This window comes from Rattus norvegicus, chromosome X (assembly GCF_036323735.1).
Source record: "Rattus norvegicus strain BN/NHsdMcwi chromosome X, GRCr8, whole genome shotgun sequence".
In the NCBI taxonomy this organism is placed as follows: Eukaryota; Metazoa; Chordata; class Mammalia; order Rodentia; family Muridae; genus Rattus; species Rattus norvegicus.
Window position 1 is genome coordinate 153,866,567 of NC_086039.1, and position 72,089 is coordinate 153,938,655.

General features: G+C 39.2%; 1 pseudogene; it reads left to right on the forward strand.

The window, feature by feature from the left end:
- The first annotated feature begins 16,856 nt into the window (after positions 1 to 16,856).
- Gapdh-ps116 (Glyceraldehyde-3-phosphate dehydrogenase, pseudogene 116) lies at positions 16,857 to 30,191 on the forward strand (annotated as a pseudogene).
- Positions 30,192 to 72,089: the final 41,898 nt, after the last annotated feature.

A 72,089-nucleotide genomic window follows, 5' to 3' on the forward strand; every position in this document is an offset into this window, starting at 1 on the left:
TAGGTATAAGAGTAATTGTGGCTTCGTAGAAGGAATTCGGTAGTGCTCCATCTGTTTCAATTTTGTGGAATAGTTTGGATAATATTGGTATGAGGTCTTCTATGAAGGTTTGATAGAATTCTGCACTAAACCCGTCTGGACCTGGGCTCTTTTTCTTTGGAAACCTTTAATGACTGCTTCTATTTCCTTAGGAGTTATGGGGTTGTTTAACTGGTTTATCTGTTCCTGATTTAACTTTGGTACCTGGTATCTGTCTAGGAAATTGTCCATTTCCTGCGGATTTTCAAGTTTTGTTGAATATAGGTTTTTGTAGTAAGATCTGATGATTTTTTGAATTTCCTCTGAATCTGTAGTTATGTCTCCCTTTTCATTTCTGATTTTGTTAATTTGGACACACTCTCTGTGTCCTCTCGTTTTCTGGCTAAGTGTTTATCTATCTTGTTGATTTTCTTAAAGAATCAACTTTTGGTTCTGTTGATTCTTTCTATGGTCCTTTTTGTTTCTACTTGGTTGATTTGAGCTCTGAGTTTGATTATTTCCTGCCTTCTACTCCTCCTGGGTGTATTTGCTTCTTTTTGTTCTAGAGCTTTTAGGTGTGCTGTCAAGCTGGTGACATATACTCTTTCCTGTTTCTTTCTGCAGGCACTCAGTGCTATGAGTTTTCCTCTTAGCAAAGCTTTCATTGTGTCCCATAAGTTTGGGTATGTTGTACCTTCATTTTCATTTAATTCTAAAAAGTCTTTAATTTCTTTATTTCTTCCTTGACCAGGTTATCATTGAGTAGAGCATTGTTCAATTTCCACGTATATGTGGGCATTCTTCCCTTATTGTTATTGAAGACCCGTTTTCGGCCGTGGTGGTCCGATAGCACGCATGGGATTATTCTATCTTTCTGTACATGTTGAGGCCTGTTTTTTGACCAATTATACGGTCAATTTTGGAGAAAGTACCATGAGGAGCTGAGAAGAAGGTATATCCTTTTGCTTTAGGATAGAATGTTCTATAAATATCTGTTAAGTCCATTTGGCTTATGACTTCTCTTAGTCTGTCTACGTCTTTGTTTAATTTCTGTTTCCATGAACTTGAGTATTTCTTATATACATTTCGAGTGTTGTTCCCTTTCCCGGTTTCCGGGCAAACATCCCCCTAATCCCTCCCCCTCCCCTTCTTGATGGGTGTTCCCCTCCCCATCCTCCCCCCATTGCCGCCCTCCCACCAACAGTCTAGTTCACTGGGGGTTCAGTCTTAGCAGGACCCAGGGCTTCCCCTTCCACCGGTGCTCTTACTAGGATATTCATTGCTACCTATGAGGTCAGAGTCCAGGGTCAGTCCACGTATAGTCTTTAGGTAGTGCCTTAGTCCCTGGAAGCTCTGGTTCCTTGGCATTGTTGTACATATGGGGTCTCGAGCCCCTTCAAGCTCTTCCAGTTCTTTCTCTGATTCCTTCAACGGGGGTCCTATTCTCAGTTCAGTGGTTTGCTGCTGGCATTCGCCTCTGTGTTTGCTGTATTCTGGCTGTGTAGATTCCTGAAGCACAGTTGGTCTAGATGTCCATGGGACATCCTCCCACAGACAAAATTATTTCTTTTGTACTACAATTCAAGCTGAAAAGCTATGTTTCAGGCAGTTCTGTACAGAGATATTGATGCAGCTATTGAGTTTTAAAAAAAAATCATGCAATAAAAGAGTGTCAACAAATACAGCCACAGCATGTCCAAAATGAGATGGTAGGGAAAATGTCTAGGAAAGGAGACAGTGTCTATCAAATCAAAATATCATAGGTATATTTTGTATATATAGTTACTCAAAAATGCTGTCTGTTTCTCAAAGTTTTAAAATCATCATCTTGTATTGATTAATGAATAAAATACCCAAATATAATATTGAAAAGACATGGATGCCTTAATTTTAAGTGAAAGAACTTTAGCACTATCAAACATAAAAGGATATTTAGATATAGATGTGTGTGTATGTGTGTGTGTGTGTGTGTGTGTGTGTGTGTGTAAGTGACCTGAAAACACAGATGTGATAACAATGTGGAAGCTGGGAGGTATTTTAAAGTATCTGACACTGCTGGACACAACAAAGTGATGAGCTATTGATCCCCTGAGGAAATTACCAAGTCCACCAGGCAGCAATCCACAGGGGGGTTCTCTGAACATAAGGGAAACCAACTAGTCTTTTTCTGGCTGATTCATGTGACATTTAGCAGTGGACACTTTAGCATCTAAGACTGCACTTAGCAAAAGAAAATTGCACTGACAAAAACTACTGACATAATTGTGGCAATATACCATGTGATGTGTCTTGTTTTCCTCTTAAAATCTCCAGGGCTGTACTTGTCCACTTCATCAAGCCCTTTGCCAGGTCCCAGAACTCTGGAGACAAATCAAGTATGATGCCTGTCCTTAAAAAGCATTCTCACAGGAGACCTCACATAACAAATATAGAGGAGAAACCCAAAGAAAAATTTACATAGGAGTACAATGTGATCAGTTCCACAGAATAGGAGACAATTCCCATTAAAATGACTCTTGGAGGTTGGACAGCCTTCCTAAAGAGATGAGGGTGTTTATACAGAATCATTCAGACCATTCTAAAATCTTAAAGTAGAGCAGTCTTCTACTGACTGGAATGTTAGGTGAGTTTGGAATACAAATCTAAAGATAAAAGGGCTAGAGAGATAGTTCAGAGGTAAAGAACATACTGGTCTTACAGATGACATAGGTTCAGTTCCCAGCACTGATCTGCTGCCTCACATACCCTTTTCTGGCCTCTCTGAATACTGTACCCATGCAAGCAAACACTCATACAAATAGAATGATTTTAAAAATCTAAAATACAATAAAAGAAGTAGGAAAAAGACTAGAAAGGTCTACCTTTGCTGTGAATGAAACTTATCCTGTAACTAGTATTTCTCATCCATCATACTTGTCTTGTCTCTAGTACTATGGGATCTGGCATAGGGCTTGAAAACAGGCCAGTCAAGTGGGAACTTGTAGGAAATGACCCTTGACCACAGAACTAGCATCCGTGCCTTTGATACAGACCAATGATAACAAAACAAGGCTGAAGATATTGAAAAAGACTTTTGATAGTGAGTATTAAGTTTCTTTTACACCGAATGACATTAATGGCATTCTGAGTCTTAAAGGGCATTTTCCCACAGGTATTTTCCTTTAAAACCATTAGATTTGCTACCTATTCTTAAATGTAAATGTCTAACTTACCTTTTCCACAAAACCAAAAGAGTATATCGTGTATAGTGTTGATGTAAAGGATTACTCCAACACAATTCATTTCAGCCATGGACTGAATGGGTACATAATTACTTTCATTGGAAATTTATAAACCTCACATTTTCTAATTCCCCCATTTTTGTTTGATATGACAGTTTTTTCACCCAACCCCTATTTAGCACCAGCCTCCTCATTCAATATTTATGTATGTATTTGTGTGTGTGAGTGTGTGTGTGTGTGTGTGTGTTTTGTGTATGTAAAGCAACAAATAAAGTAAAAGAGGCCATGAGTTTGAAAGAGAGCAAGGAGATAGATAATATAGGCAGGTTGAGAGAGAAGAAAAAGAAAGGGAAAATTGTCTGCCATTATATAATAATCTCAGTTTTAAAAAAGTAAATAAAAGATGTGGGCCTTGCTTACTCCTGGGAGTTATGGAGAAAAGAAGAAAATAAATGGGAGTATATTAAGATCTATTTTAGAGAGAAGGCTGCAATTGAGGAGCTCTACACAAACTAACAAATGTTTGAGGAATGCACCTTGTTTCAGAAGTTGAAAATAGAAGAGCTAAAAATGACCCCCTTCTGCCACTATCACCACTAAGTATTCAAATGCATACACAACAACCCTTAAGCATATGAGAAGGTGGTCAATTTACTCACTTTCAGAGAAGCACCAAAGCCCTGTGACTTAGCTCAACAGTACAGTGCTTGCCTGGCCTATGGGAGGCTCTGAATTTTATCTGCAGCTCTTCCAAAAAAATGGAACACATGTGTGAGTCAGGTATAATAACCCAAGCCTGTACTCTCAGAACTCAGGAGGCTGTAGCAGAAGGATTGCTCCAAGTTTGAGCTAAGCCTGCTCTACATAGTGAATTTGAGACCTTGCTGAACCTCAAAATGAGACCTGTCAGAAACAGAGACAGAGAGACAGAATGGACTGCAAATTAAAACTGGAGAGTTTTCTTCAATTTGTGTAAGAAAGCATTTCCATTGCAGACTTCCATTTCCTGGGCAAAAGGGCCTATTCCTTATTCAAGTGCAGCTGAAAACCCTATGTCCTGAATACTTTTTTTAACAAATATGAGAAGATTATGGATGATGAAAGATGAAGGCATGCTTGGACTCAGGATGGTGGGATAATGAGATTCTTGACTGAGGCTTTTTTTCCCATACAGCTCTGATTTAAATATGATCAGACACATAGGAAAGCCAACAACTCCAGACATAAAGAAAGCACCACCAAAAGCCTTCTCTTCCTCTAACCAAAGAATTTGCCATGGTAAAGTCCAAAAATGTTGAAAAAAAGGTCATATCCATAAAGTGTGAATTGTAAGTCTGATTGGGGGCAAATATAGTCACAGTTATCTTCAATGAGCACCAGGCACATGCCAGACATTATTTGTGGCATGATTCTACTCACTTTATAAGATAAGTTTATGATTATCGAGTTCAACTTAACAAAAGAAAATGAAGCAAATCAGAAAGTAAATATGTATTCCAAACAAAAAATAATAATAAAAGCTCAGCATAAATCAGCCAAAAATACCAAGGAGAAAATTACAGAATAGATATCATATGTTCAGCAAATACTACAAAGTCCATACAACTGGTAATTAAAGAAATAGAAAGAAAAGAGGCAGCAGTACTTACCCATCAAGTTGGCAAAAATTTAAACATGCAAGTATATAAAATTGAACAAGTATATTGTACTACTGTCTGACACGGGGCTTTCCCTGGGGGACCCAAGAGCTTCCTACTTCCCTATGGATGACTCTGGGGCCCCAAGAACAGCCAGATTGAAACCCTGCTTTACCAATCCATTGCCAGTTGGATCCAGCTGAGGCACAGCCTGCAAAGTCCAGTCCTCTGACCTCCATTGTCTGGCCCAAGGCTCCCTGTGCCTTTCTGAGAAGTCCTGCTGGCATCATGATCATCTATCCAATACCTGGGAAAACAAATGTATATAGAACAGCATAAAAATACAATCAACAACAACAGTTCTCTGCACCCAAATCCCATGGGAGGGAGAGCTAAACCTTCAGAGAGGCAGACAAGCCTGGGAAACCAGAAGTGACTGCTCCCTGCACACACATCTCAGACGCCAGAGGAAAAAGCCAAAGACCATCTGGAACCCTGGTGCACTGAAGCTCCCGGAAGGGGCGGCACAGGTCTTCCTGGTTGCTGCCGCTGCAGAGAGCCCGTGGGGAGCACCCCACGAGCGAACCTGAGCCTCGGGACCACAGGTAAGACCAAATTTTCTGCTGCAAGAAAGCTGCCTGGTGAGCTTGGGACACAGGAAAGCAGAATTTCACTAGGACCGGGCACGTTCTGTTTTTACCGGAAGTCCCACACCCGCGGATCCCGGCCCGCAGCAGCTCTCTGCTCCCAGACCCGGTGAGAGAGAGACCCAACCGCCTGGTCAGGTGGGCACTCCTGAGGCTGCAGAGCGGAAGAGACCACCAACTCTGCTCACCCCTGCCCACATCCCTGACCCAAGAGGAAACTGTATAAGGCCTCTGGGCTCCCGTGGGAAAGGGCCCAGGAGCGGCAGGACCCCTGTGCCTGAGACACCGCCGGAACCTGAAAGAAACAGACCGGATAAACAGTTCTCTGCACCCAAATCCCGTGGGAGGGAGAGCTAAACCTTCAGAGAGGCAGACAAGCCTGGGAAACCAGAAGTGACTGCTCCCTGCACACACATCTCGGACGCCAGAGGAAAAAGCCAAAGACCATCTGGAACCCTGGTGCACTGAAGTTCCCGGAAGGGGCGGCACAGGTCTTCCTGGTTGCTGCCGCTGCAGAGAGCCCCTGAACAGCACCCCACGAGCAAACCTGAGCCTCGGGACCACAGGTAAGACCAAATTTTCTGCTGCAAGAAAGCTGCCTGGTGAACTCAAGACACAGGCCCACAGGAACAGCTGAAGACCTGTAGAGAGGAAAAACTACACGCCAGAAAGCAGAACACTCTGTCCCCATAACTGACTGAAAGAGAGGAAAACAGGTCTACAGCACTCCTGTCACACAGGCTTATAGGACAGTCTAGCCACTGTCAGAAATAGCAGAACAAAGTAACACTAGAGATAATCTGATGGCGAGAGGCAAGCGCAGGAACCCAAGCAACAGAAACCAAGACTACATGCCATCATCGGAGCCCAATTCTCCCACCAAAACAAACATGGAATATCCAAACACACCAGAAAAGCAAGATCTAGTTACAAAATCATATTTGATCATGATGCTGGAGGACTTCAAGAGAGACATGAACACACTTAGGGAAGCACAGGAAAACATTAATAAACAAGTAAAAGCCTACAGAGAGGAATCGCAAAAATCCCTTAAAGAATTCCAGGAAAACACAATCAAACAGTTGAAGGAATTAAAAATGGAAATAGAAGCAATCAAGAAAGAACACATGGAAACAACCCTGGATATAGAAAACCAAAAGAAGAGACAAGGAGCTGTAGATACAAGCCTCACCAACAGAATTCAAGAGATGGAAGAGAGAATCTCAGGAGCAGAAGATTCCATAGAAATCATTGACTCAACTGTCAAAGATAATGTAAAGCGGAAAAAGCTACTGGTCCAAAACATACAGGAAATCCAGGACTCAATGAGAAGATCAAACCTAAGGATAATAGGTATAGAAGAGAGTGAAGACTCCCAGCTCAAAGGACCAGTAAATATCTTCAACAAAATCATAGAAGAAAACTTCCCTAACCTAAAAAAAGAGATACCCATAGGCATACAAGATGCCTACAGAACTCCAAATAGATTGGACCAGAAAGAAACACCTCCCGTCACATAATAGTCAAAACACCAAACGCACAAAATAAAGAAAGAATATTAAAAGCAGTAAGGGAAAAAGGTCAAGTAACATATAAAGGGAGACCTATCAGAATCACACCAGACTTCTCGCCAGAAACTATGAAGGCCAGAAGATCCTGGACTGATGTCATACAGACCCTAAGAGAACACAAATGCCAGCCCAGGTTACTGTATCCTGCAAAACTCTCAATTAACATAGATGGAGAAACCAAGATATTCCATGACAAAACCAAATTTACACAATATCCTTCTACAAACCCAGCACTACAAAGGATAATAAATGGTAAAGCCCAACATAAGGAGGCAAGCTATACCCTAGAAGAAGCAAGAAACTAATCGTCTTGGCAACAAAACAAAGAGAATGAAGGCACACAAACATAACCTCACATCCAAATATGAATATAACGGGAAACAATAATCACTATTCCTTAATATCTCTCAATATCAATGGCCTCAACTCCCCAATAAAAAGAAATAAATTAACAAACTGGATACGCAACGAGGACCCTGCATTCTGCTGCCTACAGGAAACACACCTCAGAGACAAAGACAGACACTACCTCAGAGTGAAAGGCTGGAAAACAACTTTCCAAGCAAATGGTCAGAAGAAGCAAGCTGGAGTAGACATTCTAATATCAAATAAAATCAATTTCCAACTAAAAGTCATCAAAAAAGATAAGGAAGGACACTTCATATTCATCAAAGGAAAAATCCACCAAGATGAACTCTCAATCCTAAATATCTATGCCCCAAATACAAGGGCACCTACATATGTAAAAGAAACCTTACTAAAGCTCAAAACACACATTGGACCTCACACAATAATAGTGGGAGATTTCAACACACCACTCTCATCAATGGACAGATCATGGAAACAGAAATTAAACAGTGATGTCGACAGACTAAGAGAAGTCATGAGCCAAATGGACTTAACGGATATTTATAGAACATTCTATCCTAAAGCAAAAGGATATACCTTCTTCTCAGCTCCTCATGGTACTTTCTCCAAAATTGACCATATAATTGGTCAAAAAACGGGCCTCAACAGGTACAGAAAGATAGAAATAATCCCATGCGTGCTATCGGACCACCACGGCCTAAAACTGGTCTTCAATAACAATAAGGGAAGAATGCCCACATATACGTGGAAATTGAACAATGCTCTACTCAATGATAACCTGGTCAAGGAAGAAATAAAGAAAGAAATTAAAAACTTTTTAGAATTTAATGAAAATGAAGATACAACATACCCAAACTTATGGGACACAATGAAAGCTGTGCTAAGAGGAAAACTCATAGCGCTGAGTGCCTGCAGAAAGAAACAGGAAAGAGCATATGTCAGCAGCTTGACAGCACACCTAAAAGCTCTAGAACAAAAATAAGCAAATACACCCAGGAGGAGGAGTAGGCAGGAAATAATCAAACTCAGAGCTGAAATCAACCAAGTAGAAACAAAAAGGACCATAGAAAGAATCAACAGAACCAAAAGTTGGTTCTTTGAGAAAATCAACAAGATAGATAAACCCTTAGCCAGACTAACGAGAGGACACAGAGAGTGCGTCCAAATTAACAAAATTAGAAATGAAAAGGGAGACATAACTACAGATTCAGAGGAAATTCAAAAAATCATCAGATCTTACTATAAAAACCTATATTCAACAAAATTTGAAAATCTTCAGGAAATGGACAATTTCCTAGACAGATACCAGGTATCGAAGTTAAATCAGGAACAGATAAACCAGTTAAACAACCCCATAACTCCTAAGGAAATAGAAGCAGTCATTAAAGGTCTTCCAACCAAAAAGAGCCCAGGTCCAGACGGGTTTAGTGCAGAATTCTATCAAACCTTCATAGAAGACCTCATACCAATATTATCCAAACTATTCCACAAAATTGAAACAGATGGAGCACTACCGAATTCCTTCTACGAAGCCACAATTACTCTTATACCTAAACCACACAAAGACACAACAAAGAAAGAGAACTTCAGACCAATTTCCCTTATGAATATCGACGCAAAAATACTCAATAAAATTCTGGCAAACCGAATTCAAGAGCATATCAAAACAATCATCCACCATGATCAAGTAGGCTTCATCCCAGGCATGCAGGGATGGTTTAATATACGGAAAACCATCAACGTGATCCATCATATAAACAAACTGAAAGAACAAAACCACATGATCATTTCATTAGATGCTGAGAAAGCATTTGACAAAATTCAACACCCCTTCATGATAAAAGTCCTGGAAAGAATAGGAATTCAAGGCCCATACCTAAACATAGTAAAAGCCATATACAGCAAACCAGTTGCTAACATTAAACTAAATGGAGAGAAACTCGAAGCAATCCCACTAAAATCAGGGACTAGACAAGGCTGCCCACTCTCTCCCTACTTATTCAATATAGTTCTTGAAGTTCTAGCCAGAGCAATCAGACAACAAAAGGAGATCAAGGGGATACAGATCGGAAAAGAAGAAGTCAAAATATCACTATTTGCAGATGACATGATAGTGTATTTAAGTGATCCCAAAAGTTCCACCAGAGAACTACTAAAGCTGATAAACAACTTCAGCAAAGTGGCTGGGTATAAAATTAACTCAAATAAATCAGTTGCCTTCCTCTATACAAAAGAGAAGCAAGCCGAGAAAGAAATTAGGGAAACGACACCCTTCATAATAGACCCAAATAATATAAAGTACCTCGGTGTGACTTTAACCAAGCAAGTAAAAGATCTGTACAATAAGAACTTCAAGACACTGAGGAAAGAAATTGAAGAAGACCTCAGAAGATGGAAAGATCTCCCATGCTCATGGATTGGCAGGATTAATATAGTAAAAATGGCCATTTTACCAAAAGCAATCTACAGATTCAATGCAATCCCCATCAAAATACCAATCCAATTCTTCAAAGAGTTAGACAGAACAATTTGCAAATTCATCTGGAATAACAAAAAACCCAGGATAGCTAAAGCTATCCTCAACAATAAAAGGACTTTAGGGGGAATCACTATCCCTGAACTCAAGCAGTATTACAGAGCAATAGTGATAAAAACTGCATGGTATTGGTACAGAGACAGACAGATAGACCAATGGAATAGAATTGAAGACCCAGAAATGAACCCACACACCTATGGTCACTTGATTTTTGACAAAGGAGCCAAAACCATCAAATGGAAAAAAGATAGCATTTTCAGCAAATGGTGCTGGTTCAACTGGAGGGCAACATGTAGAAGAATGCAGATCGATCCATGCTTATCACCCTGTACAAAGCTTAAGTCCAAGTGGATCAAGGACCTCCACATCAAACCAGACACACTCAAACTAATAGAAGAAAAACTAGGGAAGCATCTGGAACACATGGGCACTGGAAAAAATTTCCTGAACAAAACACCAATTGCTTATGCTCTAAGATCAAGAATCGACAAATGGGATCTCATAAAACTGCAAAGCTTCTGTAAGGCAAAGGACACGGTGGTTAGGACAAAACGGCAACCAACAGATTGGGAAAAGATCTTTACCAATCCTACAACAGATAGAGGCCTTATATCCAAAATATACAAAGAACTCAAGAAGTTAGACCGCAGGGAAACAAATAACCCTATTAAAAAATGGGGTTCAGAGCTAAACAAAGAATTCACAGCTGAGGAATGCCGAATGGCTGAGAAACACCTAAAGAAATGTTCAACATCTTTAGTCATAAGGGAAATGCAAATCAAAACAACCCTGAGATTTCACCTCACACCAGTGAGAATGGCTAAGATCAAAAACTCAGGTGACAGCAGATGCTGGCGAGGATGTGGAGAAAGAGGAACACTCCTCCATTGTTGGTGGGATTGCAGACTGGTAAAACCATTCTGGAAATCAGTCTGGAGGTTCCTCAGAAAATTGGACATTGAACTGCTTGAGGATCCAGCTATACCTCTCTTGGGCATATACCCAAAAGATGCCTCAACACATAAAAGAGACACGTGCTCCACTATGTTCATCGCAGCCTTATTTATAATAGCCAGAAAATGGAAAGAACCGAGATGCCCTTCAACAGAGGAATGGATACAGAAAATGTGGTACATCTACACAATGGAATATTACTCAGCTATCAAAAACAACAAGTCTATGAAATTCGTAGGCAAATGGTTGGAACTGGAAAATATCATCCTGAGTGAGCTAACCCAATCACAGAAAGACATACATGGTATGCACTCATTGATAAGTGGCTATTAGCCCAAATGCTTGAATTACCCTAGATCCCTAGAACAAATGAAACTCAAGACGGATGATCAAAATGTGAATGCTTCACTCCTTCTTTAAATGAGGAAAAAGAATACCCTTGGCTGGGAAGGGAGAGGCAAAGATTAAAACAGAGACTGAAGGAACACCCATTCAGAGCCTGCCCCACAGGTGGCCCATACATATACAGCCACCCAATTGGACAAGATGGATGAAGCAAAGAAGTGCAGACCGACAGGAGCCGGATATAGATCGCTCCTGAGAGACACAGCCAGAATACAGCAAATACAGAGGCGAATGCCAGCAGCAAACCACTGAGCTGAGAATAGGTTCCCCGTTGAAGGAATCAGAGCAAGAACTGGAAGAGCTTGAAGGGGCTCGAGACCCCAAAAGTACAACAATGTCAAGCAACCAGAGCTTCCAGGGACTAAGCCACTACCTAAAGACTATATATGGACTGACCCTGGATTCTGACCCCATAGGTAGCAATGAATATCCTAGTAAGAGCACCAGTGGAAGGGGAAGCCCTGGGTCCTGCTAAGACTGAACCCCCAGTGAACTAGAGTATGGGGGGAGGGCGGCAATGGGGGGAGGGTTGGGAGGGGAACACCCATAAGGAAGGGGAGGGGGGAGCGGGATTTTGCCCGGAAACCGGGAAAGGGAATAACACTTGAAATGTATATAAGAAATACTCAAGTTAATAAAAAAAATAAATAAATAAAAAAAACAAAAAAAACAAAAAAAAGATGAAAATGTTACAATTAAAATAATTTCTCTTTTAAAAAAAAAAATACAATCAACAAAAGGCAGGGCAATATGTCACCACCAGAGCCCAGCTATCCTGCTACAGCAAGCCCTTGATATCCTAATAAAGCATAAGAACAAGAAAATGATCTTAAATCCAAATATAAAGATGTCAGAGACCTTTAAAGGAAATTAATAAATCCCTTAAATAAATACAGGAAAACACATTGAAATAAGTAGAGGCTCTTAAAGAGGAAATGAACAAAAAATGAGGAAATAAAGAAAAATATAATCAAACAAGTAAAGGATATGAATAAAACTGTCCAAGAACTGAAAACAGAAATAGAAGCAATAAAGAAAACACACACTGAGGAAATCCTGGAGATGGGAAACCTTGGTAAGAGAACAGGAACTACAGACAGAATCATCATCAACAGAAAACAAGAGATGGAAGAGAGAATATCAGGTGTAGAAAATACCAAAGAAGAATTTGATACATCAGTCAAAGAAAATGCAAAGATCTAAAGTGTTCATGACACAAAACATCCAGGAAATTTGGGACACTATGGAAAGACCAAAACTAAGACCAATAGGACCTGAAGGAGAAGATTCTCAGATTAAAGACCCAGAAAACATTTCAACAAATCATAGAAGAAAATTTTGCTAACCTAAAGAAATAGATGGCTATAAATATACAAAAAGTTTACAGAACACCAAATAGATAGACGAGAGAAGAAAATTATGCCACATAATAATCAAAGCATGAATGTACATGACAAAGACAGAATATTTAAAATTGCAAGAAAAAAAGGCCAAGTAACATAAAAAAGCAGACCTATCAGGATTACACCTGACTTCTCAACAGAAACTCTAAAAGCCAGAAGGCTCTGGGCAGATGTCTTGCAGACCCTATGAGACCACAGAAATAAGTCCAGAGTACTATACACAACAGAAATTTCAATCACTATAGATGAAAAAAATCAAGATATTCCACAACAAAACCGTAACTAAATAAAAAATTTCTACTATCCAAGCCCTAAATGGAACAGTAGAAGGAAAAATCCAACCAAATCAGGCTAATTACACTCAAGAAAGCACAAAAAATAAAAAAGTTTCACACCATTGAAACAAAAAAGAGAGAGAAAGATAAATACACACTCACTAACTCATGCACACGTTTACTACCAACATCAAAATAACAGAAATTAATAGTTATTAGTCATTAATATTTTTAACATCAATGGAATTATTCCCCAATAAAAAGAGACAGACTAACAGAATGGATACAGAAATAGGATCCATCATTCTGCTGCATACAAGAAACACACCTAAGCAGAAAAGGCATTACGTCACAGTAAAGGGCTGGTAAAAGATTTTCAAAGCAAAAGAATCCCAAGAAACAAGCTAGAAGACCAATTCTAACATGTAATAAATTAGACTTTCAACCAATGTATCAAAAGAAACAGGTGCACTTCAAAGTTCTCATCAAAGGAAAAATCCACCAAGAGGACTTCTAAATTCTGAACATCTATGCCCCAAATGCAAGCAACTGCCAGGGCATCCACATTTGTAAAAGAACCATCACTAAAGTTTAAATCACACATTAACCCTCACATTATAGTGGGAAACTTCAACGTGGGAAACTTCAACAGACAACTCTTGCCAATGGACAGGTCATTGAGACAGAAAATAAACAGAGAAATAATGAAACTGAGTTATGAATCAAAAGGACCTAGCAGATATATACAGAACATTTTATCCAAAGACAAAAGAATATAACTTTTTAGCACTCTGAGGGACCTTCTCCAAAATTGACCACATCATCACTCACAAAGCAAGCCTCAAAAGATATAAGAAGATTAAAATAACCTCACTTAACAGATCACCATGGATGAAAGCTGTAATTCAACTACAGAAACATCAGAAAGCCTACAAACTCATGGAAATGAAACAACTCTCTACTCAATGGTCACTAGCCTGGGACCCAGATTAAATAAACAAATAAAGAGATTAAAGACTTTCCAGAAATTGATTATTTTGAAGGCACAGCATACCCAAACTTATAGGACATAATGAAAGCACTGCTAAGAGGAAAGTTTATAGCAGTATGTGCCTTCATAAATAAATTGGAGGGTTCTCATACTAACAATTTAAAAGAACACCTGAAAGCTCTAGGGAAAACAGCAGCAAACACACCCAAGAGGAGTAGAAAGCAGAAAATAATCAAATTCGGGGTTGAAAGTACTGAATAAAAAATAAATAAAACAATATAAGGAATCAATGAAAGCAAGTGTTAGTTCTTTGAAAAAATGAACAACATAGACAAACCCTTATCCCAACTAACTAAAAGGCAGAGAGACAGTATATAAATTAACAAAATCAGAAATGAAAAGAGACATAAAAATGAACACTGAGGAAATTCAAAGAATCATTAGATCATACTTCAAAAGCCTGTAATTCACAAAATTGGAAAATCTAAATGAAATGGCTGATTTTCTAGAGAAATATCAATTACCAAAGCTAAATCAAGACCAGGTAAACTGTCTAAATACTCCCATAACCCCTAAGGAAATAGAAGCAGTCATTAAAAGTTTCTCAACCAAAAAAATCCCATGGCCAGATGGATTTAATGCAGAATTCTCCCAGGCTTTCAATGAAGAGCTCATACCAATACTCCTCAAACTATTCCACAAAATAGAAATAGAAGAAACATTGCCAAACACATTCTATGAGGCCACAGTCACGCTGGTATCTAAATCACACAAAGGTTCAACAAAGAAAGAGAATTTCTGACCAATTTCACTTATGAACACTGATGCAAAAACACTCAATCAAATACCCACAAGCTGAATCCAAGAATATATCAAAGGCATCGTTGACCATGATCAATTAGCCTTCATCACAGAGATTCAGGAGTGGGTCAATATATGGAAATCAATCAACAATATCCACTATAAAAACAAACTGAAAGAAAAAACACATGATCATCTCATTAGATGCTGAAAAAAAAAAACCTTTTGACAAAAATCCAATACCTCTTCATGTTAAAAGTCTTTGAGGGAGCAGGGATAGAAAACCTATGCCTAAACACAGTAAAGGCAATATTCAGAAAGCCAATAGCCAACAATAAATTCAATGGAGAGACACTTAAAACAACTCCACTAAAATCAGGAACAAGACAACACTGCCTACTCTCTCCCTATCTATTCGATATAGTATTTGGTGTTCTAGCTATTAGACAATAAGAGTGCTAAGGGAGATCAAGGTATACAAATTGGAAAGGAAGCAGTCAAAGTATAATTACTCGTAGATGATCTGATAATATATATAAGTTGATCCAAAAATTCTACCAGAGAATTCCTACAGCTGATAAACACCTTCAGCAAAGTGGTTAGATACAAAATTAACTCAAAGAAATCAATATCCCTCCTTCATACAAATGATAAACAGGCTAAAAAAGAAATTAGGAAAATAACAACTTTTACAATAGTGTGAGTAATATAAAATATCTTGGAGTAATGCTAGCCGAACGAGTGAAGATAAGTATGACAAGAACTTCGAGTGCCTGGAGAAAGAAATTAAAAAAGATATCAGAAGATAGAAAGATCTCCCATGATCATGTATATGTAGGATTAACATAGTGACAATGGCCTTCTTAAAAAAAGCAAGTTACAGATTCAATGCAATCCCCATTAAAATTCCAAATCAGTTCTTCATAGAGTTAGAAGGAGCAATTTGCAAATTCATTAGGAAAAACAAAAAACCCAGGATAGCCAAAAAAAATCTGAACAATTAAAGAACTTCTGGAGGGAAATCACCATCCCTGACCTCAAGCTGTACTACAGAGCAATAGTGATTAAAAACCACATGGTATTGGTACAGGGACAGACACCTTCATTAATGGAATTGAATTGAAGACCCAGAAATAAACCCACATTACTATAGACACTTGATTTTTGACAAAGAAGGCAAAACCATACAATGGGAAAAAGAAAGCATCTTCAATAACTGTTGCTGGTCTAACTAGGTGTCTGCAATATTTTTAAAGAAAAAAGAAAAGGAAAAAAGAAATAAAAACAGAATACATAAAATTATTCTAATGTGGGGTTATTAGTTTGGCTTGGTCATAAAACACCTACTCAGAGCAAGGTCCTTATCTCAGTTACTGACGTGAAAAAAGAGAAAGGAGAGCATGAAGGAAAATCAGCAGAGGGGAAAAGTATTGGTGGTACAGCCTATAATCCCAGTGCTGGGAAGGTAGAGGCAGCAAGTTCAAAAGTTCAAGGTCATCCTCAGCTACACTTAAATCTAACATGGGATAATAAAGGACTTGTCTCAAGATACCCATGTGTTATTAGGTCTTAATCTATGTAAATGTTCTGCTAGTTTCTCAGGGTTCAGAAGAACTATAGTCCTCTCTTCTTTCATCCAAGCATCCTGGAAGATAGTTGGTTTTATGACCACTCTTATCCCAGGATTCTTCAGCACCACTCAAACAGAATAGCCTCCTCCTAGCCCTCTGCCCTTGCACTCCTAGCAAACTCCTGCCCACATACACCTATTTCTGGTGTATGCCTGCCTGGAAAGCCTTCTTGCCCTGCCCTGCCCTTGTTACCCCAAGGTGCTGTTCACCTTCCCTCACAGCCTAACTCACCCCCTAACCCACCCCACAGAGGTCCAGCTTCTATCCCTATTTAGGCAGTCAACCAAGAATACCAGGAAGTATATGCCTTGCCAGTGAAGCTATAAATCCTTCAGCTTCTCTCCTGCACTTCAGCACAGATATCTGGCAGGGAAGGCACAGATGTGGCAGTACAGACATGGAGATCTGGGAACGTCGTTATGTGGACTATCCCAAAAGGGTATGTATTCTGCTCTGTTCCCTATTACTCTGGACGCCTGTACCTTTCAAGTCCTTGACAATTTATGGCACAGCAACAATTCCATTAGAACAGGGAAGAGGGTGTTAAAATTATGTCATTGCGTTGGAATGTGGGTATTTTGGAGGTTGTTCCAAGTAAAAGAGCCCCTGGCCAGGACTGGCAGCTTCCATTTGAATGGAATTTGCTTTGTAATTTCATTAGCAGGAACAAGATTTACCCAGTATTCAGGTTGCTTATGGAATGAAGCAATAAATACCTGGACCAAAATTGTACCTAGCATTTATAAAGGCTAAATATAGTTGTCCTGTTGTATAACTAGAGTATGTTTTATATATCGGTAGGTAATCAATGCATGGGAATTCGATCCCACAAATTCAAAGAAGCGTTATGACTATTACGTGGTATAGACTGTGATGGCAAGCAATGGATGCATATTTGTATGTTGTGTATAAACACGATGGCCTCTCTCCGGTTACTCTGAGGAATCTTGAATAACTCACATGTGAAATTAAAGGCATCTTATTCATTCAGTTATTTATTATTCTCTGTAAAATGAGTTAGGAATTTGTCCCCATGAATAATGTTAGCCATAATCTTTAATTTACTCCTATTCATTGGCAGTAATAAAAATGTACAAGGGGAGGCAGAAACATTATTATTTCTTGCTTGAAGTGCAATTTCATGTGGTGAGGAAAACATGTTAATATGCTGCAAAGTGCTCCAGGAATTTAGTTCTCAAAGGAATGGCGGTACTAAATGTATTCTGACAAGAAGGAGCCTCGGAAGGAAAACATTTATCTTCATAAAGTCATTCAATTTACTGAGCAGCATCATATTCTTCCTGCGATCTGCTCACTCCATTAAAGGCAAAGCAGTGACACAGACTGTCACATGAGAAGTCTCAGTATTTCTGAAATGAGGAAGGATAGGGCTCATTCTCTGAATAATGTCTTTGCCCCTCAATGCCCACAGTCTTGAACCACCTGCACATATTCATAAAAATAATGAATAAATAAATAAATGAGGTACTGAAAACTTCTGTTCACCACCATAAGATCTTGTCCGGTAGACTAGGAGAAAACAGATCTTGAAGTCTTTCCATTTTACTGTTTCAGGAAGTTCTTAGATCTGAGGGTAGTTGTCTAACATGGAGCCCAGGCAGGCCACAGAGCTCACAGAGCTCAAGGCTAATAAGATCTAAGATCGTATCAGTTGCTCTACAGAGCACTGTGGTCTGTGTGCACTTCTTAATAGAGGTATTCATATGTATAACACCATACAATGACTCATTCTTGGAAACTCCAGACAGAGAAGAGGCTCTGGTTCTATGAAGTTGGTGTTTGTCTTATGTTTTTCAGTAGGTAGGTATTGTCAATGAGGTGAAATCATGCAAAATTACAAACAGATTACAGAACCAAAGTTTGGTGCTAGCTTGGACACATGGTAGTGCATAAAAACAAATCAAATAGTCTTCAAATACCATGATAGCATTCCCCACTAACTTATTCCTTTCCTTTTAATGCTTTGTAAATAGCTACTATTCTGGGTGTGGGGACAAATACCCTATCTGCATTCTGGTTATGAGCAAGAATGTGATTTCAAGTATATTGCAAGAGAAGATAGGATATGGAACACTAAATAAATGCTAAATTTAAAAGCATGCTGTGGGTAGTGATTTAAAAATCACATTGCACATTTATCTTGAAAAAGAAGTATCTTTAACTAAACAAGTAAAGTTAGGCATCTTCCACAAATACCAAAAACCATTGTTGGCACAAAAAGAATGAGGATAAAAGAGTAAGGCATTTATTTGGAGGCAGGAAAACAAGATTATTAAGGAGAACTGAGTTTAAGCTCCAAGGGAACAGAAATAATGCCTTCATCAGTCACTAGTATATTATATTATACAATATTATAATACTTGCTCAGTTTACTCTGATAGTTTGCATGACCAATTGGGGCAATTCATAATCTTTTCTGTCAAGTTCTATGACTTGTCAAAACTGGACTGCATTCTGTTAGCATGATGTGTTTTGAAACATTTGACCTGGTAGAAGAGTCCTCACTGATGAGTTCCCAGAATTCTAATTATATTCTCTGAATGAAGGGTAATATTTGTTTGAGGACTATCGTGTATTAATCTTTTGAACCATGCTTTCACTGAAATCTTAAATAGTCCAGTTTATCAATGAGAGTTCTCAGAATGTTAAATGTAAGAATAATACCACAGTTGGACATAAGACTCAGATAATTGAAGCTGAATTTAGTCTGAAAGTCTCCTCCTGTGGTTTAACATCCACGGTTCCAGAAAGCAAGCTGACAGGGAAGGGATGCAACTGAACAGTCCTACACAAAAGCAACATCTATGAGTCACAATGATTATCAGCCTAAAAATATACACATAAAAGTACAATAAGTATCCTTTGCTTTACAGAAGCTTTGCAATTTTATCAGGTCTCATTGGCTGATTCTTGATCTTAGAGGAAATTTTCCCTAGTGCCCATGTGTTCGAGGCTCTGCCCCACTTTCTCTTCTATTAGTTGCAGTGTATCTGGTTTTATGTGGAAGTCCTTGATCCACTTGGACTTGAGCTTTGTACAAGGAGATACGAATGGATCAATTTGCATTCTTCTACATGCTGACTGTCAGTTGAACCAGCACCATTTGTTGAAAATGATATCCTTTTTCCACTGGATGTTTTTAGGTTCTTTGTCAAATATCAAGTGACCATAGGTATGTGGGTTCATTTGTGGATCTTAAATTCTATTCCACTGATCTACTTGCCTGTCTCTGTACCAATACCATACAGTTATTACTACTGCTCTGTAACACTGCTTGAGGTCAGGGATGGTGATTCCCCCAGAAGTTCTTTTGTTGTTGAGTTTTCCCTTTACTGGGGTTTTTGTTATTCAAAATGAATTTGCAAATTGTTCTTTCTAACTCTATGAAGAATTGAGTTGGAATTTTGATGGGGATTGCATTGAATCTGTAGATTGCATTCAGCAAGATGGCCATTTTTACTATATTAATTCTGCCAATCGGTGAGCATGAGAGGTCTTAAAATGGCAACCAGGGAAATGCAAATCAAAATGACCATGAGATTCCACCTCACACCAGTCAGAATGGCTAAGATCAAAGACTCAGGTGACAGCAGATGCTGGAAAGGATATGGAGAAAGAGCAATGCTCCTCTATTGTTGGTGGGATTGCAAGCTACTACAACCAACTTCTCTGGAAATCAGTCTGGCGTTTTCTTAGAAAATTGGACATAGTACTATCTGAGGACCTAGCTATACTACTCCTGGGCATATACCCAAAAGATGCTCCAACATATAACAAGGAAACATACTCCACTATGTTCTCAGCAGCCTTATTTATAATAACCAGAAGATGGAAAGAAACCAGATGTCCTTCAACAGAGAAATGGATGTGGGAAAATGTGGTCCATTTACACAATGGAGTACTACTCAGCTATTAAAAACAATGACTTCATGAAATTCATAGGCAAATGGATGGCACTAGAAAATATCATCCTGAATGAGGTCACAAAAAAATACACACATATGGTATGTACTCATTGATTGAGTGAATATTAGCCCAAAAGCACAGAATATCCAAGATAAAAATTCACAGACCGCATGAAGCTCAAGAAGAAGCAAGACCAAAATGTCAATGTATCAGTCCTTCTTAGAAGAGGGAACAAAATACTCACAGGAGGAAATACAAAGACAAAGTGTGGAACAGAGACTGAAGGAAAGGCCATCCAAAAACTGCCTCACCTGGGAATCCATCCCACATACAGTCACCAAACTCAGACACTATTGCTGATGCCAAGAAGTGCATGCTGACAGGAGCATGCTGATATGGCTGTCTCCTGAGAGGCTCTGCCAGAACCTGACAAATATTCACATCCAACCATGGACTGAGTATGGGACCCCAGTGGAGGAATTATGGAAAAGACTGAAGGAGCTGCAGGGGTTTGAAACCCTATAGGAAGAACAACAATATCAACCAATCAGACACACCAGAACTTCCAGGGACAAAACCAGAGTCACTCTTTAAAACCATTTACATATTACCAATAGAAATATACAGATAAAGTTATATAAATATGTAGATATATGTATGTGTACAAATATACATATCACAAAATCACCAAAGAAAGATAGCTTATCAAGTTAAAATTGGGGACACAGGAGAGATTCAAGGGGGGTTAACTGGGAAGGGTTAGGGAAAAGAAAGGGAGAAAGGAAGGTAATAAAACTCTACTTCAATTAAAATATATTAAAAAATAAAATAAACTGAAATATTCTGTTTTATATAGACAATTTTTAGTAAGTAGGTCTTGAACAGAGCCCAGGTAAAGAAATGCTTTAGGTAATTGTTAGGCAAGTCCTCCGAGTACCATACTTTAAATATGGACCTACAAGATCACTGTTGGACTTTTTCTACATAAGTAATGAAATATAGCTTACAATTTAAGAGGCTTTCCTTCACTATTACACATGGAATGGACTTATGGGGGTGGCAGAATCAGGGCACCATCAAGAATTTCAAGTATGACAGGAAAGATGGCAGTGGCTTGATGGAAAAAATGGCAGATACAATAGAGAGAAAAGTGATAGCTACGTTATGGAAGGAAAGCCAAAACAACTTGCTATTGATTTTAATGTAACAGAGCAGTGCATTTAAGATGCTAAAAATCATTATTATGATTATGATTATAAAATCACATGCCCATTACAACTGTAAAAACTTCACAGCATGATAATCATTAAAGGGAAAGAACAGGTATATCTAAGTCAATTTTCTCATAAAAGTAAATTAAGCAGACAATTTTAACTCATTGATTTTTTTAAATCAATAAGTGTCCATTATATTTATGAATCGATTTTTTAAATTTCATTATTCAGATAAAAATATAAATCTAGGTGCTTGTTTATGAGATATATAACTTCTCCCAGAGATATCTACTTTATTCAGATTGTGTCAAAATGGTCATAAAAATCTTTCAGAGTGGAATCAGAAAGATCTTAAGTCTGAAAAATCTAGATAAGAATTTCTCTTCTGTATGCAAATCAGAAAAAAATCCCAAAGATTTAAGAATATAACTGATTGGCCCAGGAGCGGCAGGACCCCTGCCACAGACACCGCCGGACCCTGAAGGAAACAGACCGGATAAACAGTTCTCTGCACCCAAATCCCGTGGGAGGGAGAGCTAAACCTTCAGAGAGGCAGACAGGCCTGGGAAACCAGAAGAGACTGCTCCCTGCACACACATCTCGGACGCCAGAGGAAAAAGCCAAAGACCATCTGGAACCCTGGTGCACTGAAGCTCCCGGAAGGGGCGGCACAGGTCTTCCTGGTTGCTGCCGCTGCAGAGAGCCCCTGGACAGCACCCCACGAGCAAACCTGAGCCTCGGGACCACAGGTAAGACCAAATTTTCTGCTGCAAGAAAGCTGCCTGGTGAACTCAAGACACAGGCCCACAGGAACAGCTGAAGACCTGTAGAGAGGAAAAACTACACGCCCGAAAGCAGAACACTCTGTCCCCATAACTGACTGAAAGAGAGGAAAACAGGTCTACAGCACTCCTGACACACAGGCTTATAGGACAGTCTAGCCACTGTCAGAAATAGCAGAACAAAGTAACACTAGAGATAATCTGATGGCGAGAGGCAAGCGCAGGAACCCAAGCAACAGAAAGCAAGACTACATGCCATCATCGGAGCCCAATTCTCCCACCAAAACAAACATGGAATATCCAAACACACCAGAAAAGCAAGATCTAGTTTCAAAATCATATTTGATCATGATGCTGGAGGACTTCAGGAAAGACCTGAACACACTTAGGGAAGCACAGGAAAACATTAATAAACAAGTAAAAGCCTACAGAGAGGAATCGCAAAAATCCCTGAAAGAATTCCAGGAAAACACAATCAAACAGTTGAAGGAATTAAAAATGGAAATGGAAGCAATCAAGAAAGAACACATGGAAACAACCCTGGATATAGAAAACCAAAAGAAGAGACAAGGAGCTGTAGATACAAGCTTCACCAACAGAATACAAGAGATGGAAGAGAGAATCTCAGGAGCAGAAGATTCCATAGAAATCATTGACTCAACTGTCAAAGAAAATGTAAAGCGGAAAAAGCTACTGGTCCAAAACATACAGGAAATCCAGGACTCAATGAGAAGATCAAACCTAAGGATAATAGGTATAGAAGAGAGTGAAGACTCCCAGCTCAAAGGACCAGTAAATATCTTCAACAAAATCATAGAAGAAAACTTCCCTAACCTAAAAAAAAGAGATACCCATAGACATACAGGAAGCCTACAGAACTCCAAATAGATTGGACCAGAAAAGAAACACCTCCCGTCACATAATTGTCAAAACACCAAACGCACAAAATAAAGAAAGAATATTAAAAGCAGTAAGGGAAAAAGGTCAAGTAACATATAAAGGGAGACCTATCAGAATCACACCAGACTTCTCGCCAGAAACTATGAAGGCCAGAAGATCCTGGACTGATGTTATACAGACCCTAAGAGAACACAAATGCCAGCCCAGATTACTGTATCCAGCAAAACTCTCAATTAACATTGATGGAGAAACCAAGATATTCCATGACAAAACCAAATTTACACAATATCTTTCTACAAATCCAGCACTACAAAGGTTAATAAATGGTAAAGCCCAACATAAGGAGGCAAGCTATACCCTAGAAGAAGCAAGAAACTAATCGTCTTGGCAACAAAACAAAGAGAATGAAAGCACACAAACATAACCTCACATCAAATATGAATATAACGGGAAGCAATAATCACTATTCCTTAATATCTCTCAATATCAATGGCCTCAACTCCCCAATAAAAAGACATAGATTAACAAACTGGATACGCAACGAGGACCCTGCATTCTGCTGCCTACAGGAAACACACCTCAGAGACAAAGACAGACACTACCTCAGAGTGAAAGGCTGGAAAACAACTTTCCAAGCAAATGGTCAGAAGAAGCAAGCTGGAGTAGCCATTCTAATATCAAATAAAATCAATTTCCAACTAAAAGTCATCAAAAAAGATAAGGAAGGACACTTCATATTCATCAAAGGAAAAATCAACCAAGATGAACTCTCAATCCTAAATATCTATGCCCCAAATACAAGGGCACCTACATATGTAAAAGAAACCTTACTAAAGCTCAAAACACACATTGCACCTCACACAATAATAGTGGGAGATTTCAACACCCCACTCTCATCAATGGACAGATCATGGAAACAGAAATTAACAGTGATGTTTATTCAGTTAATTCAGACTAAGAGAAGTCATGAGCCAAATGGACTTAACGGATATTTATAGAACATTCTATCCTAAAGCAAAAGGATATACCTTCTTCTCAGCTCCTCATGTTACTTTCTCCAAAATTGACCATATAATTGGTCAAAAAACGGGCCTCAACAGGTACAGAAAGATAGAAATAATCCCATGCGTGCTATCGGACCACCACGGCCTAAAACTGGTCTTCAATAACAATAAGGGAAGAATGCCCACATATACGTGGAAATTGAACAATGCTCTACTCAATGATAACCTGGTCAAGGAAGAAATAAAGAAAGAAATTAAAAACTTTTTAGAATTTAATGAAAATGAAGATACAACATACTCAAACTTATGGGACACAATGAAAGCTGTGCTAAGAGGAAAACTCATAGCGCTGAGTGCCTGCAGAAAGAAACAGGAAAGAGCATATGTCAGCAGCTTGACAGCACACCTAAAAGCTCTAGAACAAAAAGAAGCAAATACACCCAGGAGGAGTAGAAGGCAGGAAATAATCAAACTCAGAGCTGAAATCAACCAAGTAGAAACAAAAAGGACCATAGAAAGAATCAACAGAACCAAAAGTTGGTTCTTTGAGAAAATCAACAAGATAGATAAACCCTTAGCCAGACTAACGAGAGGACACAGAGAGTGTGTCCAAATTAACAAAATCAGAAATGAAAAGGGAGACATAACTACAGATTCGGAGGAAATTCAAAAAATCATCAGATCTTACTATAAAAACCTATATTCAACAAAATTTGAAAATCTTCAGGAAATGGACAATTTCCTAGACAGATACCAGGTATCGAAGTTAAATCAGGAACAGATAAACCAGTTAAACAACCCCATAACTCCTAAGGAAATAGAAGCAGTCATTAAAGGTCTCCCAACCAAAAAGAGCCCAGGTCCAGACGGGTTTAGTGCAGAATTCTATCAAACCTTCATAGAAGACCTCATACCAATATTATCCAAACTATTCCACAAAATTGAAACAGATGGAGCCCTACCGAATTCCTTCTATGAAGCCACAATTACTCTTATACCTAAACCACACAAAGACACAACAAAGAAAGAGAACTTCAGACCAATTTCCCTTATGAATATCGACGCAAAAATACTCAATAAAATTCTGGCAAACCGAATTCAAGAGCACATCAAAACAATCATCCACCATGATCAAGTAGGCTTCATCCCAGGCATGCAGGGATGGTTTAATATACAGAAAACCATCAACGTGATCCATTATATAAACAAACTGAAAGAACAGAACCACATGATCATTTCATTAGATGCTGAGAAAGCATTTGACAAAATTCAACACCCCTTCATGATAAAAGTCCTGGAAAGAATAGGAATTCAAGGCCCATACCTAAACATAGTAAAAGCCATATACAGCAAACCAGTTGCTAACATTAAACTAAATGGAGAGAAACTTGAAGCAATCCCACTAAAATCAGGGACTAGACAAGGCTGCCCACTCTCTCCCTACTTATTCAATATAGTTCTTGAAGTTCTAGCCAGAGCAATCAGACAACAAAAGGAGATCAAGGGGATACAGATCGGAAAAGAAGAGGTCAAAATATCACTATTTGCAGATGACATGATAGTGTATTTAAGTGATCCCAAAAGTTCCACCAGAGAACTACTAAAGCTGATAAACAACTTCAGCAAAGTGGCTGGGTATAAAATTAACTCAAATAAATCAGTTGCCTTCCTCTATACAAAAGAGAAACAAGCCGAGAAAGAAATTAGGGAAACGACACCCTTCATAATAGACCCAAATAATATAAAGTACCTCGGTGTGACTTTAACCAAGCAAGTAAAAGATCTGTACAATAAGAACTTCAAGACACTGAGGAAAGAAATTGAAGAAGACCTCAGAAGATGGAAAGATCTCCCATGCTCATGGATTGGCAGGATTAATATGGTAAAAATGGCCATTTTACCAAAAGCAATCTACAGATTCAATGCAATCCCCATCAAAATACCAATCCAATTCTTCAAAGAGTTAGACAGAACAATTTGCAAATTCATCTGGAATAACAAAAAACCCAGGATAGCTAAAGCTATCCTCAACAATAAAAGGACTTCAGGGGGAATCACTATCCCTGAACTCAAGCAGTATTACAGAGCAATAGTGATAAAAACTGCATGGTATTGGTACAGAGACAGACAGATAGACCAATGGAATAGAATTGAAGACCCAGAAATGAACCCACACACCTATGGTCACTTGATTTTTGACAAAGGAGCCAAAACCATCCAATGGAAAAAAGATAGTATTTTCAGCAAATGGTGCTGGTTCAACTGGAGGGCAACATGTAGAAGAATGCAGATCGATCCATCCTTATCACCCTGTACAAAGCTTAAGTCCAAGTGGATCAAGGACCTCCACATCAAACCAGACACAATCAAACTAATAGAAGAAAAACTAGGGAAGCATCTGGAACACATGGGCACTGGAAAAAATTTCCTGAACAAAACACCAATGGCTTATGCTCTAAGATCAAGAATCGACAAATGGGATCTCATAAAACTGCAAAGCTTCTGTAAGGCAAAGGACACTGTGGTTAGGACAAAACAGCAACCAACAGATTGGGAAAAGATCTTTACCAATCCTACAACAGATAGAGGCCTTATATCCAAAATATACAAAGAACTCAAGAAGTTAGACCGCAGGGAAACAAATAACCCTATTAAAAAATGGGGTTCAGAGCTAAACAAAGAATTCACAGCTGAGGATTGCCGAATGGCTGAGAAACACCTAAAGAAATGTTCAACATCTTTAGTCATAAGGGAATTGCAAATCAAAACAACCCTGAGATTTCACCTCACACCAGTGCGATTGGCTAAGATCAAAAACTCAGGTGACAGCAGATGCTGGCGAGGATGTGGAGAAAGAGGAACACTCCTCCATTGTTGGTGGGATTGCAGACTGGTAAAACCATTCTGGAAATCAGTCTGGAGGTTCCTCAGAAAATTGGACATTGAACTGCCTGAGGATCCAGCCATACCTCTCTTGGGCATATACCCAAAAGATGCCTCAACATATAAAAGAGACACGTGCTCCACTATGTTCATCGCAGCCTTATTTATAATAGCCAGAAGCTGGAAAGAACCCAGATGCCCTTCAACAGAGGAATGGATACAGAAAATGTGGTACATCTACACAATGGAATATTACTCAGCTATCAAAAACAACGAGTTTATGAAATTCGTAGGCAAATGGTTGGAACTGGAAAATATCATCCTGAGTGAGCTAACCCAATCACAGAAAGACATACATGGTATGCACTCATTGATAAGTGGCTATTAGCCCAAATGCTTGAATTACCCTAGATCCCTAGAACAAACGAAACTCAAGACGGATGATCAAAATGTGAATGCTTCACTCCTTCTTTAAATGAGGAAAAAGAATACCCTTGGCAGGGAAGGGAGAGGCAAAGATTAAAACAGAGACTGAAGGAACACCCATTCAGAGCCTGCTCCACATGTGGCCCATACATATACAGCCACCCAATTAGACAAGATGGATGAAGCAAAGAAGTGCAGACCGACAGGAGCCGGATGTAGATCGCTCCTGAGAGACACAGCCAGAATACAGCAAATATAGAGGCGAATGCCAGCAGCAAACCACTGAACTGAGAATAGGTCCCCTATTGAAGGAATCAGAGAAAGAACTGGAAGAGCTTGAAGGGGCTCGAGACCCCAAAAGTACAACAATGCCAAGCAACCAGAGCTTCCAGGGACTAAGCCACTACCTAAAGACTATACATGGACTGACCCTGGACTCTGACCCCATAGGTAGCAATGAATATCCTAGTAAGAGCACCAGTGGAAGGGGAAGCCCTGGGTCCTGCTAAGACTGAACCCACAGTGAACTAGTCTATGGGGGGAGGGCGGCAATGGGGGGAGGGTTGGGAGGGGAACACCCATAAGGAAGGGGAGGGGGGAGGGGGATGTTTGCCCGGAAACCGGGAAAGGGAATAACACTCGAAATGTATATAAGAAATACTCAAGTTAATAAAAAAAAAAAAAGAATATAACTGATTGTCAGATAATGATTTCCAAATTGGAGTAGACAGGTTTTGAAAAAGAAAACTTTTGTTGAATATTTGACTCTGCCTCTCTCTCTCTCTCTCTCTCTCTCTCTCTCTCTCTCTCTCTCTCTCTCTCTCTTTCTTCTTTAATTTTTTTTGTCTTCCATAGTCTTTGCAATGATGAGGTATAGACAATTTTCCTCCTCACTTTCAATTCAATGTTTTAATTTATAATGGTTGGAAAATGTTCACTTTTAAATTAAAGCAGAAACATACAGAATTAAAAATATAAACAGTCTCTGTTGCTACTCATTCCAAAGACAGCTGCATCTTCTCATGCACTGCCAGCCTCATCCTCTAGACAAGATGGGGAAGGTTGGTGTGAACAGATTTGGCCATTTGGGCACCTGGTTACCAAGGCTGCCTTCTTCAGCTCTACACTTGGTAAAGTGGAAAATATTGTCATTAACGAAACCTTCATTGACATCAACTACATAGTCTACATGCTTCAGTATGACTCTACCCATGTCAAATTAAATGGCATAGTCAAGGCTGAGAATGAGAAGCTTGTTATCAGTGGGAAGCCCATCACCAGCTTCCGAGCGAGGACCCACTAACATCAAATGGAGTGATGCTGGTGCTGAATATGTCATGGGTTCCACTGGTGTCTTCACCACCATAGAGAAGTCTGGGGCCCACTTGAAGGGTGGGGCCAAAAGGGTTATCATCTCTGCCCCTTCAGCCGTGATCGGTGTGAATCACAAGAAATATGACAACTCATTCAAGACTGTCAGCAATCCACCTTACACCACGAACTGCTTAGCCTCCCTGGACAAGGTCATCCATGACAAAATTGGCATTGTGGAAAAGCTCATGACCACACTCCATGCCATCACTGCCACTCAGAAGACTATGAATGGCCCCCCTGGAAAGTAGTGGTGTGATGGCTGTGGGGCGGCCCAGAACATCATCCCTGCATTCTATGGTGCTGCCAAGGATGTGGGCAAGGTCATTCCAGAGCTTAACAGGAAGCTCACTGGCATGGCCTTCCATGCTCCTATCCCCAATGTATCCATTGTGGATCTGACATGCTGCCTAGAGAAACCTGCCAAGTATGATGAATTCAAGAAGGTGGTGAAGCAGGCATCCTAGGGCCTACTAAAGGTCATCCAGTGCTACATTGAGGACCAGGTTGTCTTCTGTGACTTTAATAGTAACTCCCACTCTTCCACCTTTGATGCTGGATCTGGCATTGCTCTCAATAATAACTTTGTAAAACTTGTTTCTTGGTATGACAATGAATACAGTTACGGCAACAGAGTGGTGGGCCTCATGGCCTACACGCTGTCCAAGGAGTAAAAAACCCTAGACCACCCACCCCGGCAAGGACACTGAGAGCAAGAGAGAGGTCCTCGGTTGCAGAGGAGTCCCTGTCCCAACTCGGCCCCCAACAATGAGCATCTCCCTCACAATTTCCACCCCAGACTCCCATAATAACAGGAGGGGCCTAGGGAGACTTATCTATTCTCTTGAATGCCATCAATAAAGTTAGCTGCACCTATCAACAATAAAAAATAAAAAATGTAAAAATATAAACAACGAATGGCCCAGACGTGTGGGCAATCTTGAAACTGCAGGGCAGGAGAGACTGTCACTTCTACCCACCATTGCCCACATCCCTGGCCCAAGAGGAAACTGTATAGGGCCTCTGGGTACAGGAAGATAGGGGCAGTCAAGCTGCAGGAGTCCTGTGGTCCAGACTGCACCCAGATCTGAACAGACCCGGTCAAACAGCTCCCTGCACCCAAATCCCGTGGAAGGGAGAGCTAGACATTCATAGGGGCAGACACACCTGGGAAACCAGAGAATACTCTCTGTCCGCATTTCTGACTCTACAGGAAAACAACTAGTGCCATTAGGGCCCCCTGTGCCCAGGGACCCATAAATAGGGGCAGGCCCTTCTGATTGCTACCTTCACAGAGAGCTGTAACCTAGACCCAAAGAGCAACTTCAGTCCTGAGACCAGAGGTAAGACCAACTTTTCTGCTCTAAGTGACCTGCCTCATGGACTCAGGACACACTCCCACAGGAACAACTGAAGACAAGTAGACAGGAAAGACTACACGCCTGAAAGCAGAACACTCTGTTTCCATAACTGGCTGAAAGAAAACAGGAAAACAGGTCTACAGCACACATGACAAAAAAGCCTATAGGATGGCCAAGCCACTGTCAGAAATAGCAGAACAAGTAACACCAGAGAAAATCTGATGGTTAGAGGCAAGTGCAGGAAGCCAAGCAACAGAAATCAAGACTATATGGCATCATCAGAGCCCAATTCTCCCACCAAAGCAAACACTGATTACCCAAACACACCAGAAAAGCAAGATCTAGATTTAAAATCACATTTGATCATGATGATGGAGGACTTTAAGAAAGACATAAAGAACTCCCTTAGAGAAATTCAGGAAAACACAGTAAACAAGTAGAAGCCCTTAGAGAGGAAACACAAAAATCCCTGAAAGAATTACAAGAAAACACAATCAAACAGGTAAAGGAATTGAAAGTGGAAATAGAAACAATAAAGAAAGCACAAAGGGAGACAACCCTGGATATAGAAAACCAAAGGAAGAGACAAGAAGCCATAGATACAAGCATCACCAACAGAATACAAGAGAAAGAAGAGAGAATCTCAGGAGCAGAAGACTCCATAGAAATCATCAACACACCTGTCAAAGATAATGTAAAACGGAAAAAGCTACTGGTTGAAAACATACAGAAATCGAGGACACAATGAGAAGACCAAACCTAAGCATAATAGGTATAGAAGAGAGTGAAGACTCCCAACTCACAGGACCAGTAAATATCTTCAACAAAACCATAGAAGAAAACTTCCCTAACGTAAAGAAAGAGCTTCCCATAAACATACAAGAAGCCTACAGAACTCCAAATAGATTGGACCAGAAAAGAAATTCCTCCCATCACATAATAGTCAAAACACCAAATGCACAAAACAAAGAAAGAATATTAAAAGCAGTAAGCTAAAAAGGTCAAGTAGCATATAAAGGCAGACCAGACTTTTCGCCAGAAACTATGAAGGCCAGAAGATCCTGGACAGATGTCATACAGACCCTAAGAAAACACAAATGTCGTCCCAGGTTACTGTATCCAGCAAAACTCTCAATTAACATAGATGGAGAAACCAAGATATTCCATGAAAACCAAATTTACACAATATCTTTCTACAAATCCAGCCCTACAAAGGATAATAAATAGTAAAACCCAACACAAGGAGGCAAGCCACACCCTAGAAAAATCAAGAAACTAATCGTTTTGTGGTATTACAGAGCAATAGTGATAAAAAACTGTATGGCATTGGTACAGAGACAGGCAGATAGACGAGTGGAATAGAATTGAAGACCCAGAAATGAACCCACACACCTATGGTCACTTGATTTTTGAGAAAGGAGCCAAAACCATCCAATGGAAAAAAGATAGCACTTTCAGCAAAGGGTGCAAAGGGTGATGTTTCAACTGGAGGTCAGCATGTAGAAGAACGCAGATCAATCCATTCTTATCACCCTGTACAAAGCTTAAGTTCAAGTGGATCAAGGACCTCCACATCAAACCAGATACACTCAAACTAATAGAAGAAAAAGTGGGGAAGAATCTCAAACACATAGACACTGGAGAACATTTCCTGAACAAAACACCAATGGCTTATGCTCTAAGATCAAGAATCGACAAATGGGATCTCATAAAACTACAAAGCTTCTGTAAGGCAAAGGACACTGCTGGTAGGACAAAACTTCAATCAACAGATTGGGAAAAGATCTTTACCAATCCTACAACTGATAGAGGCCTCATATTCAAAATATACAAAGAACTCATGAAATTAGACTGCAGGGAGACAAATAACCCTATTAAAAATGCGGTTCAGAGCTAAGCAAAGAAATCACAGCTGAGAATGTCAAATGGCTGAGAAACACCTAAAGAAATGTTCAACATCTTTAGTCATAAGGGAAATGCAAATCAAAACAACCCTGAGATTCTACCTCACACCAGTGAGAATGGCTAAGATCAAAAACTCAGGTGACAGCAGATGCTGGTGAGGATGTGGAGAAAGAGGAACACTCCTCCATTGTTGGTGGGATTGCAGACTGGGGGTACAACCATTCTGGAAATCAGTCTGGAGGTTCCTCAGAAAATTGGACATTGCACTACCTGAGGACCTAGCTATACCTCTCTTGGGCATATACCCAAAAAAATGCTCCAAAATATAACAAAGACACATGCTCCACTATGTTCATAGCAGCCTTATTTATTTATGTTTATGTATTTATAGCCAGAAGCTGGAAAGAACCCAGATGCCCTTCAACAGAAGAATGGATATAGAAAATCTGGTACATCTATATAATGGAGTACTGCTCAGCTAATCAAAAACAATAACAGCAAATAAATAGGCGAATGCCAGCAGCTGAACTGAGAATAGGACCCCCGTTGAAGGAATCAGAGAAAGAACTGGAAGAGCTTGAAGGGGCTCGAGACCCCTTATGAACAACAATGCCAAGCAACCAGAGCTTCCAGGGACTAAGCCACTACCTAAAGACTATACATGGACTGACCCTGGACTCTGACCTCATAGGTAGCAATGAATATCTTAGTAAGAGCACCAGTGGAAGGGGAAGCCCTGGGTCCGGCTATGGCTGGACCCCCAGTGAACAGGATTCTTGGGGTAGGGCAGTAATGGGGGGAGGATGGGGAGGGGAACACCCATATAGAATGGAAGGAGGAGGGGTTAGGGGGATGTTGGCATGGGAAAGGGAATAACATTTGAAATGTAAATAAGAAATACCCAATTTAATAAAGGTGGGGAAAAAAAGAAAAAAGAGAGAATATGCATGCATTTGCCACAGTATTCTTTCTTTCTGCCCATAATTGAAAGTTTAGGTATTTTTGTGATTTCTCAATGATCTCTCATGTTCATTTCATTTTTAAAAATTATCCATTGACATTTTACTGAATGGTCCAATTTGTCCACTTTTCCTTCCAGCCCCAAGATACTGTTTTGCACATGATCCATTCTGTTGGAAGGCTCCACAATGAGGTTTGGATTTGTTTTTGTTTTTTTTTTTTTTCATTTCCAGCATCATTTCCTTTTGGCTGTTCTTAGGCAATTCTATTTCTTCATTGAATTCTATTTTTGTATCTTGGACTGACTTCCTTTTTTTTATTCAGCTCATTTTTGTCTTCTTTGAACATATTTATAATGATTTGTTTTGAATTATTTTTCTGCAAGATTTTCCAAGCCATTCTCACTTAGGTCCATCACTGTAGGAGTATTCATTCTGGAGGGAATCAGTCTATCTTGGTTTGTCAGGTTACTTTTGTTTCTGTGCTTAGAGTTGTGAATCTGGAGTAGTTTGTTAGCTCGTTTTTGTTTGTTTGTTTGTTTGTTTGTTTGGGTTTTTTAGCTCAAATCACCTTCTTATTTCAGTGTAGTCATGTATAATATTCAGGAGAAAATCGAATTGTAATATTGAGACATTGTTTTCTTTCAGGAAAGTAGTTTTGAGCAATACAGTGAGTGTCTTGGGTCTTCCTTTGAAATGCCTTTGCTATCGAAATGGATAAACACTTTCCAAGAGTTGGCACTTCCTTACAGGTCTTCTCCTCAGATAGTTTCTGGTATGGATATTCAACTCTAGTGGCTATCTCCTGAATAAGCTCTGGTCCACTGACAATTGGAATCAAGAAATCTTGGTTAAAAAATAGATGTGTAATCAGGAGGTCTGTGGGGTCAGGAGACATAGGGCCTACTTATAAATATTAGAAACCGAGACCCAAGAGAAACAAGTCATTATAATGTGGAAAGGAGTGTATATGGTCTGCAGTATGGAGAAGTGAGTCTAGAGAATCGAGAGAAATTGATAGTACTTGGAAGTAAGATGTTTTAATTTTGGGAGTCCTGTGGAGTTATATAGAAAAATCTATATGAGAAACTCAGAGAAGAAAAATCACAGAGAACATGAAATTCCTCCACGGTGTAGAGAACCTAAGCATACCTGATTAATAGGAGATGGAGAGGTCCTAGAGGTTCTGGTGGGAAGGAACACACCTAAATGGAGTTATGGGGAAGGCAATTCTAAGTGGAGTTGAGCAGGCCTTTGGGGTGGAAAGGTATAATTTTATGTGTTTTCTAAAAGGATTATATATATTTGGCAAGTTTAAGATCCTACATGCTTTAATCTTATGTTATAGAAAGATTATAAAAATTTGTAGGCATATTCATTCATAATTTAAGTACATTAAAATAATTTGTAATAAAAATGAATTATGTACTAATTTGGCTTGTTCAATAGCCAATATCTAGAAGAGCTCTAATTGATGAGATGACCATGTGATGAAAACAGACCTAGAAATCATTAATCAAGAAAGAAAAATCTTCTCTACTAGGAAGCAAAAATGTTCTAGAGTTCAAGTTATTGTTTTTTTTTTCAGTTTACACACAGAAAATGTCAACCAGTTACTCATTTTTTTCTATGTAGCCAAAAAAAACAAAAACAAAAAACAAAAAACAAAAAACAAATAAAAGCCAGGATGGAGGCTACAAGGGAAAGAGCACAAATGATGTGCAAAGATCAGGGACAGGGAGCATGTCAGGCCTAGATGAACTGTGTGCTGCCAACGCAAGGTACTGGAAGGTAACAGAAATCTAGACTATGGGAATGTGATCAGTTCTTCCGTGCGGATACAAGATGCAACCCTTCTAATGAAAGTTTGACAATATTAGCAAAAAAAGTCTTTACTTTTTGCCCTGACACTATATATCACACCTACCTCATAGACTCAATGACAAAAATATAGAAATACATGCATAACATATATGCATACACACATACATACATAACATACAAACCATTCTTGGTTATGTAGGCAAAGAAATCTAAGGTGACATTTACAGGTATACTCATAATTTTATAGGCAATTTACAATATACAGAAATGCTTGTATAGCTCTATTACTGTCATATTCAAAATAGCCAGGACGTAGAATCAACCTACATGTTCATCAACAGATGAAAAATGAAAATGTGGTAATTATAACAATCAAAATTGGGTTTTATTCATCCATTAAAATGAAATGATGTCATTTTCAGGAAAATTGATAGAGCTATAGATTATCTAACTGAAATAAGCCAGACTCAAAAGACAGAACTTATATATTATCCCTCATATATGGAAGAATATATATATATATATATAATTATTTGGAGAGAACAAAGGATAGAAAGGCAGGAGAAATTAAGACCAAGAATGAATGATAGGAGAGAAAACAGTCACAATGTAGAATCTCTGACAAGGAATTGAGATTAATATACATATATAAACAATGAGGTGATGAAGGGATGACCAGTGGGGAGAGGGAGGAGGAAAAGTTAGGGTGATAGAGGCAAATAGAACCAAATCATAATCATATACACTCATAAAAATGCCATAAATCCATTATTTTGTATGCTTAGTATATCATTAAAAACAAATAAAATACTTGTTAGGACATTAAAAATAAATAAAAGAAAAATAAATACCAAAACACAGTCACATAATGTTACCTATAAAAGAATAATTTATATAAGTAATTGGTAGCAGGGAGAAACTTTTCATGTGAAATCTAAGCACAATAATTTGATAATACATCTCTGGAGGGATTTATTTTAAGAACATAAAAGTTATCAAAATTACAAAGTGTTATTAGTAGTCATTGGTGGCAGAAGCATTTATATTCTTATTCTGAAACAGTTGTTATAAGAAAAAGATAAATATGAAATTGTGTGATTTCTTTATTTTATCATCCCCTGTGGCTTTCAAAACTGTGATTTACAGTATGGAAGTAAGGAAATACGAATGCAAGACAGAAGTTACATAAGCACCATATATCCCCAAATTTAAATTGGTACGAAAATCCATTTCCTAGCTCTTCTACTGAAATTTTCCAGAAATAATGCCTAATATAGTAAATGAACGTCTTTAAAATGTAAAGGATGGTTCTAAAATAGCATTTCTCATAAAGAAACAAGGGCTTCCTACAGAAATAGCTGGTTACTGGTCTAGGGAAGGTAGTGTACAAGAAAACTCTACATAGTAAATGCACTCAATATCAAGGATATCTGAACACAGCAAAATGACTCAATGATCAACATGCTGGCCTTACATAAAACAACTGGAGTATAAGAAGTGCAATGACCATGATAGAGGATACACATCACACATGTTTAAATCTATTATGTTATTATTTAAAAACTGGTCAATTTCATGATAATACAGAACCAATTTATTTTTTTATTTTGTGATTAAAATGAGTCAGACATTGTTCTGTATTTATATGAGAATTATAACATAGAGCAATAGGATAACAGAAAGAAAATTTTCTTTATTGAAGTTGTAATTAGAATTAGAGTATTCCCATATTATAACCCCTAACAAAGTAATATATTTAGATTTTGACCAATAATAATTGCTACTTGAAACAAATCTTGATATGATCTGATTCGGAAAGGGTTAATCAAAATCACCTGCTACATATTATTCTTGTCTTCAACCAAATCTAATTTGAACCAGATCCAGGGTATAGATCTAAGCATCAACTCATAAATACAAAGGGCAAGTTAATGTCTTAGCCTATACCATAGGGGTTTAAAAACAAAAGTCCACATTTTGAGAATTTCTAGAGGAAGTACATTGTTTTCTCCAGCAAATAAATTATGAAGGTAAAAAGATGATCAGTGTTCTTATAGTTTTAAAAAATCTCTGAAGTAAAAGTAATGCATTTAACTCAATTAAAGCAAATTGCAGTGTGTGCGTGTGTGTGTGTGCACAAGTGCATGACTGAAAAATCTAAACATCAGCAAAGTATTTTATAGTAGTATAATAAGAAATTACTAGTACCTTTACATTTAGTTTGATTCAATCTAACTTACAATATTGTTGTTATACTGTGAAATGTCACGATACTTAACAATGTATATCAAATATTTACAGAGCACATGATTCAATGTCCTAAGATTTGTTTTAAAACAATATAGGATAGATACAACAAAACTAACTGGCTGGCCATTATCAAAGCAGATTGGAGGATATGTAGAGATTTGTCATACTGTTCTCTAGGTTCATGGATCATAAGTTCCCAATAATTTTAAAAATAGAGGTCTACCTAGCAAAAGCGATAAAGAGGTAGAGGAAAGAACAAGGAAGAGGAAAGGACTTAACATTATCTTCATCCTACACAAAGAGAAGTCAATTATTTTATTTTATTTTATTTTATTTTATTTTTTGAAATTGAAAACCAAGAACCTCTCTGTAAGGCAGTAGCTAATCTTTGAGGAAAGAATTAACCTTTCCCAGGGGTCACCTAAGATCATTAAAAATAGATGTTTACATATGAACTAGCCATGAAAATGATGTTATGGTTGGAGATTACCACAACATGAGGAACTGTATTAAAGGGTCACAGTTTTAAGAAAGTTGAAAACCATTGCTCTAGAGAATCCTGACTAACAAACTCTCTAGCAAGTGTTTCAGCATTCCCTCATAAATCACATAGGACCATGCAAGGTAAAATATAGCCATAATATTAATTTAAAAGTCTTTAGCATACGGAGACAGATTCAATGTTTTAGCAACTATACCTCCTACCCTATTTATTTATAACATTATTTAGGGTCTCTCTCCCTTGAGAAAATATTTAGAATCCCTTTTTATTTTGTTAGACTAAAGGATACATAGATGGATTTTGAAGTAGTAGATATGATCATAAGTTTATTACTTTATTCCATTAGTATTTTTAATCATAGCACCACTTCATATTACATAAATATATGCAGCTATAATTTGCCAATTTATAATCCAAATGAAAAATGAAAAATAGTTGCTAAAAATTAAACATGATTTCTTCCTCTGCATAGCTTAGAGTAGAGAAGTGGAGACAACAAGGACTGTGGAGGCTCTGCCCTGACCTGCACAGCAGGAGTTGCAGCATCAGCAATGTTTGCTATCACACCACTTGGTGGAATTTCCCTGCCCAAGCTGGGAGTTCGCTTTTGGCCTGATAACAGAGGCCTGTGCAGAGAAAGGCGTGAGGTGATTTACATAATCATTCATGTCTAGGGGCTGGGCTTATGGGTTTTGCCTTTATAAACCTGCTGCCTTGCAATAAAGTTGAGCCTTGATTAGAATTTTGTCTTGGCTCCATTCTTCTCTCTCTTTGTCCTTTAATTCTCAGACTCCCATTCAAGGTATCTACATTGACTGGTGGTCATGGGTCAACTACAAAGGACAAGGTATAGATTTGGTTTTAAATTGTGATAAATACCATGGCCCAAACAAATGGGTATAGATATCAAGAATACTAGAAGAAATAATGGGACACCTCTTGGAATCTCAACTTGAAGGACATTCCTAGACAAGGAAATGGACTAAATCAATGGTTCTCAACTTGTGGGTCATAACCCCTTTGAGATCTGATATCGATCCCTTTCACAGGGATCACATATCAGATGTCCTGCATATTAAGATTAATAACAGTAGCAAAATTAATTTTTGAAGTCACAAAGTAGCAACAAAATAATTTTATGGTTTGGGTCACAACAACATGAAACTGTACATTAAAGATTAGGAAGGTTAAGAATCACTTCTGTGAGATGTTGGTCTTAGATTCATAAATTAGTAGAGCTTTCAACTCTCATCAAAGAAATGTCTTATAGGTGATGGTCAGGACTAGTCAAAGGACAGAGAATAACAGGCTATAGAGTGTATAGTTCCAAATGAGACATCTACATCACCAACTCAACTCAAGGCTCAGGGAACATCTTGGAAGGCAAGGCAGAAAGATTATCAGTTGGCAGGGAGGTTCCCTGTAAAATAGGTCTTTGGAACATTGACAGGGCTGTTGCAATCATGAATTCCCAGTAGCTATTGTTCTCTGAACAGGATCAAATCAGTCAGCAGTCCACTGTGATGAGGGAAGGTCTCATAGAGCTCCACCCCTAATTGAAAGACAGTAGCAGTTGATGGCTGCTAAGGAAGAGTCAGTTTTCTTCAAAGAAGTGGCATCTTATAGATTGCCCATATTCAAGGAAGCAGCCCTACTAGATTCATGGTCATTTGGCCAGCAATAACTGGACTTCGAGGTTATAAACAAAAAATAATATAGAAGATAGAATTTTTAAAGGGATACTGTTTTATTTAGGGTTTTACTGATGTGAACAGACACCATGAACAAGGCACCTCTTATAAGGACAATATTTAATTGGAGCTGGCTTATAGATTCAGAGATTCAGTCCACTAACAGCAAGGCAGAAACATGGTAGCATCTAGGCAGGCATGGTGCATGAGCAGGTGAGGGTTCTACATCTTCATCTGAAGGCTTCTAGCAGAATACTAGGAAGCTAGAATGAGTGTCTTAAAACCCACAGCCACAGTGACATACCTATTCCAACAGGGCAACATCTTCTAATAGTGCTACTCTCTGGGCTGAGAAAACCTCACATTCCAATCCCAGGCCCCCATAGGCTTGTTCAAACATATGAGTCTATGGGGGCAATACCTAAACATAGCACAATACAAAATGCATTTAGTTCAACTTTCAAAGTCCCCATAGTCTACACAGTATCAACAAAGTTAAAAGTCCAAATTTCAGTCTCTTCTGAGATTCATCCAATCAGTTAACTGTAATTGATAAAGCAAGACAGGAAGCCAGCTGGGCAAACTCCAAACTCTGCATCTCCATGTCTGATTTCAAGGTGGCCTTCAGATCTCCAACTCAGTTTTCATCTTTGTTGACTGCAACAAACTTCTTTAGCAGCTTTCCTCAACAGACAGCCCATGACTCTGGTATCTTGAACATCCTGGGGTCTTCAAGATTATAGCTTCTTGTTTCAATATCTGGGATCCATGCATGATCTTCTGGGATCCTCCAAAGGGCTTGGGTCACTTCTTGAGCTCTGTCTTCTGTAGCACTCTAGGCTCTGGTTGACTCTGTTCCCCTACTGCTGCTGTTCTTGGTAGTTAACCTGTGATACTGGCATCTCCAATGCACTGGGTCTTCTGCTGTATAGGCTTCACCAATAGACTCTCATAGGTTCTCTTCATGATGCCAAACCTCAACTTCTTTGCATGACTCCTTCAGTCCAAGGCTATTGACTGCATTTGGGGCACCAATGGCCTTCCCTGGCCTCTCACAGTACCAAGCCTTAGTTGCTCTTCACGACCCCTTCATTCCTTCAAAACCAGTACCACCTGGGTGACTCTGATACATTACCAAGTCCAGCTGCAGCACACGGGACAACCGTGGCTATCACTGGAACACAGCTTCTTTGTGCTCTCAGAAAACACTTGCCAGAAGATTTCACCTCAGTGTTGCTGGTCTCTTCTTAATCATCACTAATTTCTTAGCTCCAGCTAACCAGCATCAGTTGTCCTAATAGTCTCCTTCTTCTCTTGAATATGAAGCCAGAGAAACATGGCCAAAGGTGCTGAGTTCTGCTGCTTGCTGGAGCTGGAATATGGCCCCTTGATCTATTATATTATCATTAGCTTCCACTTTTCGAACTCCTATGCCTAAGCTCCTCTGTCCTGAATCTTGCTCTGAATATTGATCTTAAACTCAGAGATGTGCATGGCTATCTCCCAGGATTGAAGGTATGTACTACCATGCCTGGATCTAAACTTAGATGGGTAGGTTCTTGTCCCAAAGTTCCACTCCCATAATTTGTTATCTCCATGAACAAAGGATTCAGCTCCATTTCAATTCCTGGTACCCCTTTAATACTCAAACCATATATTTTATTCTTTTCCTTTCTTAGCTTGCTATGCTTGTTTAAAATGCTCTTCTGGAGACTTAAGAAAAGAACAAAGTCTATGATGGGCATTTCTAAGACTTCCTTTGTCAATACAATTAATCTGAGTCTCTTCACCTTATCCTCAAGCAGATTCTTCAGACAAGGCCAAAAAGTAGTCACATACTTCACCAAAATACCACAAAACAATCTCCAAGCTACATATTGAAATTCTCTCCTGAAACTTCTTGAACCAAGTCTGCACAATTCAAATCACTCTCAGTAACAAACTCTTCCATATTCCTAGTAGGATAGCCCATTAAGCCCAACTTTAAGCATTCTACTGCTTTCTGAATCCAAAGTCCCAAAATTCACATTCTTCCAAACAAAAGCATGGTCAGGCCTATCACAGCAATACCCCAGTCGAAGTACCAACTTCTGTCTTAGTAGATTTTACTGCTGCAAACAGACACCATGATCAAGATAATTCTTATAAAGAACACCATTTAATTGGGGCTGGCTTATAGTTTCAGAGGTTAATCCTATTACCATCAAGGTGGGAGCATGGCAGCACCCAGGCTGACATGGTGCAGGAGTAGCTGAGAGTTCTACATCTTCATCTGAAAGCTGCTAGCAGAAAACTGGTTTCACCAGGTATTGGAGTCAATACCTGACAACTGATTCCACAGTTGAGATATCACAGTGAAGTCTAAGTATCTTTAATAAAAACTAACTTCAGAAGTGGCATAGTGTCATTTCAACCATATGCTGTTAGGCACACAGTTGAACTTTGGCATACTTGTACAATATGGAAGTGAATTACACAAAAATATGAATCTCAGAAAGTAAGGATCATGGGGTCACCTGACTATTCCCAGGAGCTGAGATGTAATTTCAATAATTCTATTGCTATTCCATTGCATTGAGTCAATAGACAATATATAAAATAGTTAAAAGATCATAAAACCCATATTTATACATACATATATATATATATACATGTGTGTGTGTGTGTATGTGTGTGTGTGTGTGTGTGTGTGTGTGTGTGTGTGTGTGTGTGTGTAGCAATTCCTGGTACTTAAACCTAAGGCATCAGGATAGGAGTTGGAAAGGATATGATATAGAAGTAGTTTATTTTATTTTAAGACCCTTTGCAATACTTTATTTTGATCATATTTATTACAAAATGCAATGATAAAATTAGAGTAATTTGAAAATTACTCTCTTACAAGCATGTCAGATAAAAGGAGATGCACGTGTTTCCTTGAGCTGAATGAAGAAATCAAAGAATAGATGAAAGAGTCTGAATATAATATAATATAATATAATATAATATAATATAATATAATATACATTAGTATCACTCAGTGTATTAGTCAGTATTAGGGTTCTCTAGAGTCATAGAATTTATAGGTAATCTCTATATAGTAAGGGAATTTGTTGACAACTTATAGTCTGTTGTCCAACAACCCAACAATGGTCAGCAGCAGCTGTGAATGGAAGTCCAAGGATCTAGCAGTTCCAATCCCATGAGGCAAAAAGGCAAAGAAGAGAGCATCTTTCTTCTTCCAATGTTCTTATGTAGGTATCCAGCAGAAGATGTGGCCCAGATTAAAGGTGTGTACCACTGCACCTGGATCTGGGATTTGCTTTGTCCCATATGACCTTGAATTCAGAGATCTCCTTGCCTTGGATTCTTAGCCACTTGCCTCAAGATATCCATGTCAAGCAGCAGCTCCCTGCTCCCAAACCCCGTGGGAGAGAGACCTCACCGCCTGATCAGGTGGGCACTCCTGAGGCTGCAGAGCGGAGGAGACCACCAACACTGCCCACCCCTGCCCACATCCCTGGCCCAAGAGGCAACTGTATAAGGCCTCTGGGTTCCCGTAGGGGAGGGCCCGGGAGCGGCAGGACCCCTGCGCCTGAGACACTGCCGGAACCTGAAGGAAACAGACCGGATAAACAGTTCTCTGCACCCAAATCCCGTGGGAGGGAGAGCTGAACCTTCAGAGAGGCGGACACGCCTGGGAAACCAGAAGAGACTGCACTCTGTGCACATCCAGGCGCCAGAGGAAAACACCAAATGCCATCTGAAACCCTGGTGCACGGAGGCTCCCGGAAGGAGCGGCGCAGATCTTCCCGGTTGCTGCCACAGCGGAGAGGACTTGGGCAGTACCCCACGAGCAAACTTGAGCCTTGGAACCACAGGTAGGACCAACTTTTCCCCTGCAAGAAACCTGCCTGGTGAACTCAAGACACAGGCCCACAGGAACAGCTGAAGACCTGTAGAGAGGAAAAACTACACGCCCGAAAGCAGAACACTCTGTCCCCATAACTGGCTGAAAGAAAACAGGAAAACAGGTCTACAGCACTCCTGACACACAGGTTATAGGACAGTCTAGCCACTGTCAGAAATAGCAGAACAAAGTAACACTAGAGATAATCTGATGGCGAGAGGCAAGCGCAGGAACCCAAGCAACAGAAACCAAGACTACATGGCATCATCGGAGCCCAATTCTCCCACCAAAGCAAACACGGAATATCCAAACACACCAGAAAAGCAAGACCTAGTTTCAAAATCATATTTGATCATGATGCTGGAGGACTTCAAGAAAGACAAAGAACTTCCTTAGAGAACAAGTAGAAGCCGACAGAGAGGAATCGCAAAAATCCCTGAAAGAATTCCAGGAAAACACAATCAAACAGTTGAAGGAATTAAAAATGGAAATAGAAGCAATCAAGAAAGAACACATGGAAACAACCCTGGACATAGAAAATCAAAAGAAAAGACAAGGAGCTGTAGATACAAGCTTCACCAACAGAATTCAAGAGATGGAAGAGAGAATCTCGGGAGCAGAAGATTCCATAGAAATCATTGACTCAACTGTCAAAGATAATGTAAAGCGGAAAAAGCTACTGGTCCAAAACATACAGGAAATCCAGGACTCAATGAGAAGATCAAACCTAAGGATAATAGGTATAGAAGAGAGTGAAGACTCCCAGCTCAAAGGACCAGTAAATATCTTCAACAAAATCATAGAAGAAAACTTCCCTAACCTAAAAAAAGAGATACCCATAGGCATACAAGAAGCCTACAGAACTCCAAATGGATTGGACCAGAAAAGAAACACCTCCCGTCACATAATTGTCAAAACACCAAACGCACAAAATAAAGAAAGAATATTAAAAGCAGTAAGGGAAAAAGGTCAAGTAACATATAAAGGCAGACCTATCAGAATCACACCAGACTTTTCGCCAGAAATTATGAAGGCCAGAAGATCCTGGACAGATGTCATACAGACCCTAAGAGAACACAAATGCCAGCCCAGGTTACTGTATCCTGCAAAACTCTCAATTAACATTGATGGAGAAACCAAGATATTCCATGACAAAACCAAATTTACACAATATCTTTCTACAAGTCCAGCACTACAAAGGATAATAAAGGGTAAAGCCCAACATAAGGAGGCAAGCTATACCCTAGAAGCAAGAAACTAATCATCTTGGCAACAAAACAAAGAGAATGAAAGCACACAAACATAACCTCACTTCCAAATATGAATATAACAGGAAGCAATAATCACTATTCCTTAATATCTCTCAATATCAATGGCCTCAACTCCCCAATAAAAAGACATAGATTAACAAACTGGATACGCAACGAGGACCCTGCATTCTGCTGCCTACAGGAAACACACCTCAGAGACAAAGACAGACATTACCTCAGAGTGAAAGGATGGAAAACAATTTTCCAAGCAAATGGTCAGAAGAAGCAAGCTGGAGTAGCCATTCTAATATCAAATAAAATCAATTTCCAACTAAAAGTCATCAAAAAAGATAAGGAAGGACACTTCATATTCATCAAAGGAAAAATCCACCAAGATGAACTCTCAATCCTAAATATCTATGCCCCAAATACAAGGGCACCTACATATGTAAAAGAAACCTTACTAAAGCTCAAAACACACATTGCACCTCACACAATAATAGTGGGAGATCTCAACACCCTCCTCTCATCAATGGACAGATCATGGAAACAGAAATTAAACAGAGATGTAGACAGACTAAGAGAAGTCATGAGCCAAATGGACTTAACGGATATTTATAGAACATTCTATTAAAGCAAAAGGATATACCTTCTTCTCAGCTCCTCATGGTACTTTCTCCAAAATTGACCATATAATTGGTCAAAAAACGGGCCTCAAAAGGTACAGAAAGATAGAAATAATCCCATGCGTGCTATCGGACCACCACGGCCTAAAACTGGTCTTCAATAACAATAAGGGAAGAATGCCCACATATACGTGGAAATTGAACAATGCTCTACTCAATGATAACCTGGTCAAGGAAGAAATAAAGAAAGAAATTAAAAACTTTTTAGAATTTAATGAAAATGAAGGTACAACATACCCAAACTTCTGGGACACAATGAAAGCTGTGCTAAGAGGAAAACTCATAGCGCTGAGTGCCTGCAGAAAGAAACAGGAAAGAGCATATGTCAGCAGCTTGACAGCACACCTAAAAGCTCTAGAACAAAAAGAAGCAAATACACCCAGGAGGAGTAGAAGGCAGGAAATAATCAAACTCAGAGCTGAAATCAACCAAGTAGAAACAAAAAGGACCATAGAAAGTATCAACAGAACCAAAAGTTGGTTCTTTGAGAAAATCAACAAGATAGATAAACCCTTAGCCAGACTAACGAGAGGACACAGAGAGTGCGTCCAAATTAACAAAATCAGAAATGAAAAGGGAGACATAACTACAGATTCAGAGGAAATTCAAAAAATCATCAGATCTTACTATAAAAACCTATATTCAACAAAACTTGAAAATCTTCAGGAAATGGACAATTTCCTAGACAGATACCAGGTATCGAAGTTAAATCAGGAACAGATAAACCAGTTAAACAACCCCATAACTCCTAAGGAAATAGAAGCAGTCATTAAAGGTCTCCCAACCAAAAAGAGCCCAGATCCAGACGGGTTTAGTGCAGAATTCTATCAAACCTTCATAGAAGACCTTATACCAATATTATCCAAACTATTCCACAAAATTGAAACAGATGGAGCCCTACCGAATTCCTTCTATGAAGCCACAATTACTCTTATACCTAAACCACACAAAGACCCAACAAAGAAAGAGAACTTCAGACCAATTTCCCTTATGAATATCGACGCAAAAATACTCAATAAAATTCTGGCAAACCGAATTCAAGAGCATATCAAAACAATCATCCACCATGATCAAGTAGGCTTCATCCCAGGCATGCAGGGATGGTTTAATATAAGGAAAACCATCAACGTGATCCATCATATAAACAAACTGAAAGAACAGAACCACATGATCATTTCATTAGATCATGAGAAAGCATTTGACAAAATTAAACACCACTTCATGATAAAAGTCCTGGAAAGAATAGGTATTCAAGGCCCATACCTAAACATAGTAAAAGCCATATACAGCAAACCAGTTGCTAACATTAAACTAAATGGAGAGAAACTTGAAGCAATCCCACTAAAATCCGGGACTAGACAAGGCTGCCCACTCTCTCCCTACTTATTCAATATAGTTCTTGAAGTTCTAGCCAGAGCAATCAGACAACAAAAGGAGATCAAGGGGATACAGATCGGAAAAGAAGAGGTCAAAATATCACTATTTGCAGACGACATGATAGTATATTTAAGTGATCCCAAAAGTTCCACCAGAGAACTACTAAAGCTGATAAACAACTTCAGCAAAGTGGCTGGGTATAAAATTAACTCAAATAAATCAGTTGCCTTCCTCTATACAAAAGAGAAACAAGCCGAGAAAGAAATTAGGGAAACGACACCCTTCATAATAGACCCAAATAATATAAAGTACCTCGGTGTGACTTTAACCAAGCAAGTAAAAGATCTGTACAATAAGAACTTCAAGACACTGAGGAAAGAAATTGAAGAAGACCTCAGAAGATGGAAAGATCTCCCATGCTCATGGATTGGCAGGATTAATATAGTAAAAATGGCCATTTTACCAAAAGCAATCTACAGATTCAATGCAATCCCCATCAAAATACCAATCCAATTCTTCAAAGAGTTAGACAGAACAATTTGCAAATTCATCTGGAATAACAAAAAACCCAGGATAGCTAAAGCTATCCTCAACAATAAGAGGACTTCAGGGGGAATCACTATCCCTGAACTCAAGCAGTATTACAGAGCAATAGTGATAAAAACTGCATGGTATTGGTACAGAGACAGACAGATAGACCAATGGAATAGAATTGAAGACCCAGAAATGAACCCACACACCTATGGTCACTTGATTTTTGACAAAGGAGCCACAACCATCCAATGGAAAAAAGATAGCATTTTCAGCAAATGGTGCTGGTTCAACTGGAGGGCAACATGTAGAAGAATGCAGATCGATCCATGCTTATCACCCCGTACAAAGCTTAAGTCCAAGTGGATCAAGGACCTCCACATCAAACCAGACACACTCAAACTAATAGAAGAAAAACTAGGGAAGCATCTGGAACACATGGGCACTGGAAAAAATTTCCTGAACAAAACACCAATGGCTTATGCTCTAAGATCAAGAATCGACAAATGGGATCTCATAAAACTGCAAAGCTTCTGTAAGGCAAAGGACACTGTGGTTAGGACAAAACGAGAGCCAACAGATTGGGAAAAGATCTTTACCAATCCTATAACAGATAGAGGCCTTATATCCAAAATATACAAAGAACTCAAGAAGTTAGACCGCAGGGAAACAAATAACCCTATTAAAAAATGGGGTTCAGAGCTGAACAAATAATTCACAGCTGAGGAATGCCGAATGGCTGAGAAACACCTAAAGAAATGTTCAACATCTTTAGTCATAAGGGAAATGCAAATCAAAACAACCCTGAGATTTCAACTCACACCAGTGAGAATGGCTAAGATCAAAAACTCAGGTGACAGCAGATGCTGGCGAGGATGTGGAGAAAGAGGAACACTCCTCCATTGTTGGTGGGATTGCAGACTGGTAAAACCATTCTGGAAATCAGTCTGGAGGTTCCTCAGAAAATTGGACATTGAACTGCCTGAGGATCCAGCCATACCTCTCTTGGGCATATACCCAAAAGATGCCTCAACATATAAAAGAGACACGTGCTCCACTATGTTCATCGCAGCCTTATTTATAATAGCCAGAAACTGGAAAGAACCCAGATGCCCTTCAACAGAGGAATGGATACAGAAAATGTGGTACATCTACACAATGGAATATTACTCAGCTATCAAAAACAACGAGTTTATGAAATTCGTGGGCAAATGGTTGGAACTGGAAAATATCATCCTGAGTGAGCTAACCCACTCACAGAAAGACATACATGGTATGCACTCATTGATAAGTGGCTATTAGCCCAAATGCTTGAATTACCCTAGATCCCTAGAACAAAGGAAACTCAAGACGGATGATCAAAATGTGAATGCTTCACTCCTTCTTTAAATGAGGAAAAAGAATACCCTTGGCAGGGAAGGGAGAGGCAAAGATTAAAACAGAGACTGAAGGAACACCCATTCAGAGCCTGCCCCACAGGTGGCCCATACATATACAGCCACCCAATTAGACAAGATGGATGAAGCAAAGAAGTGCAGACCGACAGGAGCCGGATGTAGATCGCTCCTGAGAGACACAGCCAGAATACAGCAAATACAGAGGCGAATGCCAGCAGCAAACCACTGAACTGAGAATAGGTCCCCCGTTGAAGGAATCAGAGAAAGAACTGGAAGAGCTTGAAGGTGCTCGAGACCCCAAAAGTACAACAATGTCAAGCAACCAGAGCTTCCAGGGACTAAGCCACTACCTAAAGACTATACATGGACTGACCCTGGACTCTGTCCCCATAGGTAGCAATGAATATCCTAGTAAGAGCACCAGTGGAAGGGGAAGCCCTGGGTCCTGCTAAGACTGAACCCCCAGTGAACTAGACTATGCGGGGAGGGTGGCAATGGGGGGAGGTTTGGGAGGGGAACACCCACAAGGAAGGGGAGGGGGGAGGGTGATGTCTGTCCGGAAACCGGGAAAGGGAATAACACTTGAAATGTATATAAGAAATACTCAAGATAATAAAAAAAAAAGAGAGAACTACAAGTTAAATAAATGTTACTCTTTGAATATTACACAAAATCTGTACATATATAATAGATATCACAATAAATAGAAATTTAAGTTGGTTCATTCTAAAAAAAAAAAAAAAAAAAAAAAAAGATATCCATGTCAAGATCCAGATCAATAACTTGTATCTCACAGCTTCAAGATCTGGGTAACAGGTGAGCCTTCCAATTCTAGACTGTAGTTAATTTCAGATATAGTCAAGTTGACATCCAGGAATAGCCACTACACTCAGCTTTTCATAATTGTGAAAATATCGGAATTAAATCATTTAAAGAAAGATTTATTTTGGTTCATGGTTTCAGAGTTTTGATTACACAGGCCCAAGATTTCAGTACTTTGGGCATAAAGTGAGGTATAACCTTATGACAGTAGAAGTATGGTAAAAACTGTTCACTTTGTGTTAGCAAAGCAGTAAAAAGAATGTCAGAAAGGAGTCAGAAACAAGGTATAACTTTCAAGAGTATTCCCCAGCAGCCAACTTACTACAACTAGGGGCTACAATTCATAGTTTTATCTCAATAAGGTTATTTGAATTTTGAACACATCAATGAGCTGATCCACTGAGTAAGATAGGACTCTCATTACATAACCACATCCTCAAAGTTCCGCCTCTGAATACTATCTGCATCAGGGACAACATCTTCAACAAATGATCCTTTTTAGAGAATATTTCATATCCAAACAATAACAAAGTGATATTAAAAATTAGATACAAGATGCAGGAGACAAGAATCTAGAATAGAGCTCAACATGAGATCACAGAGCATGAGTCAATCTCTTCTAGCTATGGGGGACTACCAATTACATGCTCCAACAAATGATCTCTCAGAGTCCAATGGAACTTGTCAAAAGATCAACTCACAAAGCCTTGAGTTCCAGCTCATGTCTATGTCTCAGCAGCCACTCTAGAAAGGTGTTCCCTTTAGCATCAGTGTAGGACAATCTATGGCACGGACAGCAAAGAAATATTTGCAAACATCTTTTTGGTACATTTTGGTACATGTCCTGGAGCCCTGCAACATCCAAAGGTCAAAAGCAAGTGACGAACCAGTCATCATTAGAAAGATTTGTCTCTAACTACAGAATCAGAGGAAATTAAAAAAAAACATCAGATCCTATATTCAACAAAAATTGAAAATCTGGAGGAAATGGACAATTTCCTAGACAGATACCAGATACAGAAGTTAAATCAGGAACAGATAAACCATTTGAACAACCCCATAACTCCTAAAGAAATAGAAGCAGTCATTAAAGGTCTCCCAACCGAAAGGAGCCCAGGTCCAGATGGGTTCAGTGCAGAATCTCTCAGACCTTCATAGAAGAACTCATACTAATACTATCCAAACTATTCCACAAAATTGAAACAGATGGAGCACTACTGAATTCCTTCTATGAAGCCACAATTACTCTTATACCTAAACCACACAAAGCCCCAACAAAGAAAGAGAACTTCAGACCAATTTCCCTTATGAATATCAATGCAAAAATACTCAATAAAATTCTGACAAACCGAATCCAAGAGCACATCAAAACATTCATCGACCATGATCAACCAGGCTTCATCCCAGGCATGCAGGGATGGTTTAATATACGGAAAATCATCAACATTATCCATTATATAAACAAACTGAAAGAACAAAACCACATGATCATTTCATTAGATGCTGAGAAAGCATTTGACAAAATTCAACACCCCTTTATGATAAAGGTCCTGGAAAGAATAGGAATTCAAAGCCCATACCTAAACATACTAAAAGCCATATACAGCAAGGCAGTCGCTCACATTAAACTAAATGGAGAGAAACTTGAAGCAATCCCACTAAAGTCAGGGACTAGACAAGGCTGCCCACTCTCTCCCTACTTATTCAATATAGTTCTTGAAGTTCTAGCCAGAGCAATCAGACAATAAAAGGAGATCAAAGGGATACAGATTGGAAAAGAAAAAGTCAAAATATCACTATTTGCAGATGATATGATAGTATGTTTAAGTGATCCCAAAAGTTCTACCAGAGAGCTACTAAACCTGTTAAACACCTTCAGCAAAGTGGCTGGGTATAAAATTAACTCAAATAAATCAGAACCATTCTCTACACGAAAGAGAAACAAGCTGAGAAAGAAGTTAGGGAAACGACACCCTTCTTAATAGTCCCAAATAATATAAAATATATCGGTGTGACTTTAACCAAGCAAGTGAAAGATCTGTATAAGAATTTCAAGCCTCTGAAGAAAGAAATTGAAGATGATCTCAGAAGATGGAAAGCTCTTCCATGCTCATGGATTAGCAGGATTAATATAGTAAAAATGGCCATTTTACCAAAAGCAATCTACAGATTCAATGCAATCCCCGTCAAAATATCAATCCAATTCTTCAGAGAGTTAGACAGAACAATTTGCAAATTCATCCAGAATAAGAAAAAACCGAGGATAGCTAAAACTATCCTCCACAATTAAAGGACTTCTGAGGGAATCACTATCCCTGAACTCAAGCAGTATTAAGAGCAATAGTGATACAAACTGCATGGTATTGGTACAAACAGAGACAGATAGACAGGTGGAATGGAACTAAAGACGCAGAAATGAACCCACACACCTATGGTCACTTGATTTTTGACAAAGGAGCCAAAACCATCCAATGGAAAAAAGATAGCATTTTCAGCAAATGGTGCTGGTTCAACTGGAGGTCAATATGTAGAAGAGTGCAGATCGATCCATGCTTGTCACACTGTACAAAGCTTAAGTCCAAGTGGATCAAGGACCTCCACATCAAACCAGATACACTTGAACTAATAGAAGAAAGAGTGGGGAAGCATCTCGAACACATGGGCATTGGAAAAAATTTCCTGAACAAAACACCAACGGCTTGTGCTCTAAGACCAAGAATCGACAAATGGGAACTCATAAAACTGCAAAGCTTCTGTAAGGCAAAGGACACTGTGGTTAGGACAAAACGAGAGCCAACAGATTGGGAAAAGATCTTTACCAATCCTACAACTGACAGAGGGTTTATATCCAAAATATACAAAGAACTCAAGGAATTAGACTGCAGGGAGAAAAATAACCGTATCAAAAAAAAAATGGGATTCAGAGCTAAACAAAGAATTCACAGCTGAGGAATGCCGAATGGCTGAGAAACACCTAAAGAAATGTTCAACATCTTTAGTCATAAGGGAAATGCAAATCAAAACAACCCTGAGATTTCACCTCACACCAGTGAGAATGGCTAAGATCAAAAACTGAGGTGACAACAAATGCTGGCGAGGATGTGGAGAAAGAGGAACACTCCTCCATTGTTGGTGGGATTGCAGACTGGTACAACCATTCTGGAAATCAGTCTGGAGGTTCCTCAGAAAATTGGACATTGAACTGCCTGAGGATCCAGCTATACCTCTCTTGGCCATACACCCAAAAGATGCCCCAACATATAAAAAAGACACGTGCTCTACTATGTTCATAGCAGCCTTATTTATAATAGCCAGAAGCTGGAAAGAACCTTAGATGCCCTTCAACAGAGGAATGGATACAGAAAATGTGGTACATCTACACAATGGAATATTACTCAGCTATCAAAAACAATGCCTTTATGAAATTTGTAGGCAAATGGTTGGAACTGGAAAATATCATCCTGAGTGAGCTAACCCAATCACAGAAAAACACACATGGTATGCACTCATTGATAAGTGGCTATTAGCCCAAATGCTTGAATTACCCTAGATGCCTAGAACAAATGAAACTCAAGACGGATGATCAAAATGTGAATGCTTCACTCCTTCTTTAAAAGGGGAACAAGAATACACTTGGCAGGGAATAGAGAGGCAAAGATTAAAACAGAGACAGAAGGAACACCCATTCAGAGCCTGCCCCACATGTGGCCCATACATATACAGCCACCCAATTAGACAAGATGGATGAAGCAAAGAAGTGCAGGCAGACAGGAGCCAGATGTAGATCTCTCTTGAGAGACACAGCCAGAATACAGCAAATACAGAGGCGAATGCCAGCAGGAAACCACTGAACTGAGAACAGGACCCCCGTTGAAGGAATCAGAGAAAGAACTGGAAAGCTTGAAGGGGCTCGAGACCCCATATAAACAACAATGCCAAGCAACCAGAGCTTCCAGGGACTAAGCCACTACCTAAAGACTATACATGGACTGACCCTGGACTCTGACCTCATAGGTAGTATTGAATATCCTAGTAAGATCACCAGTGTAAGGGGAAGCCCTGGGTCCTGCTAAGACTGAACCCCCAGTGAACGTGATTGTTGTAGGGAGGGAGGCAATGGGGGGAGGATGGTGAGGGGAACACCCATAAAGAAGGGGAGCGGGAGGGGTTAGGGGGATGTTGGCCCGTAAACCGGGAAAGGGAATAACACTCAAAATGTAAATAAGAAATACTCAAGTTAATATATATATATATATATATATATATATATATATATATATATATAAAGAGAATGGCTAAGATCAAAAACTCAGGTGACAGCAAATGCTGTTGAGGGTATGGGGAAAGAGGAACACTCATCCATTATTGGTGTGATTGCAGACTAGTACAACCCTTTGGAAATCAGTCTGGAGGTTCCTCAGATAATTGGACATTGAATTACCTGAGAACCCAACTATACCTCTCTTGGACATATGCCCAAAAGATGCTCCAATATATAAAAAAAGTCACATGTTGAGACCCGGTGAGAGAGAGACGCAACCGCCTGGTCAGGTGGGCACTCCTGAGGCTGCAGAGTGGAAGAGACCACCAACACTGCTCACCCCTGCCCACATCCCTGGCCCAAGAGGAAACTGGATAAGGCCTCTGGGCTCCCGTGGGGGAGGGCCCAGGAGCGGCAGGACCCCTGCCTGAGACACTGCCAGAACCTGAAAGAAACAGATCAGATAAACAGTTCTCTGCACCCAAATCCCGTGGGAGGGAGAGCTAAACCTTCAGAGAGGCAGACAAGCCTGGGAAACCAGAAGAGACTGCTCCCTGCACACACATCTCGGACGCCAGAGGAAAAAGCCAAAGACCATCTGGAACCTTGGTGCACTGAAGCTCCCGGAAGGGGCGGCACAGGTCTTCCTGCTTGCTGCCGCTGCAGAGAGCCTGTGGGCAGCACCCCACGAGCAAACTTGAGCCTCAGGACCACAGGTAAGACCAAATTTTCTGCTGCAAGAAAACTGCCTGGTGAACTCAAGACACAGGCCCAAAGGAACAGCTGAAGACCTGTAGAGAGGAAAAACTACACGCCTGAAAGCAGAACACTCTGTCCCCATAACTGACTGAAAGAGAGGAAAACAGGTCTGAGGCACTCCTGACACACAGGCTTATAGGACAGTCTAGCCACTGTCAGAAATAGCAGAACAAAGTAACACTAGAGATAATCTGATGGCGAGAGGTAAGCGCAGGAACCCAAGCAAAAGAAACCAAGACTACATGGCACCATCGGAGCCCAATTCTCCCATCAAAACAAACATGGAATATCCAAACACACCAGAAAAGAAAGATCTAGTTTCAAAATCATTTTTGATCATGATGCTGGAGGACTTCAAGAAAGACGTGAAGAACTCCCTTAGAGAACAAGTAGAAGCCTACAGAGAGGAATCGCAAAAATGCCTGAAAGAATTCCAGGAAAATAAAAATAAACAAGCAGAAGCCCATAGAGAGGAGACACAAAAATCCCTGAAAGAATTCCAGGAAAACACAATCAAACAGTTGAAGGAATTAAAAATGGAAATAGAAGCAATCAAGAAAGAACACAGGGAAACAGCCCTGGATATAGAAAACCAAAAGAAGAGACAAGGAGCTGTAGATACAAGCTTCACCAACAGAATACAAGAGATGGAAGAGAGAATCTCGGGAGCAGAAGATTCCATAGAGATCATTGACTCAACTGTCAAGGATAATGTAAAGCGGAAAAAGCTACTGGTCCAAAACATACAGGAAATCCAGGACTCAATGAGAAGATCAAACCTAAGGATAATAGGTATAGAAGAGAGTGAAGACTCCCAGCTCAAAGGACCAGTAAATATCTTCAACAAAATCATAGAAGAAAACTTCCCTAACCTAAAAAAAGAGATACCCACAGACATACAAGAAGCCTACAGAACTCCAAATAGATTGGACCAGAAAAGAAACACCTCCCGTCACATAATTGTCAAAACACCAAACGCACAAAATAAAGAAAGAATATTAAAAGCAGTAAGGGAAAAAGGTCAAGTAACATATAAAGGCAAACCTATCACTATCACACCAGACTTCTCTCCAGAAACTATGAAGGCCAGAAGATCCTGGACTGATGTCATACAGACCCTAAGAGAACACAAATGCCAGCCCAGGTTACTGTATCCAGCAAAACTCTCAATTAACATTGATGGAGAAACCAAGATATTCCATGACAAAACCAAATTTACACAATATCTTTCTACAAATCCAGCACTACAAAGGATAATAAATGGTAAAGCCCAACATAAGGAGGCAAGCTATACCCTAGAAGAAGCAAGAAACTAATCGTCTTGGCAACAAAACAAAGAGAATGAAAGCACACAAACATAACCTTACATCCAAATATGAATATAACGGGAAGCAATAATCACTATTCCTTAATATCTCTCAATATCAATGGCCTCAACTCCCCAATAAAAAGACATAGATTAACAAACTGCATACGCAACAAGGACCCTGCATTCTGCTGCCTACAGGAAACACACCTCAGAGACAAAGACAGACACTACCTCAGAGTGAAAGGCTGGAAAACAACTTTCCAAGCAAATGGTCAGAAGAAGCAAGCTGGAGTAGCCATTCTAATATCAAATAAAATCAATTTCCAACTAAAATTCATCAAAAAAGATAAGGAAGGACACTTCATATTCATCAAAGGAAAAATCCACCAAGATGAACTCTCAATCCTAAATATCTATGCCCCAAATACAAGGGCACCTACATACGTAAAAGAAACCTTACTAAAGCTCAAAACACACATTGCACCTCACACAATAATAGTGGGAGATTTCAACACCCCACTCTCATCAATGGACAGATCATGGAAACAGAAATTAAACAGTGATGTCGACACACTAAGAGAAGTCATGAGCCAAATGGACTTAACAGATATTTATAGAACATTCTATCCTAAAGCAAAAGGATATACCTTCTTCTCAGCACCTCATGGCACTTTCTCCAAAATTGACCATATAATTGGCAAAAAACGGGCCTCAACAGGTACAGAAAGTTAGAAATAATCCCATGCGTGCTATCGGACCACCACGGCCTAAAACTGGTCTTCAATAACAATAAGGGAAGAATGCCCACATATACGTGGAAATTGAACAATGCTCTACTCAATGATAACCTGGTCAAGGAAGAAATAAAGAAAGAAATTAAAAACTTTTTAGAATTTAATGAAAATGAAGGTACAACATACCCAAACTTATGGGACACAATGAAAGCTGTGCTAAGAGGAAAACTCATAGCGCTGAGTGCCTGCAGAAAGAAACAGGAAAGAGCATATGTCAGCAGCTTGACAGCACACCTAAAAGCTCTAGAACAAAAAGAAGCAAATACACCCAGGAGGAGTAGAAGGCAGGAAATAATCAAACTCAGAGCTGAAATCAACCAAGTAGAAACAAAAAGGACCATAGAAAGAATCAACAGAACCAAAAGCTGGTTCTTTGAGAAAATCAACAAGATAGATAAACCCTTAGCCAGACTAACGAGAGGACACAGAGAGTGCGTCCAAATTAACAAAATCAGAAATGAAAAGGGAGACATAACTTCAGATTCAGAGGAAATTAAAAAATCATCAGATCTTACTATAAAAACCTATATTCAACAAAACTTGAAAATCTTCAGGAAATGGACAATTTCCTAGACAGATACCAGGTATCGAAGTTAAATCAGGAACAGATAAACCAGTTAAACAACCCCATAACTCCTAAGGAAATAGAAGCAGTCATTAAAGGTCTCCCAACCAAAAAGAGCCCAGATCCAGACGGGTTTAGTGCAGAATTCTATCAAACCTTCATAGAAGACCTCATACCAATATTATCCAAACTATTCCACAAAATTGAAACAGATGGAGCCCTACCGAATTCCTTCTACGAAGCCACAATTACTCTTATACCTAAACCACACAAAGACACAACAAAGAAAGAGAACTTCAGACCAATTTCCCTTATGAATATCGACGCAAAAATACTCAATAAAATTCTGGCAAACCGAATTCAAGAGCACATCAAAACAATCATCCACCATGATCAAGTAGGGTTCATCCCAGGCATGCAGGGATGGTTTAATATACGGAAAACCATCAATGTGATCCATTATATAAACAAACTGAAAGAACAGAACCACATGATCATTTCATTAGATGCTGAGAAAGCATTTGACAAAATTCAACACCCCTTCATGATAAAAGTCCTGGAAAGAATAGGAATTCAAGGCCCATACCTAAACATAGTAAAAGCCATATACAGCAAACCAGTTGCTAACATTAAACTAAATGGAGAGAAACTTGAAGCAATCCCACTAAAATCCGGGACTAGACAAGGCTGCCCACTCTCTCCCTACTTATTCAATATAGTTCTTGAAGTTCTAGCCAGAGCAATCAGACAACAAAAGGAGATCAAGGGGATACAGATCGGAAAAGAAGAGGTCAAAATATCACTATTTGCAGATGACATGATAGTATATTTAAGTGATCCCAAAAGTTCCACCAGAGAACTACTAAAGCTGATAAACAACTTCAGCAAAGTGGCTGGGTATAAAATTAACTCAAATAAATCAGTTGCCTTCCTCTATACAAAAGAGAAACAAGCCGAGAAAGAAATTAGGGAAACGACACCCTTCATAATAGACCCAAATAATATAAAGTACCTCAGTGTGACTTTAACCAAGCAAGTAAAAGATCTGTACAATAATAACTTCAAGACACTGAGGAAAGAAATTGAAGAAGACCTCAGAAGATGGAAAGATCTCCCATGCTCATGGATTGGCAGGATTAATATAGTAAAAATGGCCATTTTACCAAAAGCAATCTACAGATTCAATGCAATCCCCATCAAAATACCAATCCAATTCTTCAAAGAGTTAGACAGAACAATTTGCAAATTCATCTGGAATAACAAAAAACCCAGGATAGCTAAAGCTATCCTCAACAATAAAAGGACGTCAGGGGGAATCACTATCCCTGAACTCAAGGAGTACTACAGAGCAATAGTGATAAAAACTGCATGGTATTGGTACAGAGACAGACAGATAGACCAATGGAATAGAATTGAAGACCCAGAAATGAACCCACACACCTATGGTCACTTGATTTTTGACAAAGGAGCCAAAACCATCCAATGGAAAAAGGATAGCATTTTCAGCAAATGGTGCTGGTTCAACTGGAGGGCAACATGTAGAAGAATGCAGATCCATCCATCCTTATCACCCTGTACAAAGCTTAAGTCCAAGTGGATCAAGGACCTCCACATCAAACCAGACACACTCAAACTAATAGAAGAAAAACTAGGGAAGCATCTGGAACACATGGGCACTGGAAAAAATTTCCTGAACAAAACACCAATGGCTTATGCTCTAAGATCAAGAATCGACAAATGGGATCTCATAAAACTGCAAAGCTTCTGTAAGGCAAAGGACACTGTGGTTAGGACAAAACGGCAACCAACAGATTGGGAAAAGATCTTTACCAATCCTACAACAGATAGAGGCCTTATATCCAAAATATACAAAGAACTCAAGAAGTTAGACCGCAGGGAAACAAATAACCCTATTAAAAAATGGGGTTCAGAGCTAAACAAAGAATTCACAGCTGAGGAATGCCGAATGGCTGAGAAACACCTAAAGAAATGTTCAACATCTTTAGTCATAAGGGAAACGCAAATCAAAACAACCCTGAGATTTCACCTCACACCAGTGAGAATGGCTAAGATCAAAAACTGAGGTGACAACAAATGCTGGCGAGGATGTGGAGAAAGAGGAACACTCCTCCATTGTTGGTGGGATTGCAGACTGGTACAACCATTCTGGAAATCAGTCTGGAGGTTCCTCAGAAAATTGGACATTGAACTGCCTGATGATCCAGCTATACCTCTCTTGGCCATATACCCAAAAGATTCCTCAACATACAAAAGAGACACATGCTCCACTATGTTCATCGCAGCCTTATTTATAATAGCCAGAAACTGGAAAGAACCCAGATGCCCTTCAACAGAGGAATGGATTCAGAAAATGTGGTACATCTACACAATGGAATATTACTCAGCTATCAAAAACAACGAGTTTATGAAATTCGTAGGCAAATTGTTGGAACTGGAAAATATCATCCTGAGTGAGCTAACCCATTCACAGAAAGACATACATGGTATGCACTCATTGATAAGTGGCTATTAGCCCAAATGCTTGAATTACCCTAGATGCCTAGAACAAATGAAACTCAAGACGGATGATCAAAATGTGAATGCTTCACTCCTTCTTTAAATGAGGAAAAAGAATACCTTTGGCAGGGAAGGGAGAGGCAAAGATTAAAACAGAGACTGAAGGAACACCCATTCAGAGCCTGCCCCACATGCGGCCCATACATATACAGCCACGCAATTAGACAAGATGGATGAAGCAAAGAAGTGCAGGCCGACAGGAGCCGGATGTGGATCTCTCCTGAGAGACACAGCCAGAATACAGCAAATACAGAGGCGAATGCCTGCAGCAAACCACTGAACTGAGAATAGGTCCCCTGTTGAAGGAATCAGAGAAAGAACTGGAAGAGCTTGAAGGGGCTCGAGACCCCAAAAGTACAACAAAGCCAAGCAACCAGAGCTTCCAGGGACTAAGCCACTACCTAAAGACTATACATGGACTGACCCTGGACTCTGACCCCATAGGTAGCAATGAATATCCTAGTAAGAGCACCGGTGGAAGGGGAAGCCCTGGGTCCTGCTAAGACTGAACCCCCAGTGAACTAGTCTATGGGGGGACGGCGGCAATGGGGGGAGGGTTGGGAGGGGAACACCCATAAGGAAGGGGAGGGGGGAGGGGGATGTTTGCCCGGAAACCGGGAAAGGGAATAACACTCGAAATGTATATAAGAAATACTCAAGTTAATAAAAAAAAATAGCAATGAAAAAAAAAAAAAAAAAGAAGTGCAGACCGACAGGAGCCGGATGTAGATCGCTCCTGAGAGACACAGCCAGAATACAGCAAATACAGAGGCGAATGCCAGCAGCAAACCACTGAACGGAGAATAGGCCCCCATTGAAGGAATCAGAGAAAGAGCTGGAAGAGCTTGAAGGGGCTCGAGACCCCAAAAGTACAACAATGTCAAGCAACCAGAGCTTCCAGGGACTAAGCCACTACCTAAAGACTATACATGGACTGACCCTGGACTCTGACCCCATAGGTAGCAATGAATATCCTAGTAAGAGCACCAGTGGAAGGGGAAGCCCTGGGTCCTGCTAAGACTGAACCCCCAGTGAACTAGACTATGGGGGGAGGGCGGCAATGGGGGGAGTATTGGGAGGGGAACACCCATAAGGAAAGGGAGGAGGGAGGGGGATGTTTGCCCGGAAACCGGGAAAGGGAATAACACTTGAAATGTATATAAGAAATACTCAAGTTAATAAAAAAAAAAAAGTCACATGTTCCACTATGTTCATAGCAGCCTTATTTATAATAGCCAGAAGCTGGAAATAACCTTAGATGCCCTTCAACAGAAGAATGGATACAGAAAATGTGGTACATCTACACAATGGAATATTACTCAGCTATCAAAAACAATGACTTTATGAAATTCACAGACAAATGGATGGAACTGGAAAATATCATCCTGAGTGAGGTAACCCGATCACAGAAAAACACACATGGTATGCAGTCATTGATAAGTGGCTATTAATCCAAATGCTGGAATTACCCTAGATGCACAGAACACATGAAACTCAAGAAGGATGACCAAAATGTGAATGCTTCACTCCTTCTTTAAAAGGGACACAAGAATACCCTTGGCAGGGAATAGGGCGACAATGTTTAGAACAGACACTGAAGGAACACCCATTCAGAGCCTGCCCCACATGTGGCCCATACATATACAGCCACCAAACTAGATAAGATGGATGAAGCAAAAAGTGCAGGCCGACAGGAACCGGATGTAGATCTCTCCTGAGAGACACACCCAGATTACAGCAAATACATAGGCAAATGCCATCATTAAACCACTGAACTGAGATCGGGACCCCTGTTGAAGGAATCAGAGAAAGGACTGAAAGAGTTTGATGGGGCTTGAGACCCCATATGAACAACAACGCCAACCAACCAGAGTTTCCAGGGACTAAGCCACTACCCAAAGACTATACATGGACTGACCCTGGACTTCAACTGCATAGGTAGCAATGAATAGCCTAGTAAGAGCACCACTGGAAGGGGAAGCCCTTGGTCCTGCTAAGACTGAACCCCCAGTGAACGTGATTGTTGGGGGTAGGGCAGTAGTGGGGCAAGGATGGGAAGGGGAACACCCATAAAGAAGGGGAGGGTGAAGGGTTAGAGGCATGTTGGCCTGGAAATAACAATTGAAATATAAATAAGAAATACTCGTTAATAAAGATTAAAAAAAGAAAGAAAGAAAGATTTGTCTCTTGGGACTGCCTACCTTTTATTTCTCAGGGGAGTGAGAACCGATTCAACAAACTCCCACTGCTCTGTCTCCTGTGCTCAATAACCTACAGATGTTCAGCAGAAGCTCCTTTCCTAAATGAATGAAGATAACTTTATCTAAAATAACCTTAGGACTCATAGCAGTCTAAAATGCAGCTTCGTAATATTACAAGTATTTAATTATTGCTACAGTAGTTGATCTAAATGTTTTAATGAATGGTTTTCTTCTTCTTCTGACCAAGGGTTTACGTGTGAAGCACAATTGTTAAAAGCCAATATTTTTGCAGCCACACTTCTTAGTGTTTAAAAGGTTCATAGAAAACACCCAAACATGGTTATAGGTTATGGCTCAAAAATTAGAGGTGGAAGAAGTGGTGATTTTACAGAAAGTCTCAAACTGATTATCACAGGGCCACTGTTTAAACTACAAAATGACATTCTGCAATGTGCAGCCCCAGCATGTATGTATTATAGTTGTCAATTATATGTCAAGAAAGCTGGGGCATAAATAAATGATTCAATAGAAAACTAATTAATAGAAGATAAATTGTGTTAGTAAAATAATGGATGAACGTAAAAAATGTAGCTGTGCCACTTCAGACTAGATTACCATAGGCAAATATGTTAACCAACATCTCCTCATCTACAAAATGAAGGGTATGAACCTGGACAAAGCAGCAGAATTGAGAACCCAACTGAATGACATGTGAACACACATTGTGTGCTTTCAAGTGCATGGCACATAGAAAAATTTAGGTACTATGTGAAAAGCTAAACCAATAGGCATCTAATTACAGACAAGAGGAAATCCTGAGCATTCATCATCTACTCTCCTCCATTCTTTCTTATAAGCTTATTGTGTCAGCTATGTCTATGAGCAATTCATGTGAGGGGGCCTCATACCTACAGTGGCTCACATAGAAAGCGCGGAGAGGTACATTTCATTACACTGGAATGAACATGCATGTCATCTGTAGCCCTTTCTCGAATGTTGTGTTAAGTCTGCAGTTCCAGGGCTCCAGGGATGCTGCTGGATCCCATATTCTGATTTAGGACGTGGTCTCTTGTTGCTAGCCTGTTTCTATGGGTATGGGCATTGGCAATGGTTTCTGAAACCAAATTCCCTCAGCTTGGGTGATGACGAGATTACTCATACTTCTGATCCACATCCCCGAGGAGACTTGAAACTTCTTCTCCTGAATTCAAACTTAACCTTAGCTCACATCATTGCCTGCTTCTCCTTCATTAGAAAGAAAAGTTATTATAGTAGAAATTCTGGAAATTTCTATGGCTCTTACCTGTCGCTTTTATTCAGAACTTGAAAATTATCAGGATAGTAAGACCTTGTATATAAGTGATAGCCACAGTGACTGCCTTATGGAACTCTTGGTATATCGAATTAGACTCATGTTGGGACAACAGTGAGAGTATTCAAAGAGTAACAAAGCTGATTTAATTGATTCTAGAAAACAAGAAGCATCAGCTGTAGTACAAACAAAAGGTTCTGTTTACCTATTAGGACAGAACAAGAAGCCCTCTGATCCCCAGACCCAATCCGCTAGTTTCATCCTTAGCTCTGCAGCAGGACACCTGTCACACCTTTCCATGATGCTGCCCCACCTCTTTGTTCCCATAGCATATGAATATCACAGATCGTCTTCCCCTTCTTCACCTCCTTCTTCACCTTCTCCATCTTCTTCTTCTAACTTCCCTCTGCCCATTCTTTCTTTTTCCCAGCCCCCAAATCTAGCAGTCATTCCCAGCTAATCCGCAGGCCACACCTACAGGAAATATAGGTAGGTTGTCCATGGATCTTCTCTTCCCACTCTGCCTCCCCAGTCCCACTCCCCCAGTCTCATCCTCACCTTCCCAGCAAAACACCCATGACATTCTTCCTCCCTCATACCCCTATCTCCTATGGATTCCACAGAACTTCCCACCTCTAAGCTTCCTCTTCCTATGTGTTGCTTTTTCCCAGACTCCAACCCCAGCAGTCACCCCCTAATATACCAAGGGCCCCTTCTCCCAGGGCAACAAGTAGGCTGCAGGCAGACCCACACCTCTCCTACTGCCCTGTAGATTAATCCCCATCCCCAGTCTCGTCCTCAGCTTTTTAACAGGAAACCAACTGTCATCTCCATTGTTCACTGACCTCATGCAGACAGATCCCAAAAACCTTCTCCTCCAACCTTCCTTCCCTCAATTCACCTCCAATACCAGCAGGCATTCCCTGTAAAGACAACAGGTGAGCAGGCCAGTGAAACAAACAATACACAGCAATCCACACTCTCCAAAACTCCAGAAAGTAAAGAGAAACCAAGAAGTGAAACACCCACCTAACAAAGACAAACTCAGTAATTAGTACCTAGACATATAATTACCCCAAACCCAGGTGCCTAGAGATCAGCATAAGAATATAACCAATAAGAGTAAGGTCACATATCTAACAGAGCTCAGTTATCATACTAGAGCAGGCCCTGCCTATTCCCACATGGTTGAAATATAGGTGAAAGGCAAGAAAACAGCATTTATGAAGGCAATAGAGGTCCTTGAAGAGGAAAAGAAAAAAATCCCTTAAAGAAATCCAGAAAATTACAAATAAAAAGTTGGAGAAAATGAATAAATCTCTTATAGAAATCAAAGAAAACTCAAGCAAATAGTTGAAGGGAATGAATGAAACTGTTTAAGACCTGAAATTGGAAATAGAAACAGCAAAGAAAACCAAAACTGAGAAATTTATGGAAATGAAAAAATTAGGATTTAAACAGAAACTACAGAGGAAAGCTTCACAGACAGAATATCAGAGATGGAAGAGAGAATTTTTTATGTGAAAGATACAATGAGAAAAATGGCTACAGCAGTCAAAGAAACTGTTCAATCTAAGAAAGAAAGAAAGAAAGAAAGAAAGAAAGAAAGAAAGAAAGAAAGAAAGAAAGAAAGACAGAAAGAAAGAAAGCAAACACACATTCTGACACAAAGCATCCAGGAAATCTGGGACACTATGAAAAGTCCAAACCTAAGAATAATAGAAATAGAAGAAGAAGAGTCCCAGAAAAACAGTACCAGAAATTATTTCAGTAAACTTATAAAAGAAAAAATTTATAACCTAAAGAAGGAGATGCCTGTAAAGGTACAGGAAGCATATAGAAAACAAAATACGTTAGACTAGCAAGGAAAGTACTTTCACCACATAATAATCAAAACATCAAACATATAGAACAAAGAAAGAATATTAAAAGCTGCAAGGGATAAAGACTAAGTAACTTATAAAGTCAGACCTATTAAAATTGCACCTGATTTCACAATGGAGAATCTAAAAGCCAGAGGGGCCTGGACAGATGTGCAACAGATGCTAAGAGACCACAGATGCCAGCCCAGATTACAATGTCCAGCAAACCTTCAATTACTATAGATGGCAAAAATATGATATTCGATAATAAAGTCAAATTACACACACACACACACACACACACACACACACACACACACAAATCCTACAGAAGGTAGTAGAAGGAAAAGTCCACTATTTGGGATATTAGTTATACCCATGAAAACAAAGGAAATAAAAAATCTCAAGCCAGCAAAATCAAAAGACTGGAAACACACAGACACACAGACAGACAGACAGATAGACACACACACACACACACACACACACACACACAACTGCCACCATCAAAAACAAAGCAATATGAATCAATAAACATTGGTCTATGATCTCTTTTAATATTGGTCTCATTTCACCAATAAAAAGACGCAGACTAACACAATGGATATAAAAAGATCAGGTTCATCCTTCCACTGAATCCATGAAACATACCTCAACATCAAGAATAAACATAACCTCAGAGTACAAGTTTGGAAAAATATTTCAAGCAAATGTACCTTAGAAGCAAGCTGGCATAGCTATTTTATTGTCCAACAAAAAATACTTCAAACCAAAACTAATCGAAAGAGATAGGGAAAGACATATTAATGAAAGGAATAAAAACATCAAGATGAAATTTTGCTTCTTAATATCTATTCTCCAAATGCAAAGGAATCCACCTTTGTAAAAATATAATAATAATACAGCTTAAAACATATACTGAACTTCACACAGGGAGATAGCCAGAGACTTTAATACCCAGTCACCAATGGAGAGTCATCCAGAGAAAAACTAAACAGAGACACACTGGAGATAACATGTTATAAATCAAATGGACCTGACAGATATCACATAGCTGAGGAGGAAGGAGACCTTATAGGAGGACCAGCAGTCTCACTTAACCTGGATCCCCTGGATCTCTCAGACATTGAACTACCAACCAGGCAGCATACATCAACTGATATGAGGCCCCCAACATATATACAGCAGAGGACTGCTGGGTCTGGACTCAGTCATAGAAGATGCTCCTAACCCTCCTGAGACTTGGGGTTTGCTTCAGGGAGTGGTGAGGTCTGGTTGGGGTATGGGAACATCCTCTTGAAGATGGGAGGAGGGGTGTGGGGTGTGGAACAGTTGGAGGGTGGACTGGGAGGAGGATAAAGTCTGGACTGTAAAAAAATGATTAAAGATTTTTTTTTAATTTAAAAAAAAATTAAAAAGAATATGTTTACTTTCCTACCCCTCATGGAACTTTCTCCAAATTTGACCACATACTTGGACACAAATTAAATATCAACAGGTACAAGAAAATTGAAATAACTAATTCTATAAAAACATACCACCATGGATTAAAGCTGTATATTAACAATAGAAACAACATTATGCTTACAAACTCTTGGAAACTAAACAACACATTATTGAATAAAAATGGGTCAAAACAGAAATAATGAAAGTAAAGACTTATTAGAATACAATGAAACTGATAGCATAATATGCCCAAACTTATGGGACACAGTGAAAGTAATGTTAAAAAGAAAGTTCATAGCACTAATTGCCTCCATAAAGAAATTAGAGAGTTTTCATACTAGCATCTTAAAAGTATACCTGAGAGCTCTTGATAAAAAATAGTCAAACACATGCAAGAGGAATATACATCAGAAAATAATCAATAATCAATCTCAGGGCTCAAATCAAACTATTAGAAACAAAGAGAACAATAAAAAGAATCTATGAAACCAATAGCTGGTTCTTTGAGAAAATCAACAAGATAGACAAAACCTTATCCCAACTAACTAAAAGGCAGAGAGACAGTATATAAATTAACAAAACAAGAAATGAAACAGGAGGCATAAAAACATACACTAACCGGGTTGGGGATTTAGCTCAGCGGTAGAGAGCTTACCTAGCAAGTGCAAAGCCCTGGGTTCGGTCCCCAGCTCCAAAAAAAAAACAAAACAAAACAAAACCAAACAAAACAAAACAGACGCTAAAGACATTCAAAGAATCATTAGGTCTTAATTCAAAAGCCTGTACCCCACAAAAATTGGAAATTTTACATGAAATGGATAACTTTCTCAATAAGAACCACTTATCAAAGTCAAATCAAGATTAAATAAACAATTTAAATATACTTATAACCTCTAGTGAAGTAGAAACAGTCATTAAAACACACACACATACACACACACACACACACACACACACACACACACACACACACAACCTATCAAAAAAGACAGGGCCAGATGGTTTTAATGCAGAATTCTACCAAACTTTCAAAGATGAGTTAATGCCAATACTCCTCAAATTATTCCACAAAACCGAAAAATAAGGACCATTGTTCAGTTATTAGGCCATTGTTACTCTCATGCCCAAACCAAATAGAGACTTAACAAAGAAACAGATGTATAAGCCAATTTCCCATATGAACATAGATGTAAATATCCTCAATAAAATATTCACACACCAAGTACAAGAAAACATTAAAAACATCATCCACCCTGATCAAGTAGGCTTCATCCCCGGGATGTACGGGTAGTTCTAAATAGGAATATCCATCAACATAATCCACCATATAAATAAACTGAAAAAAAACACCACAGGATCATCTAATTAGGTTCAGAAAAGGGCTTTGACAAAATCTAACACCCCCTTCTTCAGAATATAAGTCCTAGAGAGATTATTTATACAAGGGACATACCTAAATATACTAAAGGCAATATACCTCAAGACAATAACCAACATCAACTTAAATGAAGAGAAACTCAAAACAATTCCACTAAAATTGGGAAGAAGACAAGGTTGCCCCCCCCCTTCCCATATCTCTTCAATATAGTACTTGAAGTTCTAGATAGAGTAATAAGAAAACTGAAAAAGATCAGGGGACACAAATTGAAAAGGAGGAAGCCAGAGTATAATTATTTGCAGATGATATGATAGTATACATAAGTCACCCTAAAAATTCCACCAGACAACTTCTACAGCTGATAAACACTTTCAGCAAAAATGCTGGATATAAGATTATCTCCAAAACAACCTGCAGCCCTGCTAGATAAAGATGACAAATGAACTGAGAAAAACCTTGGGAAACAACACCTTTCACAAAAGCCTCAGACAATTTAAAATATCATGTGGTAACTCTAACCACTCAAGTGAAAAATTTGTATGATTAAAAACTGCAAATATTTGAGAAAGAAGAAATTGAAAGAAATCAGAAGGTGGAAAGATCTTCCATGCTCATAGATCAGTAGATTTAACATAGTAAAGATGATCATTTTATCAAAAGCAATCTACATATTCAATACAATCCCCTTCAAAATTTTAGTATAATTCTTTACAGATACTGAAAGGACACTTTTCAACCCAAAACAAAAACATATAAAACAATCCTGAACAATACAAACTCCTGGAGGCCTCACTATCCTCAATTTTAAGTTATACTAGAGCTAGAACTATAGTAATAAAAAGCTGCATGGTATTAACATGAAAACAGACAGGTCGATGGAATCGAAGACCTGGATACAAATCTGTACACATATGGACACCTGACTTTTTGGGACAAATAAAAAGCCAGAAATACACAATGGAAAAAGATAGCAACTCCAACATATGGTACAGGTCTAACTGGATGTCTGCATGTAGAAAAATGCAAATAGATCCATAATTATCACCCTACATAAAATTCAAGTTCAAGTGGACCGAGACCTCAGCATAAAATGAGATACACTGAACCTGATAAACAAGGAAGTGGGGAATAGCCTTGAACACATTGAAACAAGAGATAATTTTCTGGATCAACAACTAACAAATGGGACCTCTTAAAACTGAAAATCTTCTATAAGGCAATGGACACCATCAATTGGAAAAAGTATCTACCTGACAAAAGGCTAAAGTATGAAAAGAACTCAAGAAACTAGATATCAAAACCCTAAATGATACAATTTAAAAACTGGTTACAGACCCAAACAAAATTCTCCAGAGAAAACTCCAATGGCGGAAAAGCACTTAAAGAAATATTCAAAACCCTTAGCCATCAGAGAAATGCAAATCAAAATAACTATAAGATTCCATGTTACATCTGTCAGAATGGCTAAGGTCAATAATACAAGTGACAGCTCATGCTGGCAAGGATGTGAAACACATAGAATACTGGTTTATAGTTGGTTTGAATAAAAACGTGTACAGCCACTATAGAAATCAATATGGCGGTTCCTCAGAAAACTGTGAACCCATCTATGTTAAAACCAGCTATATCACTCCTGGGCATATAACTGAAGGATTTTTTCATCCTTCCACAAGGACACTTGTTCAACCACATTCATTAGAGCTTTATTCACAATATCCTGAGACTGGAAAAAACTAACTGCCCCCCAAAGGAAGAATGGGTTTAAAAAATGTGATACATTATACAATGGAATATTGCTTAGCTGTTAAAAAATTACATCATGAAATTTGTAGGCAAATGGATAAAACTAGAAAAGAAAAACCATCCTAAGTGAGGTAATCCAGACCAGAAAGATAATTTTGGTATATGTTCACTTATAAGTGGATACTAACACTTAAGTAAATGATATCTATGATACAACCTATAGACTCAGAGAGTTTAGGTAAAGTGGAGCAGTCTACAGGTGGAGGGAATATGGCTCTCCATAAGATGGGGAAATACATTTTATGGGTTCACTGAAAATAGAAGGGGATAAAAGTAGGGGGGTTCAATCACATCGTGGGACAGGTGAGGCCAAGGGTGAGAGTGTAGGCAGAGATGGCCACAGTTGGGGTGGTAGAGCTTTGGAAGGTATGGAAACCTAGTGTAGAGGAAACTTCCTGGAATCTATGAATGTGATCCTAATGAGGACTCCTAGGTTACATTCAACTGAGTTATTTTCCAATGGGGTCACAGGAAAACCCCCAAACAGCTTTGGCTGATGTCAACACAAAAGGTTGCCTTCAGCAAACAGACAGCAGGGTTTCATTGCCAAGGACAACATCCACAGAACTCATTGAACACAGCCTACATTATGTTTTCATGCTGATCGAAATATGATATTGAACCTTGTAAGTGTGCTGGCTGTCCTTTACCAGGGAGAAAAATGTCAATGTGCAACAGAACTGCAATCCTCCAGCCAACTCCAAATGTTTTCTCCCTGAGTGACAACTGAATGAGGTGCTAGAATTGTGCTAAGAACTTGCTAGCACCAGGAGAGATTTCCCCCTCAGGGATTAAAGGATTTAGTGAGCCCTTAGTCTGTGTTTATAGTTCTTTCCAGTTTCTAAGGCATTTTCAGGACCATTGCTGAATTCAGTTCTCAAAATAATTTGGTGAAGTAGCTATGAATAAAGCCATTTATATTTGAAGGAGGGGAGGGATGGGGTTGAAATATGCTACCTAGGCTGGTCTGCAGCTCCTGGGTTCAAATAACCCTTCTACCACATTATTTGGGTTTAGCTGAGTCTACATGCATTAACTGTCTCTCATAGTTTATAAAGTACAGTAGAATGTAGGCATAGAACATTGTAGTGAGTAATTTAAAGTCACACACACACACACACACACACACACACTCACACACACCTAAATTTGTAAGTCAAATTCAAACATGAGTTCTAGACAGACTGCAAATCTCACACCAACCTCCAATCTAGTACCTCACTACTTCTCTCCTTGAAAGTGCCATCATCCCCCAAAGTCTCTTTCATGATGTCTTCTACTCACCTAGGAGTTTTATAGCTATACAGTCTAGCCAAGCCTTCAGGCTAGAATGATAAAGGTACCTACAAATAGTGATCCAGCAGCTTCTGTTCTTAACGTTTAATTTCAAAGGAAATGGACCTCACTTAACTAAATTTCCTTTTCTATTGTTCTAGCTATTAAAGAACTTGCATATATAATAAACGTTTAGTAGGAATTCAGGCCCCTCAGCATCTCATTACAATGTCTTAGAATAGTATCCTCATTGTCACTTGCTTAATTATGCTAAGAAAGAGTTGAATTGTGTGGCTGTTGGGATCAGAAAGTGATTAAATTCACTTGGCAAGACTTTGAATATCTCATTACGATCCTCATTTAGCACTTATAATGGAATTATTTTTCCCCAGTAGTGACTTTGAAAAGGCTTGTGTAGTGTAGCTAACTATTTCCCCAGATTTGCACAATTTTGCACTGTGACAGAAAAATATCAGAACTTACTTCACACATCATTTGCACTACCAAGTCATGCAAAAATTAAATGCATGTCTCAGAGAAAAGGCTGGGACAATTGGACTTAGATACTCCTAAGAACTTGCAGTCTAGCCTTCTTGGATGAGGGAACCCATTGCAGCAGATAGTATAGTACCTGCTTTAACCCCTCCAACATCTATTAATTAATCCTTATACTATTACATGAGGTAGTATGCAGGTTATCTGGTGGTGGGTAAATTATGTTAAAGTGCTTTTGTCATAAGAGTACCAGAATAATTGTTTCATTATTTGAATAGACATCCAGGACATGCATTTTCCTTCTCTACATGTCATGATTCTGAAAAAAATGGCATCACATGAACTAATAAAATGACTGACCTATCATTATGATGCCCACACAGCACTGCTTATGATGAAGGAAAAAGTTAGCAACAGGATTGGGTTAGATTCTCTAGCATTATATATAATGTTTTATATATATATATATGTATATATATGTGTGTATATATATGTATATATATATGTGTATATATGTATATATATTGTTATATATAACTTTATTATCTACATATATAATATACATATTATATTTTGTCTTTGACTCAGTGTCAAATGGAAGTGATTTCCCAGCAACCATTTTGCTTTCCTGATCTTGAAACT